This window comes from Plectropomus leopardus, chromosome 8 (genome assembly GCF_008729295.1).
Source record: "Plectropomus leopardus isolate mb chromosome 8, YSFRI_Pleo_2.0, whole genome shotgun sequence".
Classification (NCBI taxonomy): Eukaryota; Metazoa; Chordata; class Actinopteri; order Perciformes; family Serranidae; genus Plectropomus; species Plectropomus leopardus.
The window spans coordinates 34,737,196-34,809,284 of record NC_056470.1 but is presented as its reverse complement, the minus strand read 5'-3'; the positions used below and the strand labels follow the sequence as shown (position 1 = coordinate 34,809,284).

General features: G+C 38.9%; 5 protein-coding genes across 5 annotated transcripts; 2 read left to right on the top strand and 3 right to left on the bottom strand.

Moving 5' to 3' along the window:
• Positions 1-24,088: 24,088 nt before the first annotated feature.
• Positions 24,089-26,096, bottom strand: LOC121946521 (galactose-specific lectin nattectin-like). Its single transcript, XM_042491120.1, has 6 exons — positions 26,031-26,096; positions 25,763-25,778; positions 25,579-25,670; positions 25,098-25,232; positions 24,849-24,957; positions 24,089-24,159 (listed from the first exon to the last, which is right to left on the bottom strand). Exons 1-6 carry the CDS (start codon positions 26,094-26,096, stop codon positions 24,089-24,091), a joined length of 489 nt encoding a protein of 162 aa, XP_042347054.1.
• A 6,500-nt stretch (positions 26,097-32,596) lies between these two features.
• LOC121947271 (galactose-specific lectin nattectin-like) lies at positions 32,597-34,881 on the top strand. The gene is made up of 7 exons (XM_042492240.1): positions 32,597-32,623; positions 32,821-32,886; positions 33,153-33,168; positions 33,393-33,487; positions 33,958-34,092; positions 34,237-34,348; positions 34,661-34,881. The coding sequence occupies exons 2-7, from the start codon at positions 32,821-32,823 to the stop codon at positions 34,729-34,731; spliced, it is 495 nt and encodes a 164-aa protein (XP_042348174.1). The 5' UTR covers positions 32,597-32,623; the 3' UTR covers positions 34,732-34,881.
• Positions 34,882-37,471: 2,590 nt separating this feature from the next.
• On the bottom strand, positions 37,472-41,167 carry LOC121947269 (galactose-specific lectin nattectin-like). The gene is made up of 7 exons (XM_042492239.1): positions 41,061-41,167; positions 40,555-40,620; positions 40,282-40,294; positions 39,206-39,309; positions 38,685-38,819; positions 38,423-38,543; positions 37,472-37,695 (listed from the first exon to the last, which is right to left on the bottom strand). Exons 2-7 carry the CDS (start codon positions 40,618-40,620, stop codon positions 37,634-37,636), a joined length of 501 nt encoding a protein of 166 aa, XP_042348173.1. The 5' UTR covers positions 41,061-41,167; the 3' UTR covers positions 37,472-37,633.
• Positions 41,168-49,016: 7,849 nt separating this feature from the next.
• Positions 49,017-53,068, top strand: LOC121946520 (galactose-specific lectin nattectin-like). The gene is made up of 6 exons (XM_042491119.1): positions 49,017-49,082; positions 49,562-49,580; positions 49,982-50,067; positions 50,525-50,659; positions 51,770-51,878; positions 53,001-53,068. The coding sequence occupies exons 1-6, from the start codon at positions 49,017-49,019 to the stop codon at positions 53,066-53,068; spliced, it is 483 nt and encodes a 160-aa protein (XP_042347053.1).
• Positions 53,069-61,244: 8,176 nt separating this feature from the next.
• On the bottom strand, positions 61,245-63,917 carry npbwr2b (neuropeptides B/W receptor 2b). Its single transcript, XM_042492458.1, has 2 exons — positions 63,852-63,917; positions 61,245-63,339 (listed from the first exon to the last, which is right to left on the bottom strand). The coding sequence occupies exon 2, from the start codon at positions 62,403-62,405 to the stop codon at positions 61,398-61,400; it is 1,008 nt and encodes a 335-aa protein (XP_042348392.1). The 5' UTR covers positions 62,406-63,339; positions 63,852-63,917; the 3' UTR covers positions 61,245-61,397.
• Between the last annotated feature and the right edge of the window lie 8,172 nt (positions 63,918-72,089).

The following is a 72,089-nucleotide window of genomic DNA, read 5'->3' as shown; positions in this document are numbered from 1 at the left end:
ATCTGAGTGTAAAAAATAGAACTGTTTGAAATGATACATTTTCAGTACCAGTATATATTTTTGTTCTTTTTCATCAAAAGTGTCTACATACAACAGTTTTCGTTACATTTAAATATATTATAGGATCTCTTTGCACAGAAATATAAATATATCACTCAAAAATATTTACTTTTAATAATTCCTTAAATGAATAGATGCATTACTAAATGCAATTAAATCTGAAAAAAAGAGGGTTTAATAAAACTTCAATTACCATTAAAAACATTTTGATTTGTTTATTTCATTATAATATTGGCTAATTGAGCCTTGGCATTACAGTATTTTACAACAACAAAAATAATGACAGCAGTTACTCAGAGACCACAATAATTGTGTGCAGATGCAGATTAGAAGTTTCTTCTCCAGCAGCTGCTGGGAGCTTCTGATAAAGTCACCTGATTCATCTGGACACTTATAGAGGACATTAACTGATTACTGCACAAGCAAAGACATGAACCTGCAGCAGACAGTGTGGGACAAACACCTGCTGAGACACCTGTCGGACAATGAGAGTGGAGTGTACACCGATGACGACACCGGCGGAGAAAGAGAGCGGAGTGCACATTCGGAGACACAGGCGGAGACACCAGCGGAGAAAGAGAGTGGAGTGGACACCAACGGAGACACCAGGGGAGAATGAGAGCGGGCGGACACAGGGAGTCACTGGCGGAGACATCACTGGTGGAGACACTGGCGGAGAATGAGATCGGAGCAGACATTCAGAGACACAGGCAGAGACACCCGCAGAGAATGAGAGCAGTAAGGGCATGCAGAGACACTGGCAGAGACACTGGCGGAGACACCGGTGGAGACACCGGTGGAGACACCGGTGGGGAATAAGAGTGGACACCGGACTCCGGACACTGGCGGAGATTAAGAGCAGGGCTAAAATTCGGAGTTACTGGAGGAGACAACATCGGTGGAGACGACACCAGCGGAGACACCAGTGGAGAATGAGAGCGGAGCAGACATTCAGAGACTCAGGTGGAGACACCAGCGGAGAATGAGAGTGGAATGGACACCGGCGGAGACACCGGGGGAGACAACACTGGAGGAGACAACACGGATGGACAATGAAAGCGGAGTGGACATTTTGAGACACCAGCAGAGACTGAGATCAGAGCGGTCATTCGCAGACACAAGCAGAGACAGACGCAGAGAATGAGAGTGGTAAGGACATGCGGAAACACCGGCGGAGACGACACTGGCGGAGACACTGGCGGAGACAACACTGGCAAAGACAACATTGGTGGAGATGACACCGGCGGAGACACCAGCGGAGAATGACAGCAGAGCAGTCATTCCTAGACTCAGGTGGAGACGGAGAATGAGAGTTGAGTGGACACCAGCAGAGCCACCAGCTGAGAATGAGAGAGAAACGGACATTTGGAGACACTGGCGGAGAATGAGAACAGAGCAGATCAGTCGGCATCAGTAGCTCATCCCCGACTTTGTCTTTCAGTCCGCAGCGCCGTCAGGTCTCACGGTGCAGGCGGACCAGCAGGTCAATGATGAGAAACAACAGGGGCGCTGAGTTTATGATTATTTCTCTCTTTATCTGTTCATTTGTTATTTTCGCCTCTCCAGCGTGTGGCGCTCTAGGTGACCTCCTGTATTGCCTTTGCCAAAGACTGCCCTGGATAAATGAATGATAGCTCACCACTGTAGCAGACGGATGCTCTCTTTAAATCGCAGCTCCAGCTCTCCCAGCGTCCGAAGTTGTTGAAGCTTGCAGCTACACAGGTCTTCATCAAATGGTCGCTATTAGGTCGTCCTTCTGCCCAAAACCTGAATGAGGAGTTGCTCCCATCCGACCACCTCCAGGGGTCTCTGTAAAGATCGATCCAGACTTTTTCTCCTCGGATCAGCTTTTGTACTCTCTGGACGTCTGTGATGTTCGTCACACTGACCAGGTCTGTGTGGTGCTTTCTGCAGTAGCTCTGAGCCTCGGTCCAGTTCATAGAGCGGCCGATGAGGACAAATGTCACATTAGACCCTGAAAAAGGACCACAGTGAGGTGCTGTGTAAATATTACATTCAACATAGATATTTTATAGGGAGGTTTTTTTCGCCTCTGTGCTGGCGGCAGCTGTGCCTAAAGACATTATGTTTTATTGTAGCCAATATGTCCATCCATCTGTCTTACACTAAGTTTACCCTGGAAGGTAAGCTAGGAGGCGAAAGATGAGAGCGCGGGTGGACACAACTGGCATTGTTACTGTACGCTGGCAGACGACCGTGAGGCACGGACATACACCGGGCATGGGCAGCGGCACATGAGAAAGCAGCAGGATGGAACTGGTCACATGTGCATGAAACACTTAAAGACGTTAACCACGTAATATGAGGAGTGTGAGTGCACTTAGAGGTTGGGCAGGAAGTTGAGTTCGACAGGACCCACAAGCAACCAGCTTTCATGCAGGAGTGTAGAGGTTCGTACAGGAGATCCAAGTTTCATGCGGGAGTTTGGAGTTCGCTTGCCATATGGACATGTGTGCATGTTTTTTTTCTCTACACCTTACCATTTTCCTCTTTGCATTGACCTAACCATCGTGACAATCTGCGCTGTTGTGTAAACACAAGGACCGTGTTGTTTTCTGCATGCTGTCGCATCACGGAAACAGGCTGCTTCTTCCCATCACGTATATTTGTTGACATCACCGTAATGGCATCCTCGAGCGTAAACAGCTGACGCAGAAGGATACCTAAAATGTCACAGGTAGACGCGAAAGGTCCTGACAGAGTGGCACCATGTGAGGAGTTCAGAGTGAGAACAGATGATCGTTTTGGCGTGCTGCCTATTTTTTCCATGAGCCACGAGCAAATCTGGCAGGAAAACACAATCAATATTCTATTACAAACAATATAAACACTATATTGGATGCGATTGAATGATTTGATCATGATAATTGATAAAATATGCAGTTGTGTCTAAACAGAGAGGGAGAGAGGTGTGCAGATACACAGAGAAAGACACACAGCCAGAGACACACAAGCAAGCAGGGACAGTCACACAAGGACAGAGCTCTCAGGTGATTAGACAGGAACAGAGAGGGAGAATCACTGCTGACTGGCACAGAGAAATGCGCTCTTGGGGTGCTTCCACATCCATCGTTAACCCGGCGTTATTCTCGTGAACGCAATATCTCAAGAACTCTTCGAGGAAACTACATCAGATTTGGCGCAAACGTCCACTTGGATGCAAGAATGAACTGATTAGGTTCTGATGGTCAAAGGTCATTGTGACCTTGTGTCTGTCTCATTCTAGTAAATGTGATCTATGTTAAGAAAGCTTTCAGCTTCTGCTTCAGCTTTTTTTGTTAAAATCAATTTTGGCACAAACATCCACCTGGACTCTGATGAAATGATTAGATTTTAAGGGTCAAAGGTACAGTGACTTCACGTCCATGTCATTCTTGTAAATTCAGTATCTAAAGAACGCTTTGACGGGATTTTCTCAAAGAGAAGCAGAGAAGGTCAGAGGTCAAGAGACTAAACTGTGATGTTTTTAACTCGTTAATACTCTCACCTGTGACATCTGAGCAGACCGCTTTGAATTGGGTCTTACAATTGAAGTCATTCCAGTAGCCACCGGCATCCATCTCGGTGCAGTACTCTGGACTGTAGAAATTATTTGGTTCTCCGTTGCGCCATCGTCTGAACTCCGTCTCTCCGTGTCCGTAGAAGCTTGTATCTGACAGTGACCACCTCCAGCTGTCCCCGTTGTCGTACAGTCCTATCCAGGCTTGCTGAGAACAACATTTGATTATGATAAAAAGAACCAAACTTGGCTCTAGCTTTTGTTCAAGGCAGCATTTTTACATAACATCCACAGCACTCGTGTCAAGATAAGAGAAAAACAAACTTTACACATAAAGTCTGATTGATTTGATGATTGATTGGAATAGCTGAACAGTGGAGAGAGAAGTGAACTCACATATTCTGAGTTGGCTATTATGTTGAAATCTGCCATTACTTTCAGGATTTCGACGCCCTCTGTGTTGTCGACGGTGGCCAGGTCTGTGTATTTCTCTCTGCAGAACCTTTGTGCTTCAGTCCAGTTCTTCAGGTCATAAACAAAATGGTACTGACGTTCAGCCTGTGACGAGGCAGCACACAGCCCTGCAGAGACAGACAGATTTAGGCAGCGTTGAAGTAAAAAAAAAAAAAAAGACAAATTGAGCAAATCGGCTTAAGTTCTGTCAAAAACACAGGAAGCTGTTACAAGTTATAAGTTATAAAAAATTACCTGAAATTAACAAAAGAAGGGAAAAGGGAAAAAAAGATTTAAAAAAAAGGAAAAAGAAACAAAAAATAGAAAATTACAACATTAATTATAAATATAGTTTTTAGGCTTTTTCTGTATTCTGTAATTATTATTAACTCAGAATAATTTCTCTCTCAAGAAATCAACTTTCAAGGCTTTAATGTACCGCTTGTGAAAGGCTAACTGGTGTTGTTCAAGGTTTAAGGGTTAAGTAAAAGTAAAAAAGTAATGGCTTAAAAATATGTTTAAAAAAGAAACAAAAGTAAACGCACTCATAATGCAGAATAATGCATTTAAATGTGTAAATGTGGAGCTCATTTAAATATATATACTGTTGGCTCGCCTGTGAGTTTCTCCTCTGGGATCAATAAAAGTTTTATCGTAATTTCTAATAACACATCATAATCTATTTTTTTGATTATATGTTGTATTCAGTGGTGGAGACAGTATTCAGGTCCTTCTCCTAAGTAAATGTACTAATACCTCATATTCTATCAATAAAATGTATCTAAATATTAAAAGTACTCAACACAGAAAAAACTACATTAATTACAATACTTGAATTTATTCAAATGAAAAGCAGCATATTTTATGAACTGAAATCATGAAATATTTTAGCATGAAAAATGAAATAAATTTTCTAATCTATTGACTAGTTTTAGCTGCATTTATATATTTTCATATGATTTGTGTGCAAGAGTTTTCAAGTAAAAGTAGCGTAGTAAAAAGTTCAATATTTGCGTCACAACTGTGGTGGAGTTAAAGTAGAAAGTGGCATGAGATTCAAACACTAAATGTATTTCATTACATTTCAGTTCTGGTCATGTTTTAATCTGAATCTACAAACAAAAGGAAGTTTTCAAATAAATGTGGTAAATAAATCATATTTACCTCTGACATGAAGAGAAGTATGAAGTGGCAGAAAATCAAAACAATCAAGAAAAGTACAAGTACCTCAGAATTATATTAAGCGCAGTAAATGTGCAAAGATATTTTCCAGCACTGGATTTAGGCGACATTACTTTCTGATGGAAATAATTATTCTACATTAAAGTCGGACTGTACATCAAAGGAGGAAAATCATTTTACAAAAAAGTGATGCCACGGAGATAAAACAGTACATGATATCAAACATTAATCATTTTTTAAAAAATGTATAAAACACTTGCCTGACAGAGCGACGATGCTCAGAAGAACCTTTTCCATCCTCGTCTGTCGCCTCTTCTGCTCTGTCAGTGACTTCAGATGTGCAGCCGATGATATGACTTATTACGTTAAACATTAACTGCACGTTTGACGCAATACTACGTTAGAATAAAAATTATTTGCATATCAGGATAATACATCATCAGGGCTCTTATTAGTTTGCATAACTGAGCAGGCTACACAGACAACATTTGCCTGTGCTTTATATTTTGAACAGCCTTTGTGTATGAAATAATAATAATAATAATAAGGCTGGCAGAATCAGTGATTTCTTTTAAATGACTTCTTAAAACCCATTTTTATAGACTTACTTTTATATAATGTCATCTTTTTATTTCTTTTTTAAATTTTTTATTTATTTCCTCTGTTATTTGTGTTTTATTAATCTTATTCCCTTTCATTTGTTGTTTGATTGCTTTTATTGTTTCTGTTGTTTTTGGTCTTTTTCTTGTATTATTTTTGGCTTTGTGTTCAGTGCTCAGTGAGACTGTTTGGTTTCTCATTGTTGTGACGCTGTCTGTGTTTCCCATTTCTGCTTTATTTTGTTTGTCAAAGCGCTTTGTTAACTCTGTTTTCAAGGTGCTATATATTTAGTTATTATTATTATTTAAAAAATAAAAATGCACACTTGCAAATGGCATTTTATTTATTTTTTGGGAGAAGCTGAGGGCAGCAAATATTTCGAATTGTTGCACGCAAAATGACTATGAGGATAAATTCAAACAAGCGGTGACTAATCAATGAATCCGCTAAATGTTGCAGCTCTGCTCTGACCCGTTACATGAGGACTGTCGAGGGACTTTTCTCTGCTGAAAACAGACAGCTGAAGCTTAAAGCTCGTCCTTCGTGGTCTTCTTCTTCTTCTTCTCCTCCTTGTGGAAGATTTTTCCACCCGGCTGCTTCCTCCAGCTCAGTCTGACGTCGTCACTCAGCCCCTGGTCCTTCAGCTTCTGTTTGATCTGAGACACAAAACTCCTCAACATCATCGCTCACACACACAGATTACATTCTGCACGCTTTTTCATTTTCTCCTCATCTGAAGCTCTACTTAACATTTTTTTTTTGTTTTTCAGGGCTGTCAAAGTTAACATGCCAATAACACATTAATGCAAATTCATTTTAATACCACTAATTTTTTTGACCCGATAATAACGCGCACACATTCCCTAATTATGACCCTTAGCCCACCCTGTAGTTTGGGAAATCAGAAAGCGATGCAACGTGCATTGTCAGCATTGAAAGGATTTAAAATGTGATAGCAAAAAGACTGGGACAAAATGAAATAAGCCTGTTTAGCCGTTGCTCCTGCAGTGTGTGTGTCCGTGTGTGTGTCTTTCAGCATTATTTCTGATATTCGGGATTAGACTCGAGGGCAGGCTTCAAATGTTGCATCACAGTCACGTTTATTTTTGGGTCGAGCCTCTACATCATGAGCAGTTCATGGGCGCGGGCTTCATTTTCAAGTGCGTGCAGACCACTACCATCCACATCGTTTGACCAATTTTTATAGTAGAACTGCATAAATTTAAATAAAAAGACAGAAAAATCAAATTCTCGTCTGTGGAGGTCTATGAGCAGGATGGCTGTAGCTGCACGATATGTGATTGGCTCATGGCATTAACTATGTGTTAAAGGAACGTTTGGCGAATCACGCGCCAGGACGGCCGTTTCATCCCCTGCAATGATATTCGGTCACCAGTTAAACTGTTAACCTGTGGAGTCTTCCAACAGCTGTTTGTGTTTTTCCCTCCACTTTCCCAGTCTGTTGTTGCCCTGTGTAAACCTTTTTTGGAAGGTGTTGCAGGCATCAAATTCAGAGTAAGCGTACTTTTACAAAAAAAAAGAAACGTTTATCAGTTTGATCATTAAGTATCTTGTATTTGTACTGTTTTTTTTTTTTAAAAAGGTCAAGGACTTCTAAATATTGCATTCTGTCCCAACTTTTTTGGGACTGGGCTAGTGAATAGCTTTCTATCTAACGTCTCTTGCACTGATAAGTGTGAATTTCCTATCTGGGCATTGATAAAGATTTAACTTATAAAACGTGATTTACCTGCTTCAAGAGGCTCTGGGCCACAGCAGGGTCATTCAGGTCCAGAGAGGAGTCCTGTTTGCTCAGCCTCAGTCTGAACACTTGCTTGTTCGTAGTCAGGTTTGGTGGTTCAGCTGTGGAAAAATTTCAGTGTCATCAGTTTGACCAAAAACGGGCAAAATGTGGTTCTTACATCCTCCATCTGTTACATATTTTCAGCTTAAATCGACACAAACTGACTAACTTTCCAAACACTTCCATGAATATGAAAAAATGAAAATATGAAAAATCGGAAATAATATGATCAGCACCATGACGGTTAAAATTAACTGTTGAGAACTTTATGTTTTGTATTGTTTCTGTTATATAATCATTTGACGCTGCAGTAAACCTGAATGTGAACACTGCTGAATCGACTCACGCTGACTGTAGCAAATGAACGCTCTCTCGCCGTCACAGGGCCAGTCCTCCCATCGTCCACTGGAGCCAAAGTAAGCAACCACACATTCCTCTTCCTCAGCAGAGTCGTTGGGTTCTGCTTTTCCCCAGTACCTAAATGTGGAGCTACTTCCATCTGACCACTTCCAGGTGTCGCCGAAAAGGCCGATCCAGGCACTTTCTCCTGCAGGTATCAGCTCCTGTACCTGCCGGTTCTCTGTCAGGTTTCTCACTCTGGCCAGGTCTGTGTACTTATCTCTGCAGTAGCTATGAGCCTCAGTCCATGTCATGGAGGTGTTGACGTAGACAAATTTCACTTTGGACCCTGAAAATAGACCACAGTGAAGTGCTGTGTAGACTGGAGCTCTGATTCTGTGCCCAGGCCCAGGTATAATTTTGCAATACCCTCAGGTTTAAATCCAGTCCGGTTTTGTTCATTTTCAAAATGAAACTGGCAGGTCTTGTGCATAAATGACAGGAGCTTCAATGGACTGAATCAAGGAGGAAAATAGAGGGAAAGAAGAAGTAAGAAGTGGAGAAAATAAAGAGACGAGGGGGAGAGGCAGAGGGGCTGAAAGGTGACTTGGTCAGCAGTGTTTGCGTCTGCCTTCCCAGCGAAGGAGGCGAAGAGAAGCACCGAGAGGAAACCTTACTCGTTAACGTCCTCACCTGTGACGTATAAGCAGACTGGCTTGTTGTGATTCCAACAGCTGACGTCGACCCACTCGCCGACATGATCCATCCATGTGCAGCCTTGATCAAGCCCTTTTTTGATCGGTCGTCCATGCTGCCATCGTGTGAACTCCGCCTCCCCGTGTCTGTAGTAACTTGAGTCTGACAGAGACCACCTCCAGCGGTACACATCTTTGTAGAGCCCGATCCAGGCCAGCTGAAAGCAGAGGTGGGGGACTCAGGTCACATGACTTAACTCGAGTCTAACACAGATTTGAGATGACTTTGACCTGAGATAGATAATTTGAAAAGACGTTTTCCATTTTTTTAACATTTTAAGGAATTACGTTTTGTTTTGAACCACGATGTCACGCATGTCGCAGCAGGGGAGGACCCGCCAGCTGATATTGGTGACCACTCTAAAGGCTCATTTATGCTTAATGCTACATGTGGAAATGGACAGTTTGTCAATATTTTGAAATATTTTTGCAAGTTTTGAGAGAGCCTACAGATACGGACAAAACAGAAGATGGAGGAGATGATAAAAACATTTCAATAATGGCAGAATGGGAAAAAATCAGTAAAATTTATTGTAAAGTAATATATAGTAAAATTTGTGAAAAGAATTCTCCATCCACCTTCGGTCTATTAACTACTAAAATCTAATAAGGTCATCCCTGAGTCCAAGAGGCTGTTTGTGCCAAAAAAAAAAACCTCTCTCAGCTCTGCATTTAGGAGAATGAGACAGACACAAGGTCACATTGACCTTGACCTTTGACCACAGTTTGAATCAGGGATGGTTTTGGGATATCACGTTCACGGAGCTGAAACGGAAATAGTGAAACAGAGGACAGAGAAAAGTGAACTCACATGGTAGGCTCCGTCTGGGTATCTCATTTTGCTTAAATCTGCCATGTTGTTCAGTGTTTCCACGTCCTTCCTGTCGGCAATAGTGACCAGGTCTGTGTACTTCTCTCTGCAGTATTTTCGTGCTTCAGTCATGTTCTTGTGATCATAAACAAAGTGGAACTGTTTAGCCTGCGATGAGACAGCACACAGCCCTGTAGAGACACACATGCACAGTGATCAGATTTATGTTACCGATGACTTTTTGATCTTTTGTAAAATCACATTTCAGTCTATTCAGACGTCTTGTTGTCTGTGTTTTAAATCAGCGCTGGAGTGACAAAGTACTCAGGTACTGCACATGAGTATAATTTTGAGTATTTCTATTTTATGCTATTTTGTAGGCTATTTTACATTTTACACTGCAGCACTGTAGTATTTGACTGCACTTTATTTTATAATTTTACCTTAAAGAGTGATTATACTTAACCATACTAGACTAGAACTGAGTAGAAAATTCAATCACAGTAGCAGGTTTCAACCTTTAGAGGGCAGTCACTTTGCATATTTAAACACAACGTCAATACTGCACGCAAATGTCAAGACTACAACCAATCAGCAATCCCATATATATGGTTTTTCAACTGAAAAAAGGATGATTTGGGGGAGTTTTAGCCACTCTTTAAAAAACATCTGAAATATATATAAAATGCATTTATTCTACATTAAACCACTTAATTTTTATCCCCCCCCCCCCCATCCGGACTAATCTGGCTCATTGTGTATAAAGTTATTAAATCTGGCTCCAAATGAAGAAGCTGCAATAGTTGCAATCTGTTCTAACAGTTTTGCTTTAATATTAACTATCTACTGTCAGTACTTCCACTGATACTGTCAGTACACTTACATAGTACATTAAGTCTGAAAACAATGCTCACATGCCCCTACGTACACTGAAACAGTTCTTGCTTGTTGTTATCATTCCTCCTGTTCAACATTCAAATATGCATACATGCATCTACTGTTGAAACAACCTGACTTTTGTTTGAGGACAAAAATCTGTGAACTTTCCCTTTTTTATTGTCTAGAAACCAAAATTCAAGAACAATTTTATTTTGCTCAAAAATTATAATATAAAACTTTTTTTGTCCAGTTAAACAGATTATCAACTGTGCGATAGCACGTGTTGGTTTTGTAACCACAAATATATCTACAGTATGTCCTGCTGTAACAAAAGAAAACAAACATTTGTAAAGCACTTGCCTGCCATGATGAGCAGAAGAGCTGCATACATCTTTGTTTGCTGTCGTTTGCTGCTCTGTTAAGTTTATCACCTGACTTCAGACTATAGAATAACACTGACAACACAAAGTGCACTACTGTACCTCTGAATCATTTTACTACATGTAAATCACTTACAGGGAACGTCAGTTTGAATTTTACGCTAAAATCCAAATTCAGTTATTGATAGAGTAATGGAATACTGTGCATTTGTTCAGAAATGTTCCCCTTTTCAAAAAACTGACTTGTCGGGCTCGGCACGGCGCCAGGATAAAATGACCGAGGGCACTGTTAGAAATTCCAAGGGGGTGGTCAATTTTTCTCATAATAAAAATGATTTAATCTACTCTTGTAGCATCCCCAAAAAGGCATTGGGTTACTGAAAACATTTATTAGCCAAACACAAACAACTACAACAAGCAGAGTGCTAAATATACTGTAGTTTTAATTTATCAAGGCGTCCAAATCAGCAACGAGAGGCACACAGAAACAGCTGATGCCTGCAGCTGCACTCTCTTTCTGCTAACTGTAACTTCCTTGTTGTATCTGTGGATCACTACAATGTGTGTGTGTGTGTGTGTGTGTGTGTGTGTGACTTGTCTTGTTTGTGGGCAGGAGAACAGGTAAATAGTAGAAAGCAGCAGACACAGAGGTCTTTGAAAACATTTCATGGTTTCTTCACTTTATTTATCTCTCTCTTTGACAAAGTCCTAGCGTCGTTTCGGAGGACGCAGACAGTAATTAGTGACGCTGCGTCATTGCATCTCACCAGTTCAGGAGCTGAAATTACCGCATTCAACCTCCGATCGAGGCGGATGCAATAAAAACCCGTTTCTACTGCAGAGTCATTTGACCAAAGTGTGAATGCAGATCATATGCGCATATGTAAAATTCTTACACTGGCTGCATATAAATCAGTGACTCACAGGACATAAGGGGCCCTCAGGATATCAGGGGCCCTTTAGGACATCAGGGGCCCTCAGGACATCAGGGGTTGGCCTGTTGACTGTTCCAAGAGTCAGAAGTAAACATTTTTTAATTATTCTAAGTAATAGGTATGTGAAAATGTGACACTTTTTCCTTACTATTGATAACTCTGTAGTTTGTTCCTCCCCTCAGGTTTTTTCTGAGTGTCATCCTCTACATTACACTTTCACTCCAAGCTCACATCATAAAGTCACTCGGTCAGCATATTTTCATATTACGTAATATATGTCTACGCCTATCTCACACCCAAGACCACCGTCATTGTCATTCACACCCTGGTCACATCTCGCATTGACCAATCCACTTCTTTTCAGTCTCCCTCTCACGTCTCTCTATAAACTTCAACTGGTCCAGGACTCTGCTGCTCGGACCGCCCTCCATTAATCACATCACTGCTGTCCTTCAGCAGCTTCATCGGCTCAAATATAGCATCAACTATAAGATACTGGTCCTCACCTTTAAGGTTATCCATAAGCTTGCTGCTCTGTGCCTCTCTGAACGCATACACATCAACGCACCCACTCTCAGGTCTGACAACACAACATCGATACTCCTTCCACTTTGAAATCTCATCTTAAAACACATCTTTTTAAACTTGCATATTCGGATCCCTGTACAGCTTGATCAACTTTTGATTTCACGCACTCTAAATTTGTCTAAATCTAAATTTGTCTTCTGAATTTACTGAATCTGTTGTTACACGGTTGTCTTTTAACTCTTATTATACAGCAAGCTGGACTGGAAAAACAGAAATTAATTCACTGCAAGTGATCTTTATTTGGCTCTGTTTATAATTTGAATTAGGTCTGCATTAGTCTGGACATCAATGATAACATAACTGAAGTGCAAGATAACGTGTGTTGGTTTTGCAGCCATGAGGATATCTATCTACCTACTGTAAGAGAACAAACATTTGTAAAACACTTGCCTGCCATGACGAGCAGAAGAGCTGCATGGCTCTTTGTTAACATGAACAGTGTACAGTACCTCTGAGTTATTTGAATTAATGTAAATCGATTATGGGACACTAGAGCGTAAACATTATACACAAATTCAAATTCAGTTATTTATAGAGTGATATGAATACTGTGCAGCTGTTCATGAATGTTCCCCTTTTTAAACAAACGATAACATCTTGTTGGACAACAGCGACAAACAGTGACTACAATGTGTAGTGAATGATCAATATCAAGGCACAGAAAGAAGATACAACCTATTAGGTATTCCACTGGATCACTACAGAAAATAATCTCTGTGGTAAACAAACATTTAAGATACTTAAATGTTTTGTTCATCAAAATAATCCTCAAAAACAAACACCACTTTAAGGGTTTTTAAAGCCTATAAATGCAATCACCAGAAAGAGAATGCGACCGTATTTTCTAGTCTAGTCTATGCAATCACTTCCACTGGCTCCACTGCGAATCGGCTCCGGCAACAATTGTGTAATTCTGTAATTACCGCGGAAACTCCTCAGTCTCGCCACTCCAGCTGATCCAGCAGTACTGGGCTATGCCGCACTCAAACCGCAACAAATGGGAGTTGACGGATGAGAGAGAGCATGGAGCAAAACAGCAGCTGAGCTGTTCCAAAACACACATGCAAGCGGTGGAAATCCAGGTTTAGGCTACAAAGGAGCTCCGTGGTCCCGTGACTTACCATCACAACAACAACGAGGCTGCAAAGCTGTGTTTGGCACGACGTTCTATCGTCACATTTAGCCAATTTTTAGCAACCGCCTTTCAAAAGATACATAAAAGCTTCAAAGTTGACAGCAGGGTACTTACTGCTGTTTTTTCTGTGCAAAAAAAAATGAAAAAACAAAATGTGAAAGTCTCTTCAGCTTGTGTCAACCACAAACCATGTTTCAGGTTTCTAACCAAAAACCCACTGATTCTGAGACGATGGAACTGAGAGTGCTGAGATGCAAAATAGTGGTCTACATGTCGGACCTCCGGTCTTTTTGGACCTCCGGTACTGAGAAAATATGGGGTGCTGGGCTCCCTGACCAAAGTTAGACCTGTGTCCGCATACTATGTGTAAAGTCAAACACCTTCCAAAAGGGTGTAGGCCTCCGCCAGGGTTGACTATCGCCACTTAGATTAGATTATATTTACCTAATTAATCCAGAGAGATCTGCTAGTTGCAGATGATGTGGTCCGGCTGGCTTCATGACACCGTGACCTCCCAGCATGCACTGGGGCGGTTTGCAGCCAAGTGTGAAGCAGTTGGGATGATGGTGGTGAAGAAGGAGCTGAGCCTGAAGGCAAAGCTCTCGATTTACCGGTCCATCTTTTTTCCCTCCCTCACCTATGGTCATGATCATGGGTAGTGACCAAAAGAAAGAGATCGCGGATACAAGCAGCCAAAATGAATTTCCTCCATAGGGTGTCTGGGCTCAGCCTAACCCCTAAATTCTACCGGGTCTATCAGCGGCACGGCACAGCCTCCAGAGCTGATTGCTGATGTTCTAGTTAATGCTAGTTATTCCACCGGAGCCATCGGAGCATCTCAACCAGCATCCCAGAAATATGCAGCAAGCTTATTTTTGCCAGATACAGACAGCGACCGTGTCAAGCAGCACAGAGCAGATTGACACAAGCATCGCATCTAATCAATTTTCAAAATTAAACATCTTGTACAGACTTGGGATCATATTTAACTTGACTAAAGCCAACTGTATCTGCGTCCTCTCCGTCCAGCAGCTCTGTCTTCTGTCCAGCAGGAGAATTATGCTCCTGCTAACTGCCACTGGACATGAAATAGACAGAAAATAAATCATAATTAACAACAGCACTGTATTTTTAACAAAACATTTCGTTTATCATCCAGTTGTCATCATCATCATTCACCTGTATGATTTATAACATCAATATGTTTTGAACTGAATCACAGCCACATTCCTCTATCTAAAGTTGAGCGTGTTTTCTGACTCAATTTTTCAGTTCACATGCATTTTCATCACCTCATTTTTTTTTAATCAAGAAATTTTTGTTAATTTCATCCCTCATAGAGCACCCTCAGTTTTAACTCTCTGCCACAGTGTCCGAAATCTCCTGCATTCACTGCTCGCTTTTACTTTTCCTGCTACTGCTGCCACATCTGCTGTCAGTGTTGGTAAAGAAGCAACCCACACATGCAGTGAGAATGACACCTAGTGTTCACAATACAAACTGCATTTTAACATCATCAGCTCACCTCTTATCCTGTTACAGTCCTGCTGTAGATCAGACTGACGAAAAATATCACTTCCTCTGTGGCTGTAAGGTTCTGACTCTATCTTTAAACTGCATCTGATTGACATCAAAGTCTACATTCACATGTACACCAGCGCAGGGTGAGGCTAAAATTCAAATGGTTATTTAGTCGCCACATCAATGTTTAACACGTTCTTATAATCTGTGTATTTTCATCTGTTTGTGTTTAAATGTTTTTCCTTCTCTAAGATGAGATGTGCGTTTTAACCCTTTGAAACCTGAGCAAAAAAGCCATTGAGCAACTTTACATAGCATGCAATTGTTAAAAGATACAAGAACATTTCCTGAAAATTACCACACACAAATGAAAAATAACTAAAAGAAAAGAAAAAAGAACAAAGACATGGCCTGAAAAAAGCTAAAATATAAAGTTAAATAAACATATAATTAGAAGTTCAATTTGTTTTCTAAGTCACTTATTATTAATATCAATATCAATTATTTTAGATTAATGAAATTAATTCCTTTTAAGCCTTTTTTAGTATCCGTGGGAACCATAGTAACGGATATTAGTGCTGCGTTACGTCAACAGCTACAGAAAATCAATTCTACATGTTATGTTACATTATATGAAGTGCTATTGACAGAAGATGACTATAACAACATCATTACATGCAACAACTTCCATGACTTTTCCAAAAATTCCAGTGATTTTTCCAAATTCCATGACTTTTCCAGGCTTGGAAAAAGAAAATGTGAAATTCTATGACTTTTCCAGGTTTTCCATGACCGTGGGATCCCTACATGGCTCTGGAGTAATCCACATATTGTATTATTTTTTTGCAAAAAAAAAGAGTATTGTTGCATTTCAAGAGATTCTCCTTGTCTTCTCCGCAGTTTCAAAATACTTTTCACATTGAGTCTCAACCGATATAGTTGTTCAGCATATTTCTGCCAGGTCCTCCATATTTCCGAAGATCTTTGTTGCATAATATTATCGATGTCCTGGCCTTTGTTGTAAGGCTGCCGCTCCCCAGCAGCTCAGTCTTGGTCTTGTGTATAATCAGGTCAGTGTGAGTGTAGATGTCTTTTTTTTTTACCTCCACAGGCCAATGACTTTGAAATTTTTAACATCTTTTATCACCCTTACAGTTTATCAACAAATTGATGATCAATTTCCCCGGTTGTATATCTTTTTAAAAGTAGCAAAGCAATGAAGAGCTTGGTGCCTCTCTTGCATTATTCAGCAATTTAAACTGTTCCAGACCAGGTCAGGTTGGCAGCATGTTACCATCAAGTCGGGTCAACAGAGAGCCATCTTCGTTGCATCAATAACTCGGGCTTTAGGCTCAACGTACCTGGCTTACAGCAGTCTTACTCCCTCTGGTCTGAATTCTCAATTGTGTTGTGTTAAGTAGATTTGGTTCTGATCCCTGCTGGCTGGATCGAGGCTCTGGTAGTAGGTATCCTCACATGTGAAGGCTGGTGGGCTGTTCTCGTAGGTGACACACTGAAAAGTAAAACAACTGTTCATTTGCCAAGACCTTTTCTTTTCTTTTTTGTAGAACCCAGATTTAAAAAAAAGGTTGGGATGCTGTATAAAATATTAAGAATGCAGTGATTTGCAAATCCTTTTTGACTTACTGTAAAACATTAATTAAATGTCTACACCCAAAAGACAGTTTCCAAAAACAAACCACTTTAAAATAAAAAAACATGTTTTTTACAAGGTACAGGGATAAAGAAAGGGTTTGACAATCATCAGGTATTTACAGGGGTTACTGTTTATTTATTTGGTTACTTAATATTTATTTTTTCCTCATGATCTCATTCTTTTTTTATGTAAATAATAATGAAAAATTGTAGATATTTGATTTTGGGTATGTTGGTTTATGCATAAAAGAGGCATCCTCGAAAGGCTCAGATGACACAAGGTTTACCGTTTGTGAAATACTGTTTGGGCTGACAGGTACATACAGGTTTTGGAGCAACATATGCTGCCATCCAAATGATGTCTTTTTTAGGGACGTTCCTGCTTATTCCAGCAAGGCAATGAGACACATTCTGCACATGTTCCAACAGCGTGGCTTCATAGTAAAAGAGTTCAGTGACTAGACTGGCCCGCCTGCAGTCCAAACCTGTCTCCCATTAAAAATGTGTGGAAAATACTATGTAGGAGACCCCAGACGGTTGAGCAACTGAAATCTAATATCAAGCAAGAATGGAAAAGAATTTCACTTTGAAAACTTCAACAATAAGTGTCCTCAGTCCTCAACACCTACTGAGTGCTGTTAAAAGAAAAGGTGACGTGACACAGTGGTAAAGTTGCACCTGTTCCCTTTGAGATGTATTACATGCATCAAATTCAGAATTAGAGCATATTTAAAAAAACAACTACAACAAAGAATATCAGTTTGAACATTGAATATCTTGTCTGTGTTCTGTATTTAATTTCATGTAGATAGAAAAACATTTCCAAATATTTACTTTCTGTTTTTCTTCACTCTATGAAAGCACTATGTCTGAGATTTAAGGTGAAAAAAAAGACCTTTCTTTAATGGGAACGTTTTGCACCTTTTGCGCATTTCATATCATTCATTCATATATATATATATATAATTATATATATATATAGATATATATATATATATATATACATAATTGTGGCTGTATTAATGCATATGGCATACATTCTGGCAAGATGGTATATTTTTGTTTAATCTTTGATTTTCCAGCTCAGCTCCTACAATAAGTCTAAAATACACAGTGGAATCAAAACTGCTACATTCATACTGTAAGTGCAAAAAATGCACCTCTGAAACCCACTCAAACTGCGATGTTAGATCCCACAGCCATCAAAGCAAAAAAACATGCATTTTGTTATTCTGTACAGTAGGGACAGTATATTTGTTAGCTTGTTTTGATGTTTTTCTGCCCTCTGGGGGCCAAAAGTTCACTACTGCAACTTCAATAAACGACTTATCTGTGCAGTCATTTTCAGTTGTTTCTCAGTGTATTAGTGGCCATCAGTGAAGCCCAGAGTGAGAATGAACAGAGAAAGGAAGTTAAAGATATTTACCTCCATGTTGCTGTTGTATACATTCATCGTCTTCATTTTGCAGAGGAGCAGTAGAACAAGAGCAAACAGCGCCACGACCAAGAGCACACACACGACCAGAGGAAAGAGATACACTGGGCATAGACATGGAGAGAGAAATTATTGTATTATTGGAAAAATATGTCTTAAAATGTATTAAATACTTTAATCTGATCAAATGAGATAGATTTTGTAAAAATAAATATATTAAAAAAGGCATATATTGTTAAATAGGCATAAAAGGGATGTGATATAAAAGTTTTTTTCATTTCATCTCTACTTGAATGTTTGTGATGTATAAAATTTTGTTTTTTACAGTATTTAATGTTGTGTACCTGTAAACTGGTCGGTGGTTTCGGGGTAAACCGATAAAGGTGTGAAACTTCCTGAGCTGGAGCTTAAACTCTGAGTTGTTGTCGGAGTGGAGACTGGGGGGGCCGGTGTTGAAAAAGATGGAGGAGTCCATTTAGGGTTTGAATTGGCTGGAGATGTGAACAACAAAATCACAATGAAACAATCAGATACCGAATCACAACTGATACACAGAAATCCTGGAGAGAGAAATTACATGGATAGATACAATTTATAGCCAAAATCATATTGATAGTGTTGAACACAGAAAAACCAAAATGCGGCATTAAGTGTGATAATAGAGTAAATGTTTGTGCATATACTAAATTAACTGTCACTACAAATATTATTTGGGGTTTTTTTTGATGAGAGGAGAAATTTTGCCAGAAAAAAGGGAAAGTTTATCATTATAAGGATAAATAGCTACATTGGAGACATGCAAAACATTTTGCATTGATTACTTTACAACTCTTCATCTACTCTTTATCATTAAGACATTTTAAAAGTAGAATTGGCTGCTTGAATCCTGAAAACTCCAGATCAACTAAACACCCTATTTTGTCTTGAACACACACGCTTTATAAATTCAGAGTAATTTTAAACCAAGTGGCAACCTCTGAGGATGAAAAGTGAAGCAAATAGGAAGCGCAAAAAACTGCAGTTCCTCAAATGTCCACTCGAGGCCGACTCCAAGAGTGAGCTCATTGAAAAACGGCAAAGTGACCCTTACAGAAAAGGCTGGAGGTGATGTAGTGACTTTACCTGTATATACTACTAATTAAACTGTACATGTATATCTGAATACTACATGTGAAGCATTTACAGGTAAAATACCCAATATTTTGGTATTTTCATTTCAATAAATAATTTAAATATAATTTGGTAGGAAAAGCAAATTAAACATATTTTTAACACTTGCACCTGCACCAGCTGTTGTTCTGATGACTCTGGCGACCTCAGAGCTGTAACAACTCAAATTCTGTAACCCGAAAAATGAATATTCGTGTGTCTCCTGTTATTTCCACCCACTTCCACCGACCCAAGAAATATTTTCATTGTCATTTTTTTTGCTGTGAAAATTGACTGATGCACTGAACAGAAGGTGGACTGTGAAGATTTGAAGAACATTTTCAGAATTTTTCATTCAAACTCACCGTCTACGACAATGATCGGAAACAACGAGTACAACTCCGGAGACAAAGCTCTGCCGTAACCACACCTATAGCGTCCTGTGTCCGACTCGGTCACCTGTGCGATGGTCACTTGTAGTCCGTATGTAGATCCCTCTCTGTACTCCATGCTGTATCTGCCGCTCTGAGTTTTGTTGCCGTCTGTTTCAATGAGAACGTCTTCTTGTTTTTTGCAGTCGTTCCTACAGAAGAACTTCCACCCTCTGTAGACACTTCTGCTGCAACTGTGAGTGACTTCTTCACCTTCAGTGTTTGTAGAGAGAAAGCCATAGTATCCATCCAACAGTCCCCCTGAAGAGATCAACAATCATGACTTACTGTCTGTACTTCCTGTACGATGCTGCAGTCTCATCACAGTATTCCCTGCTTTAAATAACTCACATTCTTATTCCAGTTTAATTCACTTGATTTAATTTATTCTTACGCCTCTGAAAGCACTAAATATGGTGAATAAAGTAAATAAATGAGGTTTAATGACTTTAGAAACTCACCATCTGAAACTCTGACCTCGAACTCCTGATATGAATATTGGAACAAAGATTTGCTCAAACCACATCTGTACCGTCCTGCATCAGACTTGGTCAGACGTGAAATGGTCACTTTCAGAATTCCTCCTCCTGAAGATCCATTTTCGTATTCGATGCTGAATCTGCCATTCTGAGCTCTGACATCTTCTGTTTTAACGAGAATATCTTTGTCTTGACATTCGTCCCTACAGAAGAACTTTGTGTTTCCAGCCAAAGACAAGTGGCAACTGACGGAACCACTTCCTCCTTCAGCTCCTGTGTAAATAATGCGTTTTGCACGCATGAGTCCTGTGTTTCCAGCACACAGTGAGGCTGAAAAGACAAACAGAGATCACTCATGGTAAGTACTTTCTATGTTGCAAAGATCAACCTCTAACTGATGCTACAGCAGTTATTGTGTTGCAGTAGCAGCACAAGAAGGGCCACTAGGTGATAGCTGTTCGTCTTCACCTCCATCTGAAGCTGGACTTCAGTCTGACTGCATTTTGTCTGCAACATGGCCTCATAACACCAGGTTTCAGGAGCGGAGCATTATGCCAGCCTGATTTTGTAGACTTGCAGATTTTGTTGTTTAAGTTACTTTTCCTTGGTGTTTGTGCTCCTTCCAGAAGTAAGTAAGTAAGCAGGCTGTGAAGTTAATGCTTTGTTTTTTCTCTGTTTTGGGGCGAGTTCATTTAAACAGCACATTTCAAAGACAATCCAAGGCAAATAATTGTGTTTATCGTTGTTATTTCCTACTTTGTTTTGCTGCAGCCTACAGACAAAGTTAATATTCATAATAGTCCAGCCATGAACAACATGGATCAAAGCTTTGTGGCAGTGTTTTAGTTATTTAAAATACATTCATCCTCATGAACATCTCAAAATATTTCACAAGCAGGAGAAATTGATCATCTCACCGCAAAAAAGACAAGGCATGTTTTTTTATAAGCATCTAAGACGTAAGTGGTGTGTCTGCCGGCATTACGAGAATAGATCTTTATTTTGATCATTGCGAATAAAATATGAGAACAAAATAAAATATTAGCAAGAAAAACAACCCCAGAAGCCCATCGGACAAATTCAGTAAAGAAACTTGAGTAATTCTTGTCTGAAAAAGGAGTAGGAGGAAGTGAATACTTATCAGATCATACTGCCTTTTTTTTCAATTTCAAATAAACAAAAAAGTTTAATTCAAGAGGAAAATTCCAAATTTCTGCCCTAACATTTACCATACACACCTTGATATTAACAAAGGAGAATTAAGACAAAAACAAGAACAGATCAATCTGAATAAACAAATATACACACTCATCAGAGAACAAAAAAATACACCAAGACAGACAACAAAGTCACAGCAACCCATCAATTATGTATCATGTGATTCAGCCCGTTTCCCTCTCTGTTCTAGCAGCTCGTAGCCCTTTAATATCTTGTTTTAAAAACATGTTTCAGTTCTTTAAATGTTCTACATGTTTTCAATTCCACACTACAGCTGATCCATAATTCAGCCCCTTTGGCTGTAATATAATGATATTTTGCATGACGTCCTCACTAGCTGTTTCTTGAACAATTCCTTTCAAATCATGTAAACTTTCTTTTGTCTGAAACAACATTTGGATATTATTAGGTAGTAGATGGTTTTTATCTCTGTACATGATTTGAATGGTTTTGAAATCAACCACATCTGTCTGTTTTCCAGTGTCTTTATTTCTTATATCAAACGCATCACTGAGGAACAACTAATTGTAATGGATGAACTGAAATCAGTTCTCACCTGATAAGAAGCAGAAGAAGGCAACTTGATGGATATTCATTCTGAAATTGATTCTGATGGAGCAAAAATGATCAACCTGCAGTTCTCCTGCAGGCAGTCTCCCTTTCTTCTTCACAGCCTCCTTCCACTCTCCCATCTGTCTCATCAGTCAGGAAGCTGAAGTTGCACAATTGCACCATCTTCTTCCTCTTCTCATGCTCTCTTTGTGTGGTTTGATCAGCTCAGTGCTTAGGATGGTGATGATAATGTTGATGATAAGTGGCAGACATCTTGAAATTGTAGGTAAAAGGTTGTCATAATGAAGTTGGTGTGTAGCTCCTTTAAATTTAACTGCTGTCAAGCACTAAAAATAAATCTGACTTAAGTCACTTTTAAATTCCAAATGAGAAGGTGTTGAGAGGTGTCTCAACATTTCATGCCACAGGTCACATGGAGGAGAAGTCTTGGCCCTGGACTTTCTCTGCTGGTGCTGCAGGAGGAGCAACGGCTCAATGTGTTACCAGAACAATCCGGAAACATGGACAATTGTAACGCAGCAGACATCAATGTAAGAAGACGCAAAAAGGACTAAATTACAGTGCACAAGTTAAAGGAGGCGATGGGATCACATTGCACTGGAGTTAGCAGTTGTAAAGAATGCCGCGTGATAAATAATGATTAATTGGTGAAACTGAGTCATGTCTCAAATGAATAGGGCTGTCCAGAATAATAAACAGCGAATAATCAGAGCCTTAGTCGGCGGGATGACCGACACCGTGTAGACACCTTGCGTCCTGGTGAGAGAGAGACCATGCACCTCCGAGCTTCACCGTCAGGTGTGGAGAGACTGTTTGTCAGGTGAGAGAGAAACTGTGGATGGGTGTTTTAGCGCTACTTAGGAAGAGACAGAGGGAGTTAGTGACGGCACGTCATTGAATCTCGCCGGTTAAGGAGTTGAAATTACTGCGTTCACCCAGGTGTTGTGTTCCCATCAATGCCGATCGAAGCTGGAAGTAATAAAAATCCACATCTACTGCAGAGTCATTTCACAGGGGTGTGAATGACATTTGTCTGCATTCCCATTGCATTAAGTCATTAAGCCAGATGTTGAGGGTATTAGCGTTTTTTTTGTTTTTTTTTGCAGTGGGAATGAGGCTTTAGTCTTAGTATCATCAGTGTTAACTGCAGCAAAAGACTGTAGTTGAAAACTGAAAACCATTACAAAGAAAGCAAAGGCTTACTAACGCTAACACCGCAGCATACTGACGATAATTTTGATGGCTTCTGTGTGAAATAAGGAGCTTCTGTCCTCAAAAGTTTTGTAAAGCATCTTTGGATATGTCTTTGACACAAACAGCTGTCATTGTTAGTTTAGGCAGCGCGCTGACTGCTGGTCTGAGCGAGCTTCGGGGACGGTGGTTAGCGATAGGACAATTAACATAATTATTTACTTCAAAATTGCTGTTGTCTCTGAAATCTGTTTTTTGAATCAACTGGCCCAAGACAGATGAGTACCCACATTTAACTACACTGCCTGCTTACTTATTTATGGCAGAAGCACAAAAGTCTACACCATGGATGGTAACATATCAGGTATAGATTGAATCTGCTGATGCTGCAGTTCAAGAGAAGCCCAAACTTTGACATGTTATTACTGTGTGATTTTATCATTTGAAATGTTATCTTTCTTGAAATGTAACCACAATCTGAAGTAAAATCAATCAACTCAGCAACAGGAAATCAGAGACTGCTCTGCACACATCTTCACAGAGACATGGTTAACCCCTGACATCCAGAATCAAGCCGGTGCACTGGATGGGCAGACCTTGTTCAGAGCCAAACTCAAAAAATGCACTGCAGGAACTTCATGATGCCATCAGCAGCAACATGCCCAAGAAACCGGATGCAATTTTCATTTAAATCAACTCATTTTTCATCTACAAAGACGTAGCAAGATCAAGGACAAATTGTCATTTCATTTTAAACTTTGCTTGAAAAATGACTAATAAATATACTTGTACCTTCTACCAACTGCTTGATGAAATTTTCTTTATTAAATCAAAATGAAATCAGAACTGTCAGTAGATCCTCCAGCAGTGAAGTCATCGAGGCTCAACAACCTTTTGGAAGTGACATCATGGGTGGGGACGCGACCTCACCAGGACAGACATGTCTGATGTCTTAATGTGGGTATGTCTCACCAGGACAGACATGTCTGATGTCTTATTGTGGGTATGTGACACAAACAAAAGCTTTCTTCCTGTCACACCTCATGTCGTTGATAATGTCCTGTCCTGTAGAAAAACAATGACAGCATGTTAGACGGCTCGGCTGTAAAATGTTCACATTCACTTTGCCTTTTTTTTAAATTAAAAAAAGTAATATTTTATTAACTCCCTCCAAACCCAAAAATATGGATTTAAGCTTTATGTACCACACTTTGATATCAGGGGGCACTTCTTGTCAAACCATTTTTGGAAAATTGTGAGGATATAAAGCAATTCTAAGAATGTACCTGAAGATGCATTCAAATTTGAAGTCTGATCCCAGAACAAAATTATGTGGATTTAATTGTATCTTATTTCCCAATTTCTCCTATTCTCATTTTGGATTGACAGATTTGTAATTTGTAAATTTCACTGGCTGAGATTAATGCTATTGCTCGTATTATTTATGTTTTTTTGTATGTGCTTGTGTCTGTTTCCTATTTTGTAGCTTTTAATATATCTTGTCTTAACTGTAAATTAAAATAAAGAGGGAGATAAACTGCAACACTTGCAAATGAAAGCCTGTATTAAAAAAAAAAAAGAAACAACGGAAATAAAAAACAAAATTCATAGTATGGATAAAACAAAATGCATTAATGATGTAAGGCTGAACCACATTATCAGTTAAAAAAGATCATTTTTCTGTCTTCATTACTGATAAATGATTTCCAAACTGCTTCTCAATAAAAATGCCCATCAAGAGGACAAAGTTTTACCATTAAAGTTCATCTCCATGCAATGTTCTCCGCCGCTGTTGTTGGGCTCCCCTTTGCCCCAGCCGTTGAAGTCAAACTTTGTGCCATCGCTCCACAGCCAAATACCCTCCTGAAAGGAAACATTCCTTTTTTTTTAAAAGAGCCTTTAACCCTAATTTATAGATTTTGTGTGATGTATTTCAGTTATGTTTTAAAGTTAAATGTTTTGTCAAAGATGAGTTAAAGAATATACAAAGAAGGCGGACTCACATGCGTTGCATCGTAGCCTCCAACCCAAATGTTTGTATGTGCGCCGCTCGCTCTGAGAATCCCCGCTCTGAGGACTTGGTACTCAAAGTCACTATGGATGGAAGGCAGATTTCCACCGATAGTGGTGCAGAAATGCTGATAAAAGAGAGATGTGGAGCAAATAAAAAAGAAAAGACAAAGAGAAATAATACAGAGATGAGTGGAGTTGGATGAGGACAGAGTGAGATGAAAAATGTTTGAAACAAAGTGAGAATGTGACAGAGAATACGTTTTCCTGACACGTCAAGTCATGCTTTTTGAACTTTTGTGTCAGATTCAGTCACAGATAATTGTGAAGCTGTTTGAATGTGCCACTCACGTTAAACCGCACATACACAAACTTTTACCACTCAATGATTCTTGTAAGAACAGCTGATTAAAAGCATAAGCCACTAATACAGTGTTTCAGTTATAAATTAACTAAAATTGTTTCAGGACGTACCTCTGCTTCTCCCCAGGTCTTGTGGTCCATGTGGAACTGGTAGCACTTTTTGTCAAATGCAGCCCAACCATCAGGGCAAACTTCACAGCAGTTATATGTAAAACAAATGTAGATGATTAGAAGGACAATCATGCAGAAAGTGCAGCTGCTGTATTTCACCCCCACCGTTCTGACAGGTACCAACCTGGGTCACATGTCGCCTGTGAAGATAAAGACGGGATGTTTAGCGTCAAACTCATCTCTGATTTGCCTTCATTTATAAGATTTAAATTCAAATATACAAAGTGACAGGATGTTGATTTTTATTCGTCTAAATGTGTTTTATCGCAAAACATCAATAAAGCATTTACACTGTGTTAAAAACATGATTCTGGGCTGGAAGAGCTCTCGTAGCACTGGTGGTTTATAACACCAAAGATTTTTCTAAAAAAAAAAAAAAACATATTACTTACATTCACTCCAGTCCACAGTTCAATGGTCAAACAGAGGACCACAATGACAAGAAGACTTGATGCCATCTGTCAAAGTGATGCAAAAATGTGAATATAAATCACAAATTTAACATTTGCAAAAAATTCTACTGAAAGTAGTGTTATTTGGTGACATATGAATAAAGAATTTTAAAAAAGAAGAGGCATTGTAAAGTACTGGGTGTGAAAAGAGGATTTTATCTTAAGGTGAACACTGAATGTAAAAATGACAAGATATAAAAGTATTTTCTGTAGATGTGAATCAAATCAGCTGTTGCAGGGACGAAACGGGAGACTCACCTTGTTGTGATGATCAGGTGAGGTTGCACTTGCAGCAGAAGCAGGTAGCAGGGTGTCTTTGACAGGGAAACCTACAGTTTATATACCTTCTCTGTGTGTTTTGACTCAGACAACTGCAGACACGTGACGCTCTCTGATCACAAGATAACATTTACTTATAGCTTGTTTGCAGTCAGGCGATCCCGACAGGCGAACGTCAGATGGGGGGCAAGAAGTGAGGAACACCAGTTGAGAATCTTTGGGAACAGAGGAAATTGAATTCATTAACGACTTAGATGGACCTGCACGCTGCAGCTATCATCAGAAAATTTCTAGACACACTGGATTTGATCCCTACACTTAACGGAAGTGAATTTTTCCCCCACAGGTTGAGTGATTTGCCTGGTGTTGAGGTGATGGATATCACCAATTATAGATAAAGCACTCCCCATTTCATATGGAGCACTCGCACAGGATAAGGTTTGTCTGTATTTTATTTGCATATACTGACAACTCAGTACATTTACATTAAGTTTAGTCAAGCTACGGTTATAGCTCCATCAGGTCATTTAATCGGACTGCTGTCCTTGTCCCAGTACACAAGCACCGTAAACCACGCTCAGGAATGGTCTGATGAACATGACTACAGAGCTGAAGGCATCACCCTGGCCTCCAAATTTCACAGATCTGATCCAATTTGATACCCCATAATTCAACCCAGAGGGCCCCGGGGCGGTTGTGGCTCAGAGTTAGAGCGGGTCGTCCTCTAATCAGAAGGTCAGCGGCTCGTTCCCCGGCTCCTCCGGGCAACATGTCAAAGTGTCCTTGGGCAAGATACTGAACCCCAAATTGTACAGTAGCCTCGGCCAACAGTGTCTGAATGTGTGTGTCAGTGGGTGAATGTGACATTCGAGTGTAAAAGCGCTTTAAGTGGTCATGAAGACTAGAAAAGCGCTTAACAAGTACAGTCCATGTACCATTTACTCAAAGGATCCGTCATCACCGTTCTGCTGCCACAGACCACAAGACTCCCCCAAGATGTTCTGTGTCCATGTTACAGGCCAGAGCCAAGTCCGATCCAGGGAGGACCCACCAAGGATCACAGGTACCTCCGGGGTACCCGCATGTCCCACAAACTCTGGATCAGATTGGGATCTAGTGAATTTGAAGGCCAGGTGGAGAGCTTGATCTCTCTGTCTCTTCCAGTCATTCCTGAGCAGTTTTTATGCCAAAGTCAGAGGCATGAGGTCTCATTCTTGTGAATATCTCAAGAAAACCTTGAGGGATTTTTTTTCTTTAAATTTGGTAAAAACTTTCAGTTAGACTCAAGGATGAGCAAATTATATTTGAGAGCAATATCTCAAGATCACCTAGAAAGAAATATCACCAAGTTTGGCACTAACTTTTTTGGTGGTCAACTGTCAAGATCACAATGGCCTCGCACTCATCTGATTCCTGTGAAAGCCATATCTCAAGATCACCTTGAGGGAGTTTTTTCAAATTTGACACAAACATTTATTTGGACTCAAGAATGAATTGATTAGAATCTGGTGGCTAAATGTCAAAGGTCAAGGTTACGGTAACCTCATAAAACATGTTTTTGACCATAACTCAAGAATTCACCTGCTCAAATTTGACACAATTGTCTAAAAGGATATAATTATGAAGTTCTGATATTTTAAATCCAAAAGGTCAAAGGTCAACTGTGACATAATGTTTCACAAAAACACTTTTCTGGCCACTACCGAAACCCCCTCATTGCCATCCGGAGGGCTTGCTTGGTTTGCAACGGTTGGATGAACTGCCAAATTATTGAAAGCAACACTGGAGACAGCTTATTGTTGTAAAATAAACATTCAGCTCACAGACAGCAGCCGATGACGCGCTCCCTAAAAACTGACATCTGTGACATTGTGTCATGAGATGAAACTGCACATTTTAGAGTGACCTTTTATTGTGACCGTGCCAAGGCACACATCTGTGTGGTGCTGATGCTGTTATATCAGCTACACCTGTCAGCTGGATGGCCTACGTACAGTCGAACCTGCTCTCTAAAAATCTATTCAGATCAAACAGCAAACTTCTCTCCGTGACTCACCTGATGTGTATTCAGCTGGTATTTCCTGTCATAAACTCATACAAATCTTTTACTCTTATTAATAATTACTATTACACACAATATCCAGAATCAGTAGGCCACAGTATGCACTGCAGACATCATATATCATTAACAAAAAGCTAAAATGTTCACCCCGTCCCCTTATACACTGAGACCACCACTTCCCAGACCTTCACCTCCTCGCCTCTGCTGCTGTTAGTGGACCTACACTCCGAAACAAGTCGAGACGTCCAGTCATCACCGGCAGATTAACTGTTCTTTTTATTTTGTAGGTAATTGTTTTTGATCCATTTTTAAGTTAACCACATGTCACACAGTTATGTTACACTCTGTTGCTTTAAGTAAATATCAAATGTTAAATTCCTGTGAACAGTCCTGGAGCGGATTCTGTGCACACAGCTGAAAATAAACTGGCAGCCACCCCTATGAACAAATTTTTCAGGGCTGTTGAATTAAGATGTTTCTGTTTGACTTTGAACAAGACAATCAGCATGATTCAATAGACCAGCAGCACTGCTTTCATAACATGAATAATATGAATTTCTGTTTTACACTCGGCGGTACGGTGGCAGGGGCCCTTCTGTGCTGAGGAACATGTTCTCCTTGTGCCTACGTGGGTTTTCTCCGGGTCTCCAGCTTCCTGTATCATATATATAAAAATATATACATAAATATTGGCTTGCTGTCCGTAAACATTTTTAAGAACTTCCTGAAATCTGAGTAACCCCTGAATCTGAATCCCCCTTTTTAATTACCGACTGCAGTGGAAAGGAAGAAGAAAGTGTGCCACTCTGTATTGATTACAGGAAGTTAATCTTCAAGGATGCCTATTCTCTTCCACAGCTTGAGGATGCTTTCACAGCACTCTCTGGATCTGAGTGGTTCTCAGTACTCCATCTTTACCATCAAATTGAAATGGACAAAGCAGACAAATCCAAAACCCACTTTTGTGTGTCCTTAGGATTCTTGTAATTTAACTGTATGCTCCAAGGAGTAACAAACACACGGAGCACTTTCCATCGTCTCATGGAGAAATGAATTTGAAGGAAGCTCTTATATTTATTTCATGACTTGATCGTTTTTGCACCCATCCCAGAAGAACATGAAGCAGACTGTGAAGTTCTCCAATCATGCCACAGCCACCAACTGACACTCAGCCAGTTCCATATCATGAGAGGTGCCCGAGATCACAGGGGGAAGGTGTAACCCAGGTTAAAAACCTCATAGCCAATCCTAGACCACTCCCAAGTTAAATATATCCAGGTAAGGTGAGGTCACTTCCTCTTTTCCCACCTGGCTGTTTGGTGGGGCAGGCAGAACCGACTCTGAGCGCGCGGCATTCTGCACACACACATGCAACTTAAAATTTTTAAAATTTTTGAGATGGTCTTTCAAGGATGAGGTGCAGTTGTTTGATGTCGTGCTACTAAACCCTGGAATCCCCTCCTCTAAAAGAGTGAGATAGGAACAAGTGAACTCTGGATAAACTTGAATGAGCTGCACTTGAATGAACCAAACAAAAAGCAGAAGTGAAACCATCCATTCTGGAACCAACAAACTAAACTCAAAAGGCCAATATTTATGTATATATTTATATATATGATACAAGGAAGCTGGAGACCCGGAGAAAACCCACGTAGGCACAAGGAGAACATGTTTCTCAGCACAGAAGGGCCCCTGCCACCGTACCGCCGAGTGTAAAACAGAAATTCATATTATTCATGTTATGAAAGCAGTGCTGCTGGTCTATTGAATCATGCTGATTGTCTTGTTCAAAGTCAAACAGAAACATCTTAATTCAACAGCCCTGAAAAATTTGTTCATAGGGGTGGCTGCCAGTTTATTTTCAGCTGTGTGCACAGAATCCGCTCCAGGACTGTTCACAGGAATTTAACATTTGATATTTACTTAAAGCAACAGAGTGTAACATAACTGTGTGACATGTGGTTAACTTAAAAATGGATCAAAAACAATTACCTACAAAATAAAAAGAACAGTTAATCTGCCGGTGATGACTGGACGTCGCGACTTGTTTCGGAGTGTAGGTCCACTAACAGCAGCAGAGGCGAGGAGGTGAAGGTCTGGGAAGTGGTGGTCTCAGTGTATAAGGGGACGGGGTGAACATTTTAGCTTTTTGTTAATGATATATGATGTCTGCAGTGCATACTGTGGCCTACTGATTATGGATATTGTGTGTAATAGTAATTATTAATAAGAGTAAAAGATTTGTATGAGTTTATGACAGGAAATACCAGCTGAATACACATCAGGTGAGTCACGGAGAGAAGTTTGCTGTTTGATCTGAATAGATTTTTAGAGAGCAGGTTCGACTGTACGTAGGCCATCCAGCTGACAGGTGTAGCTGATATAACAGCATCAGCACCACACAGGTGTGTGCCTTGGGATGACACAGTGACACAGGTGTCACAAGTTTTAATGGACCGTGCCATTTGCTGCTGATATCCACCAGAGTTGCTGTCTGTGAGCTGAATGTTTATTTTACAACAATAAGCTGTCTCCAATGTTGCTTTCAATAATTTGGCAGTACATCCAACCATTGCAGCAAAGTAAAGTAAAAGAGGGGTTTGAGTAATGATCAGAAAAGTGATTTTGAAGAATATTATGATGTCAAAGTTGACCTTTTGGATTTAAAATGTTAGAACTTCATCATAATATTCTATTACACATTTTATGTTTTTTTTTTTTTTTTAAGATTTTTTGGGGACTTTTTTGGCCTTTATTGGACAGGACAGCTAAGCAAAAGTGGGAGAGAGAGGGGATGACAGCCGCTACGGCAAGGACCGAGCCTTTGTACAAAGGGCAGCCAGTGGGCGCGCCATTCAGGTGAAATCTGAGCGTATGAATTCTCGAGTTATGGTCATAAACATGATTTGTAAGTTTACCATGACCTTGACCTTTGACATTCAGCCACCAGATTTTCCCTCAAGACCAAATTCAGATATCGTATTCAAGAGATTAAGGCATATTCAAGCTCCCAGTGACCTTGACCTTTGACCACCAAAATCTAATCAGCTCATCCTTGAGTCTAAGAGACCATTTGTGCCAAAATTGAGGGGAAAAAAATCCCTCAAGGTATCTTGAAATATTGTGTTTGTAAGAATGACACCTCAGGCCTCTGGCTTTGGTTATTGCCATCACGAAGGCATACAAACAGATCATGAATGAATGTGACAGAGAGCTCAAGGCATCGACCTGGCCTTCAAATTCCAATGATCTCAATCTGACCAAGTGTTTGTGGGACATGCGGGTACTTCGGAGGTACCCCCCATTAATAGGTCACATGATGCGATGACTACACACTTGTCAATAGGCATTGGCTCCCTCATGATGCAGCAGGCGCTACAAGAGGTGTTATTGCATCACAGCACTCTTCAAAAGTTGAGCAGATCATCTGGAAGTTTTGAATCCACAATTCCTCTTTGAAATTGAGGACTTCTACCTCTCAAAAATCCCTCATACGTAAAAGGGGCTTGCCTTTCCATTATTGCTCCATAACACGCCTATGTGGCCTTGGATTGGAAATAATGACAGCTAGTGCGGTGGCTGCAATAGAAATAAAGATACTGATGTTTCGCACATCCATCGCCATGTTTCTTGGAATGCTATGACCAGAGTAGAAGTCACAGAACATCACCCAATCAAAACTCAGTAATCTTGAAATTGTGTTTTATCGACATTTCAAACATATTGCTTAAGTTTTGTGCAAATCTGGGAAATCCTGTGGTGTGTGGTAGCAGGGAGATGGTGACCGAGCCTTTGTGTCCTCTGGGTTGTGACACGCGGTATCAGATTTAGATCTGTGAAATTTGGAGGCCAGGGTGATGCCTTAAGGTCCATGCCACGTTTCATCGGACCATTCCTAAGCAGTGTTTATTGGTGTGGCATAGTAACATCCTGGATGAGAGCTGAAACGGCAGAGCATGTATAATTTCCAACTGTCTTTCAAAAGCATTAGTTTTTTTCTGGCCTGAACCAAGAGAATTTGCATTATTAATTATATTAATCAAACAATATCATTTAATCAAAGAAAGACACGCCATAAGCATCCGTGTCATAACACCTGGAGAGAGTATTTAAACTGTGGATTTCCCTCTCAAAGACACCCTGCTACCTGCTACTGCTGCAAGTGCAACCTCACCTGATCATCATCAACACGGTAAGTCTCTCATTCCTGCCTGCCATCACTGCAACAGCTGATTTTACTCACATCTAGAGAAAATACTTTATCTTCTCTTTTACTGTTCACTTTAAGATTTTTTTTTAAATTTTGTATTCATATGTCACCAAATAACCTTGCTGTCAGTAGAATTTTTGCAAATGTTGAATTTGTAATTTAATGCATCACTTTTACAGATGGCATCAAGTCTTCTTTTCATTGTGGTCCTCTGTTTGACCACTGGACTGTGGACTGGAGCAAATGTAAGTGACAAGCACATTGATTTTGGAAAAATCTTTGGTGTTCTAACACCTAAACTGTAAAAGAAAACAAGTCCTACGAGAGCTCTTCCAGCCCAAAATCATGTTTTTAACACACAGTATAAATGCTTTATTGATATTTTGCAATAAAACAGTTTTACGAATAAAAGTCAACATCCTGACACTTCGTATTTTTTAATTTAAATCTGACAGATGAAGGCAAAACAGAGATGAATTTGATGCTAAACATTATGTCTTTATCTTCACAGGCGACATGTGGACTAGGTTAGTACCTCTCAGAACGGTGGGGGTGAAAAACTGCAGCTGCACTTTGTGACTGCACTTCTGGTTATTGATAAGACAACATTATTTTTTAACATTGCTCCTTGGTCAACAGCTGCTATTTGTTAGACTGTTTATAAAGAATGGGCTGAGTGAGAATATTCTCAGATATCCACGGGAAGCTTTGTGCATGATTGTCTTTCTAATCATCTACTATTGCTACCCAGATCACTGCTGCAAAGTTTGCCCTCAAGGTTGGGCTATGTTTGGGGAACGGTGTTACCAGTTCAACAACGTCAAGAAGACCTGGGCTGAAGCAGAGGTACATTTGAAAACACTGAAACACTATTATTTGTGACTTATGCTCTTAACGGGCCTTTCTTACAAGAATCACTAAGTGGTGAAAATTCTCATATCAGCATTTTTTAACAAGAGACACATTCAAACAGCTTCACAATTATCTGTGACTGAATCTGGCACTTCATTGGTCTTAAATACACAGACTTTTATTGTGGATTTGTTATTCGCATTAAAAAACGATTTACTAAGTGTTAAATACTAAGGAAACCCTTTTCTGTTGGTGCCCATGGTACAGTAATGTTGAAGCTAGGAATTTAACACAATGTAGCTTCATTCCCACTGCACAAAAACCCCACTAAAACCCGCTGACATCTGGCTTTTTAATGCGATGGGAATGTGTACTATGAGCACACCAGGGTCAAATGACTGCAGCAGACACGGGTTTTTCACTCTTTTTTTTTTTTTTTTTGCTCCTCACCTCTCCTTTATCAGCATTTCTGCACCACTATCGGTGGAAATCTGGCTTCCCTCGAAAGCGACGATGTCTACAAGGCCCTCAGAGAGGGGATTTTCAGAGTGTCTGCCGCACATACAAACACTTGGGTTGGAGGCTACGATTCATCACATGTGAGTCCACCTATTCTTTGTACATCTTTAAACTCATCTTTGACAAAAACATTCAAAGTTAAAACATAACTGAAATACATTTTAAATAAAAAATGAAATAAAGTAAAAGCTTTGTATTTAAAAAAACAATAATATTTTTTCCAGGAGGGTATTTGGCTGTGGAGCGATGGCAGAAAGTTTGACTTCAAAGGCTGGGCTGACGGCGAGCCCAACAACAGTGGTGGAGGAGAAAATTGCATGGAGATCAACTTTAAAGGTAAAACATTTAGCAGTAATGAAGACAGAGAAAATATCTTTTTTAACTGGTTATGTGATGTGATCTTACATAATAAATGCATTTTGTTTTATCCATACTATGGAATTTGTTATTTTCTTTTGGTTTTTTTTTTATTTCTTTTGTGTGTGTGTGTGTGTGTGTGTGTGTGTGTGTGTGTGTGTGTTTCTGCTTACATTTGCAACATTGAACACTGAAGTAGTTTGAGATTTTTAGATGAAAATCTATTGACAAAGTCAATGTGAAAATTTTTACAACTGGGCCTTCTGAAATGTTGCTATTGTTTGTCTACAGGAAAGGATTTTGTCAACGACATAAAGTGTAATCAGAAGAAAGCTTTTCTTTGTGCCAGAGACCCACAATAAGACATCTGACATGTCTGTCATTGTGAGGTCACATTCCCACTGATGATGTCACTTCCAATATGAAGTTGAGCCTCAACAACCTCACTGTTGGAAGATCTACTGACGTTTCTGATTTGATTTCAGTTGAATCAATCAATAAATATATTCTGTCCAGCAATCTGACTCACCTTGTTATTTCACCAACTCATCCACCAAAACTCTCTTAAAAACTGTTCACAATTATTTTCATTAAAATAAATAATATATAAATATGTATATATATATATATATATAAATATATATAAATAAATGATTATTCAGACTGTAGTTCCATATCAAGAAAGATAACATTTAAAATAATAACATCACACACAACCCAATAACAGTATATGCAGTCACAATGAAAAGATAAAGGAAAAGTCTTAAATGTGCCATTTGTGTGATATTTTATCGTTAGTGTTTGTTTAGTGTAAATATTGTTATTGCTTCGGGTAGGAGGTGTGTATCCCTAAAAAGATTTAATAAAAAAATATTTCTGCATAGGGATGGGGATAATTAATTTTTAATGATATGATGCCATTACTGAGACTCCTTAATGATCCAAGTCTCTTTGAATAACACATGACAAATACACTTTGCTATTATTTGATGTAAGAGATGATGTTAATATAAATGTTTAATTAGAACAATCTTGGCATCAGTAGTTTTAATTATGTATTATGAGATGATGTGTATGTATGTATATATGAATGTATGTGTATGTATATGCATATGTAAGTGTGCATGTTCATAATGAATATATATGTATTTGTGTGTATATGTGTATATATACTGTATATATGTGTATGTGTGTGCATATATATTTCATTTCTATTTATTGTTGTATTTTTGAGTTATGTTAAGTAAGGAAGCTTATGTACGTTTTTTAGTTACTTGAACAATGGAGAGGGGTGGAGATTTGACTGTGTCTTTTTTTCTTTATTCCTTTTAATTTTATGCACTATTCTTTTGATGGTTTGTATGTTTATGGACTTGGAAAGAGATCATGTTCGAAATAAACATTTCAATCACTCACTCAATTAATGATTAGAGCGTGTGAAAGGATGTTTAACAGGTGATAATTCCATCTCTACTATCCATTTTATATTGCTGGGAACAAATTTCTCACCCAAAAAACTGCATTTTTCAAGTTTCTCACCAAAAAATAATTTTCCTTTTTCTTGATGTGACATTTGAACACATCATGATGATATTTTATTTTACTAAGCTGACCTTTAACCCATCACATTCAAGCCTTATGCAGGCTTGTATATTTAGCTAAGTGGCTCCTCTCCTGTCCATTTCAACTTGGATTTCAACATTTGATTATTTTTTTTAACTGACGGGGCTTGCTACGAAGGCTGGGTGTGCTTCCCACTGCTGATGTGAGTGGATGATCATGAAGACTGTGCCAGCTGTACTGCAGCAGCAACAGTTGAAGGCATTTTTTAACCTGAAGACAGTCAGAGGTACAGTGTTTAGGTTTAATTTGATGCACAATGTTGATGCACTTGGCCATGGAGGTTGTGTTCTGCCACCACAGATAGCTAAGTATCTGAGCCTGCCTGTTGCAAAATTAACTTCTTTTAAAGGAGACACAGTGATGATGTTCAATTGCCCCACTCACTCTCACTCTCACACCCCAAACAAATGGGACGTGGGCATGGCATGACCCAGCTCACCACAACAATCCAATGAGAAACACGGATAACAACACACACACAGGTAATGTTACCTTATTCTCTGCCATTACTTGACTATATCTTCTTAATAGCAAACAGCTGTTTGGTGCTGTTAATGCTCTGAATAATCACAATACTGATAATACATTTTATAAATAAATACAAAGAAGTAGCAATAAAGTATGCAGATTATAAGATAAAACATGCAAAAAGATAAAAAAAAAAATAATAGACACACACACATACTAAAATTAACCAATGAATCGAAAACACTGTACAACTGAAAAGAACAATGGCGTCGAAGGATAAACTAGTCTTATATGGTTTACGATCTAAGGGAATGTCAGAGTGAAAAAACATGTTTCATTTTTACCTTTTCTTAAACATGTTTACAGAGTCTGACTGTCGAATATGTAGACGAATTTTTTCCATGGTTTTGGCGCATAGGCACTCAAGGCTGCTTTTTTTAGTTTTTGGGACTATAAGTAGTCCAGAGTCCGATAATCGAAGAGCACGATTACGGGTGTAACATGATAGACAGTCTGCTATGTATGAGGGTGACATATCGTTGAGAGCTTTAAAAATTATTGGGTGTACTTTAACCTTGAAATTAGGCAGCTATGGTCAGATACAGCAGTCAACAACTTGATTTATGACTATTTTAAGGCCGCAGGAGATCACCAGATCAAGAGTATGCCCCTTATTGTGTGTTGGCGCTGTATCATCCTGGCGTTACAGCGCCAGGATGTGAAATCCCCAACTAGAACTATATGGTTGTAGTTTATGGTACAGTTTGAAAGCATATCAGAGAATTAAGGGATTAAATCTGTATTATGTTTAGGTGGTCAATAAATGTTCAGCAGCAAAGTTGGTGTCTTACCTAGTGTCTGAGTCACAAGATATTCAAATGCATAATTTTTCCGAGGTCTATATTTTTGTAACTGATGTTTTTTGCATAGATGTTGCATAGAACATGAATGTGAATGCAAAGAACACCTTTATCGGGTTGTAAAATGTACAAATAGAAAGAGACAGATTGCTTAACGGGATTATCGGTTTATTGAATCAACTGAAACGAAATCAGAACTGTCAATACATCTTCTTGCAGTGATGTCATCGAGGCTTGACACCCTGGTAGAAGTGACATCATCAGTGGGGATGTGACATCACCATGGCAAATGTGTCAGCACATGTTGGAGACTTTACAGCTTTATGCCACAAACGAAGGGCTTCGCTACATGACAGTTGACGTCATTGGGAGCACCTAAAGTTTAAAGAGTAACAAACAATTACAACTGCAGGGAGTGATTTTTTTAAAAAAATTACAGATTCAATATAACTTTCCGATATATACAGATGTACACCATTTCTATAAAACATGACAACCACTGACAGGTAAAGAGAACAACATCGATCATCTTGTGTGAATCCTACTTCCCAAACACATTTACAGAGCTCAAGGCATTGATCTGGCCTCCAAATTCCAAAGATCCCCATCTGTTTGAGTATCTGTGGGACGTGGTGGTACCAAAGATGTTCTAGGTCAGAGGCCCGACTGTGGACTGGACTTGGCTCTGATCTGTTGGGGCATGGATGCAAGACCTCTATAGGCACCAAGGCTTTGGTGGTTCTTTTGAGTCCTGTGGGTTGTCAGTGTACTGGTAAGTCCCACTGATCGGATAGGGATCTAGAGAATTTAGAGGCCAGGTCAATGCCATCTCTGCACAGTGTTTCGGGTGTGGCATAGTGCATTGACTTGCTGGGTGGACCACTGCAATCAGGGGAATTGTTAGAACCATGAGGAGGGGTACTTGGTCTGCAAAAATGTTTGAGTGGGTGGTGCATCTCAAGTAGCATCTGTATGAATGCCAAGACCCAAAGATTCCCAGCAGAGCAATGCATTGTAACAAAGTCATCAATGTTATTTCCTTAATCTGTCATTGATTTTAATGTTTTTACTGATGGGTGTACTGCAGAAAACCAGTGCGTACCATTCCAGTTCAACTCCAGGCAGTGCTCGCTTTTGCTGCTGCCACCGTTGCTTGGCTGCCCTTTACCCCAAATACCCTTGTAGTCAAATGGGGATCCATTACTCCACAACCAAACGCCCTCCTGAAAGACAGATTGAAAGGTCAGTTCAGTCCAATCACAAAAAAAAAAAAAATTCCATCATCTGGTCCAAATTATACCGGACTCTCAATGCAACTACCAAATCATACCATCTACCATAATATTTATTGTTTAAATACTCACCTTTACAGTGTCATGGCCTCCAACGAAAGTTTGGTCATTTCTGTTGGTCGCTGTGAAGATCAGGTTTTCGACAAAGTGCAATTCCTCTTTGTTGTGAATGGATGCCAGGTTTCCACCTTGACCAATGCAGAAACGCTAACAAGACAACGTGTGAAGTGAAAAAGATCAATAAAGTGAGAGAAAATCACTAAGAGATGGAATGAGTTAAATGAGAACAGCCTCGCTTCTTTTACTGAGCGGTTTTTGTAAGAACAACAGGTTTAAACGAGACCTACTACACCCTGTTACAGTCGGTCACTGGCTTCAAACACTCTGCTAACATATATGTAGCTACATGCTTACATCACCAAAATATAAAAACCTGGTTGTCAGTGTTTTGAATTTCTCACAGATGGTATGATGAAAATAACGTGTTTTAGACCATTCAAGCATGTTAACATGCAGCAAAAACCTGAAAATGAGCATAAGCCTATGTTTAAATACAGTTTGACAGTCACAACTCATATTGTTGCATTTCGTACCTCTGCATCAGCCCAGTCTTTTTTGGCATGGTTGTACTTGTAACAGTTATCCCTAAACCCAGTCCAGCCATCGGGGCACTGCTTGCAATCGTCACAGCAAAAGTCTAAAACACAGTTGTAGATGATCAGAAGAGTAGCACAAAGATTGTTTCATCAGGAAGACAGTGGATTTTGTCCCCCTACCACTGACACTAAAAGTGCAGTAAGAAGGGATCTGTTAATGGCCAGTATGAACAGGAATAATGATAACAGAAGGTCAAATCAGTTTCAGTGCTCCTTTGGGCTCCCAAATATTGTTCTAAGACAGAACTTGTAAACCTATCCTTTAACAGGGTTCATGCAGCTAAAGGCAAGATGGATTTAAGACTTTTTTAATGACACGTGGACTTAAGTTTAAGACCAATTTTCTATAATCAAAATTAAAGGACCTTTTTTTTTCATTTTGCCCAAATGTTTACTGTAACATAAAACAGTTTTTTTTGTCGAGTTAAAAAGTAAGATTGTCTATGTCAAATGTTGAAAAAACAACTCTTTTTAGAGCTGAACAAATGAAATATATAACATATTGCATTATTATTAAAGTATCTATTTGGTTTACATTAAAAGTGGGAAATATCTGTTATTTCAGGCTGGTTTTCTGGGTAATTTTATGTTTTTCAGTCTGCATGTGAGATTCCACTGCTTGGACTCCCATCGAGACAAGCTTAACAAAAGAGGTGTATCTATGTAGTGAACAAAAAAATAGATGTTACCAATTATTTTGTGATTTTACGATGCAATGTCAGAAAAAAAAATGTCAGAGCATTTTAAGACTTTTGCTTTAAGTCAATTTAATAACAATTAAGGCCTTATTTAAGATTAATAAATTAAATGCCTTTTAAGAGCTTTTAAGGATCTGCAGGAACAATGTCTAACTAAAGTGCCTGAAGACAAATCAGTTAAGCTGTGTTTGTCTTCTCAGGAGAGCTGCACTCTTTAAAATAATCCATTTGAAAACTATATAACTGCAACAGCAATCACAAAGTGCCAGCTGCTGCATTATGACCATCCACCTCCTGAATCTGAGAGGTACCAACCATCAGACTGCGCCTGTGAACAAAAATGAAAACGTAATAAGTACTGGACCTGAAATTGTCTCTTTTTCTAATTTTAGACTTGAGCTTTATGTGCATTTCATTGTGTATTATCCACATTATTCGCTGTATTTTATTGCGTTGGTAGTTATTGTGAAGAAAAATGACAAGCTATGCTGAAAACGTGACGATGGGCTCAGAGACATGCTACTAGTGTTTACAGTTTAGCAGTTGTAGCACCAATATTTTTCTATATTAAATGTATATTTTACTTACATTGGCTCCGATCCACAGTCCACTGGCCAAACAGAAGACCGCAATTAAAAAAAGACTTGATGCCATCTGTTTAAAGACGCAGTATATTAATTCAGTACAGCACCACAGGAAAGTATATGAGTTGTCTAAAAGGGTACTCAAAATACAAAATTAACATTTAAAAAAAAATGTTTTACAGCAATGTTATTATTATTTAAAAACAGATATTTATAAAATATTATTTGATGATGGAAGAAGATAAATTCTTTTTTAAAAGTCTGCATGTTTTTCAGAAACCCGACATTGTTTGTAATGTAAAAATGAACAGATGAAATGTCTTTTCCATATTTACATGAAGACAAACTGTAAAACATTTTCAGAAACAAGACTCAAAGAAATATACATTAAAGGAAGATTTTCCCTTGTTGTGAACACTAATTTTAACAATTAAAAGATGAAAAGTCTTTTCTGTAGATACAAATAAAAACAGCTGATGCCACAGTGAAAGGCAGGAGTGAGAGCCTTACCTTGTGATGATCAGGTGAGGTTGCTCTTGCAGGAGTAGCAGGTAGCAGGATGTCTTTGAGAGGGACACCCACAGTTTATATACCTTTTCTGGGTTGTTGGACTCAGAAACCTGCGACGTGTCTTTCCTTGATTAAATGATACTGTTTAATTATTGTAATTAATGAGTAATCTCTTGGCTCAGACTTTACAGTCTCAACAGAATGGACCTGAAACAGAGTTGTGAACTTAGAAAAGGGCACACAAATGATATGTGACCCCAGGGAAGGGAGAAGTCAAATTCGGCAGGCGTGCTCATATATCCGCCTTCATCAAACTTCGTCCTGCCTCCAGCTCTTGACGTGATGTGATAAGGGAAAAAACTATTTTCTAACAAGCATTGCACTTGGTGAATTCCTCCCATTTGTAAATGCAATATTACGCCAATATGGTGGTGCTGTATCATAATCAACACAGTGCACCAAGAAAGGCTCTGTCGGAATTGCCAAAGTGGAAGATAAGAGCCATCTATTTCAGACCACAGTAAATAAAATTTAAAAAATGTTACAGAATTACTGTATATTAATTAATAGGCACTTCGAAAATGTTTTTCTTTCTTTTCTTACGCATTCTTTTTCTTGTTTTTTTGTTTTGTATTTTAACCAATTTTCAGGTAATTTTTTGTATGATTGACTAATTTCTTGCTAATTTTTAGGTAATTTCTCTTCTGTTGCTTATTACCTTCTTTCCTTGTCTTTGTAAGACCCTTTGAAACTTTGCTCAAGTTTAAAAGGCGAAGTGAGAGACCTTCACCACCTTGACTCTGCTCGTGATAGTGGATCTACACTGAAGTTGTTTGTCACTTATAAAAATGCAACACAGAGACGAGCTCTGCTATACCTCTCATGTATACAATATTCAATGTTATTACATACTGTATGTAAGTTATCAGGTTCATTTTTATTATCTTTTTTGATTCCTCAATCATTTGCCACATTTTACAGTTGACCTCTATGGCTGCAGGTAAATGATCAGAACTGAAAACCATGTGAAAGACACCGGGTGGATATTGTGCGTGCAGCTGAAGGTAAACTGGCAGATGCCTCTCTTGTACAAATCTCCCAGGGGTGTTGAATTAAAATGGTTCTGTTTGACTTTGAACCAGAGAATCAGCATGACTCAATTGGCCAGCAGCAGTGCCGTCCTTAAAGTAGAACCACGCCCATTATTCCCAGGGTCTATGACATGCCATGTCTGGAGCTGCTCCATAGGTAATGAACTGGGAAGGATGTATATGACACTAAGAGCAATCAGAGGAATATCCTGAGTATACAGAAACATTTTCCTTTCAGAACTGAGAACACTACAAGAGAAAAAAGCTCATTTTGGCATAAAGAAAGGAAATGGTTGTATGTCTCTGTGCACCAGTCAAGTTTCTCTTTCTGTTTACATCTTTGTCTGTGAAAACATGGATGCTCCACACACATCTTCTCTCGGGCAGCACAATTGATCCATACACTCAGCACAGTTTCAAGATTACTGTCACCACTGCAGTATCTGACCAAATATAATATAAATAAAATCTCACCACTTTATCGTGTTATTCCATTAAAAATCTGACATTTTGTCATAAGCTTAACTGTGCGTTCACACCAAATGTGAAAAAAATAATAATTTCACGTCACGTTATTCGCTCATATTAGGTTGCTTGTTTATTTCTGGAGCATTTGGAAACTCGCAAAAATTGCTTACGTTAGCATGGAGAGGCAGTTAACAGCTAACGTGGTTAGCAGTGAAATACAACAGAAAGTTGGATGTAAACAGGCTCCGTACTCTGAAGCAGAGTGAACCAAGACACACTCTTCACAGCACATTACATGCACAGACACAGGTGTATTTTCAGCGCTTACCATGTAACTTTATAGGTTTGCTCACGGATCACGATCAGGTCCACATTTGTTCTGTCTCTGAGAAGTCCTGATGCTGAATGTAGCTCCCGTGTCTCAGTAATGTCAGGAATCAATTGGCAGACTATGGCAACACAGCCCCACGCAAAATTTTTGCGAAGTGTAATGAAGTGTCAAAATTTACATTTTCGCGTCCATCACGTCCATCGCATCCTTTAAGCCGCGTCCTTTGCGCCGCCTGGCCCGAATTCACATCTGTCCACGTCTTTGCATTGACTCTGAATGGAAGCACACAGTACTAAGTGCTTGTGCCATGTCCGGTGTGGATGTACAGTAAGAATTCTTGAGTTGTGGCCAGAGAAAGGTCATAGTGAGCTTGATCTTTGTCCACCAAATTCTAATCCCTTTCTTCCTCAGTACAAGTGATTAGAAGAAGAAATTCCCTTAAGGAGTCCTGAGGTATCACCTTCATAAGTATGAGACAGACAAAGTCACAGTGACCTTGACCTTTGTCCACCAAAATCTAATCAGTTCATCTTTGAGTTCAACTGGACATTTTTGCCAAATTTAAAGGAACTCCCTTAAGACGTTGGTGATATATTGCTTTCATAAGGTTAAGAAGGGTACAAGGTCACACTGACCTTCGACCTACGACGACCCAAATCTAATCAGTTCATCGTTGAGTCCAAGTTGATTTTTGTGGCAAATTTGACTAAAATTCCTTTTGGTGTTCTTGAGATATTGCAATCACAAGAATGAGACAGATAAGGCCACAATGACCTTGACCTTTGACTTTTAAACACCAAAACCTAATCAGTTCATTGTTGAAATTTAAAGAAATTCCTTGAAGTGTTTTTGAGATATCACATTCACAAGAATAGGAGGTTATACTTACTTACAGACAACCTAAAAACATATGAACAAAATCAGTCGTCTAGTAGTTGTAGTGTGCACCAGCTCCAGACTTTATTCGTGAGGACATCACAAGTTTAAGACTTATTTCTGCGGTTACTAGTGTTGAGAAAGAGTCACTCATGTTCACAAATATTGATCAAACTTTCTTGGGCCAAGGAAATAAATATTTGTATTCTTATGTTAGGTGGTGTTCTCCTTTAACAGAATTAGACGAATTTCTGTTTTACACAAAATGGACAAGAGGGCATGGACAGCCTGTCCACATACTTATGTGTACTTTTGGTCTGAGGCTACTGTTCATGGTTTTGACTTTTGACTAAGGCAGAAAAGAAAAATGCACAAAATCTCTCGGGGGTGTTTGATTAAGATGATTCTGTTTGATGTCGAACATCCTGGTTGACAATGAAGAGAACAGGCCGGCAGCAGTGCTATACCTGCTGTGTCATCTTGTTTTTTCCAGCTTCACCTGTGAATCATCTTTTTAGTGAAAAACATTGTTTCCTATGTGACTCAAGTAAATGAAGATAAATGACAGTGACAAACTGGTGCTATTTCAACCCCAACAAGAATGAAAACCTGTATATAATGTGACACCATCGAATGAGACCTAATCTTCATTAAATTGCAGGATTAAACATATCGTCCAGAGCTGGGTCTGACAGTCTGGTTTTACTCGCCTCTGCAGCAGCTGCACCTCTAATCAAATCCATCGATCTGATCAGCTTAAATCGATCTAACTAAAAACTTATTTATTCTTCACCCCACATCTCAAACTCAACAAACTGCTGCTGCTCCACAGCTGCCATTATTTTTAACCAATGAAAGTGAAAAAAAAAAAAAAAAAGCTAGAGAAGCTTCCACTTGAATGCTTTCTACACCTCGAGTTTACTAATCAAGGTGTCAGGGCTCACTTAAACTGGTAAACACAAATATATCAGTATTTTCTGCGCATCCACGCCACAACAACAACAGATAAAGCGAACATGAAATTATACTGTCATTGCACTAAGTCTAAAAATTGATCCATTATCCACCCAGCCACTAAAACTCCACAAACTGCTGCTGAGGGAACAAAAACTTCATGAAAACTTTTGCCTACACTGTGTTCACAGACCCGCAAAAACCTCTGAAATTTGTATGGATCTGCCATGATTCTGGGTGTCTGGATCAACTCAGGACTTAGTCTCCACAGTCATCTGCTGGACCAGTCGCACAACTTCTATGTGTCAGTCATCTAGTACTATTCCCATCTACACTTTTACATTAGATCTCTGATCACAGCACTACTGTCGGTGTATAAAACATAACAGAGGTTTTATATCTTCTAAAACATCTGCAACTGGTAAAAATACATCTGAACTAGATTTACTTTAAGTTTTACATACAGAACCTATAAATGTATCATCATAACAATATTTCAGTGTTCAGGGTTGTGTGTTATTGACATGAATGACTACAATCACAACAAAGACTAAGGCGACACGAGCAAACAGGAACACTTTTGTCTCTGAGATTTACAACACAAATGCAGTTATCTCAGAATAAGTACAGCAAAAGTATTGTCGGTGTGATAGGTCATATACTAGTCATACTCATACTTTTTTTTTTTTTTTTACATATATTTTGTCACAGCTGAGCTTTAAGCATAGGTGAATTTAACACTTAAAACATACAATGGACGTTTAAAACATGAAGGACTTCATGAAAATAACTCTCTACTTGTAAAATGTTTGGAGAGTTAAAGATTAAATTATTATAGTCTATTTGAGTAAGAGTACAAAAATACAACATTAAATGGTCTGAAGTGCGTCTTTTACATGAGAGTACGTTTATAGAAATACTGGTATCAAGAATTGAAAGGAGTTCAAGTTTCTGAAATAAAGAATATTACCCTAATGATCATTTTTGACAGTGTCGAAAATGTCTCTGTCCTCTGTTACACTGTGTCAAATGGTGTTGACAATCAACACCACTGCAACTTAATTTAGGACCATCTTCACTTAAGTCACACCCAGGAACTCCTATTTGTCTTACATTTCTCCACTTCTGGTGTCAAAGTATTGAGAATATGAGAAGTGTGAGAGCGACCTGCTGTGTCAGTTAAATGACTTTAAACAAACAGCTCTGAGGGTTTACTTATGATGACACTGTTTAACTATCAATCCTCTCCCTGAATCAGCCACGCCATGTATAAATGTTCTAATGGAGAAAACAAAACCTCAAGTTCAGTCATGATGAATCAATATTCTCAAAGCAGGGGTGGGACGAAGTTGTTCTCTAAAGTGTGAGTGTTGCTAGAGCTCTCTGTCTTCAAGACTTTCTTTATTCTACATGCATGTTGGAATTTGGTGAAGTTGTGCCAGAAATCCCCACTCTACTTCTACACTGCCACATCTTGCCTGCAGCTCCCTATATCAAAGAGTACTGCGAAAGTCAAGTGCGCTCTCTCCACAGCTAAAAAAAAAGGACCAAGCGTCCCCAGAAGCATACTGCACAACACACAGAATAGTAAAAAAAACAACTCAGACTGATGATTCAAATCACAGACTTCAAAGGAGCAGCCCTTACACTGACATATATTAAAAACTAAAAGTTATTAATTTAACTTTGGGGACATTTATTTAAACAAAAGTACAATGAGCTCATAAGCACAGCATTAGTTTTCTGATTATTTTTTTGTTATATTTTCAGCTCTCATTTCTATTTGCTCTTTGAAAATGCACCTAGTATTTCTCCACAAATGCAGAGATGCTCATCAAGTTTGCACTTACATTCCCTTAAAAGCTCAGATTGCTCTTTTGTTATTAAACAATGAAGTGGTTCATTAAACTGCATGTTACATTTTTACAGTGTTTGGTCATTTCCGCATTTCCGGAGCTATAGTTACCGCTTCATGGTTGTATGCCTCCGCCAACCAGTCAAGTTGAAATTACAGTTTACATGCATGTCTGTTCAGAATCATATGCCATCATGATAGTCGAACATGCTTCAATGTGGATGTCGCTGCAAAGAAGCTACATATTCCAAAACATGGAGGCTTCACACATCAGCACAGTAGATCTGTACTAGCAGTACATTTTCAAGGTTAGTGTCACCAATTCAATATCTGATCAAATGTCTCCCTTCCTGTTCCTGAGATATGACGCTCCATAATGGCCAGAAAGTGTTCTGCAGAACACTGTAATGTCGCGGTGAAGTTGACCTTTGAGATATAAAATGTCAGCACCTCATCATTTTATCCAATTAGACTTCTGTGTAAAACTCTGTCACAAAATTTAGTGCATGAATTCTTGAGTAATGGCAAAAAACATGTTTTGTGACAGCGGCCTTGACCTTTGAGCACTAAAATCCATTAAGTTCATTGTTGAGTCCAAATGGACGTCTGGTCCAAAGTTAAAGAAAAGGCATTCCTGATATACCTCGTTCAGGAGAACAGGAATTAAAAAGTATATGCTCATCAGGGAAGGGGTTCTGGTAGAAATCTTGGGCAAATAAAACCACAGAATGAGCAGGGTTGGGTAGCAAAACTCAAGTTCCCCTGCCCCCTGCTTGTCATCCCATTAAACAAGTGAAGGGAATTAGCCAAAAAGTTAGCAAGATAAGTTAAGCCTCCCACTGGAACCTGACCAGGCTCACTTAAGCTGGGCTGTTAGGGTTCATTATACAACAGTTAGATCAAACCAAGCAATTTGATTGATTGAGAGGTGTTCCACATGTGTATACAGTACAACAGCACCGGGACTTTTAACTTCTCATGTATCACTCCACCGTGTAGCTGCTCTAAACCGTTAATTGGGCAAACATTAACGGTCGATACTTATCTAACGTTACAGTAGATTGCATCAACATTTGAAGAACTCCCCTCTTACTGGTAGCATCGCTCAAAAACTACCTGAGCAGATTTCGCCTGATGCAAAAGCCCTCGACCTGCAGACCAGGAGGGAGCAGCTGCTACAGCCAGCTTTTGGTAAACCGCCGTTCATTGGGAGTACAACAGCTGTCACAGATGTTAGAAGGATGTGCAATGAGTCAGGGACACACTCATCTCTCACCAACCACAGCCTGAGAGACACTGCAGTGTTTCCCTTATTACACATACAGTATAAACACTTATTTACACAGCGGCATGTCATTTCTGTCTCTACATGGTCGTGCATTAACAACTCCTCTTTGCTCTCTGTATCACGCATGGTGGAGTTCTGCCCCCAATGTGCGCACGCACACACGCGCGCGCACACACACGTGTATGCACACACTGGCGAGCACACTCCCACCAGCGGACAGAGAGCGCGCGTCAAAAATATGTCGCCTCAACCACCGGAAAAGCATAAAAAATATCTGCGTTTTTCACCGTCTCCCACGGTGGTGAAGATGGCAACACTCGCTCTCCTGAGAGTAAGTTGGAGTTGCTCTCCTGAAGTACAGAAAAGAGCCAAAGCAGCAAAAAGACAGACTGTAGTCACAAAAGCTGCACACTTTGTGATAATTGTCATAAAGAAATGTGCCGATGTTTAGTTCAATGTACAATTCAAATAATTGTTCAGTTGTTATATTAACTGCTGTCATTAAAAGAAACACCATGATTCCTTTCAGTGGTTTTGTCTGTGTCCATACAGTACTTTTTTTTTTGCACAGATGCCACACCAATCAAGTGCCTGATTGGCAAAGACAAAGCAGTGAAAGCAGCATTGAAAACAGTTGACATGACATCCGAATCACCATTTGCAAGACAAAGAAAAACAAAAAAGAATGGGGAAATGAACTTAAGCCAAAGGATAAATTCAGACTCAATGATGTATTGTATTTTGTTTTTGTTTCCATTTTGTGTAATGTCAGTAGGCCCTATTGTTCTCTGACATGCGGATGATATTTTCCATTCCAGGGCCAAAGGATCATGACAAGGTATAAAAACCCTGACTGGTCGTCTCCTCATCTGCTCTGACTCGTCACTACATCTAAAGGTAATATTTCAGAGGTTTCTACTTCCCTGCAAAATACTTTTTGTGTTTTTCAAAGGTTTTTGTAAGAACCTTATATGTATATTCTCAATGATTTCTTTATACTCTGTGTCTGTTTTTTGTTTGTTTTAATGAATAAAGATCTCTATATGCTCTGGATAATATGAGTTCATTTATTATGTCTGATTTCTTTTCACAGATGGCAGCAGGTTTTTACTTGGTGTGCTTCCTCTCTGTGGCTGGCGGACTGTTGATTGCAGGAACTGTAAGTTGCCTTTGATTTATTTTTTTTTATCCTTTGGTTGTGACAAGAAACCACTGTAAGTCACCTAGTATGTAAATATTTACTCTGTTTGCTGTTCGGCCTCCGCAGAAAGAAAACAAAACTTCATTGTGTATATGCTATTGAAAGGCATACTTCCTTATGTAAAAAAAAAAAAAAAGTCAAAATGTACCTTGTACAATAAATCCTATGTCTTCTGATGCACAATAAACCAAGAGTTAAATGAAGGTTTGAGCAAAGGTCAGTTGTTCCTGATGAAGGACAGTATTGAGAACAGATAGGGTTTCAAAATTTACTGAAGATGCAGATTATTTTGATTTGATTTAGATATGTCTAATGTCAGGAGCCTCTTTTTTTCTTTTTCTTTATAACAAAACACACCTAAGTTTTACTCTTCCATAATGCGGGGAAAATGCAAAGTGCAAAGTCCAAGCTGATAAATGTGTTGTTCATGTTTTCAGATGTCTGCCCCTCTTAAAAGTAAGTAACTGAATTTTCTTCAAGATTTGTTTGTATGTATAAAACATTTTTTATAGCAGATAACAGGGTTAGGCTTGTGTGAAATGTTTCAAACCTGTTTTATATTAAGCCAAAACTGGACTGGACCTATTCACTGAATTTTATCAGCTATCTTACATGATTCAGCAGTCAATCCTAAGAGGAACATAATGACACCGTGTCCCCACAGAACATGAGTGTCCAACTATCACGTAGCATATCATATGTGTGTGTTTTTCTACAGTAGAAAAGGGTCTGTTTTTGGGCCTGATCTGAGCTCTACTTTGTGATAAACTGGAACACCAGCTGTGAGTCAGACCTCATCACCCAGCATCAGTGCTGGACCTCACTAACTTCTTCCTAACATGACGACTGTGTTGCAGTTGCTTGCTGTCCTGCCGGTTGGACTCCATTTGGACATCGCTGTTTCATTTTCTTCCACGAGGCAAGGGAATGGATATTTGGAGAGGTACTTGACAGTGCAAAAAAGGTTACTGTAATTGTGATGATTCACTGCACTTTTGTTGCATTTTGTTCAGCCTGTCTCTTGCCCTTACTTCGGTATGACGTTAATACATAAACTATGTTGCAAATTTATTAGGTTCACTTCTCAAAAATGAATGCAGCCTAATACAATAGTCCCATAATAAATCCCACCTTTATTCTGGTTATCACATCACATCACATCACATCACATCACATCACTCGTTTAGAGAATCAATCAACATATCATTATGGTCTCATTCTGGAGGCTGCTGTTTGCGGTGGTGAAAAACTGTATTTTGTTAAACAGCTTTCTATTATTTAGTCCTCTCAATTTATAAATAAAGGTGGGCTAAATAACAGAAACACCTCTCTGTGTAAAGCTATGTCTCTCTCTCCTGCTCTGTCTCTCTCTCTACTCCCCCCCCCCACTTCATTATCAGCATGTATGCCGTTCACTCGGTGGGAATCTGGCCTCAATCCACACTCCTGAGGAAAATGCCTTCCTCGGTGATTATATTGAAAAAGTGGCTGGCTCCCGTGTACATACTTGGATCGGGGGCACTGATGAGGCACAAGTGAGATATACAAACACACAGCACACGGGATCTGATGCAGCTATCTCCTGAGATGTTACCTGTTGCTACATGGGGAATTCACACTACGAAGTACGAATATTAATTTTCTTTTAGAGAGTTGGAGGAGAAGAGCGATCCCACTCTCATGTCTGTACATTAAGCACACAGCCTGAGACCAGCCAGGATAAGCCTAGCTTAATACAATTTCCCTATGTGGAACCTCGTTATGTTTTTTTTTCTGCGTCTGTGTTAACAGGTTAGCAAGCTGCGCTGTTCAGGAACAGCAAAGCTGCTGGGCATCTAGTCTTGCCAGTTTCTTCCACATGAAATGCATGGTTTTATGCATTTTTTCATGCATGTCAACACTGTCAGCTTCTGAGGACAGTGGGATTCTTAATTGTAAGAGGAAAGGTGTGAACAATTCTGGGGTTTAAGAACACATCATGAATCAGACGTAGATTTTTCTTAGGACTTTTCCGAAGGACAAATTTAAGAAAAAACTTAGGACGATATTGGTGAATGTAGGGATGGGTACCAAAACCTGGTACTAAACAGGCCTTAGTGCCAGATCAGTAAAGACTGGAGGATGGATAAGCACCAACATTTACAGTTCTGCTACTGGTATTGGAGATTTTAAGAAAGAATATTTCTTGTTTATTTAAGTAACATAACGTTGTCTTTTACAAGGTTTAGCTCTGACACACATTCACGCACTCTCTCTCACACACACACACACACACACAGCGTTGATACCAACACCGTTTGTTGCCACAAGTGCAACAACTGTTTTTATCGTTAGGGCAAAAACACAAGTGATCTTTTAAAACATCTAGCCAAAGTTAATAACATTCAGGCAGAGAAATGCGCAGTTTTCGACTGCATAGCTAGTAGTTCAGCTGAGCGGAAACACACTGTGACAACTAGTGGTAGAGACTATAGCCCCACACATACAGTATTTATACCGTCATATACCATTTACCCCACTGAAATTTCAGGAAGGTATGAAATATTACATACTGCTCAGCCCTAGTACAGAAGAATCAATACTGCAGAAAATAAATACTGAAACTACTGATAGTATTACAATAAATGACACATTCCCTCTTTCAGGAGGGAACGTGGCTGTGGACTGATGGCTCACCATTTAACTACCAATCCTGGAGTCCTGGGGAGCCTAATAACCTTGGACAAGAGCACTGCATTGAAATGAACTGGAGAGGTAAAAGTATTATTACTTGGCTTTGTGATGTAACTCTTTTGTGGCAAAGTAGGTTCTGAACAATACACTGTGCTGCCTGAGCATGTGTTGGTCATTTTTAGGTATACTAGGTATTGGTGATGCATGGGTCGACCCACAGCCTATGAGTCCTGCAGGATGACTCACGGGTTGGGCGGTTCGGATGAGCTTGTTGAAAACATTGCAGGTATCGGGCAGTGCGGGTCATAATGTGACCAAGCAACGTTCTGAGTAAATTGTTATAATTTACAGAAAGACTGCGCAATAATCCAGTTTACACCTTCTTCCACCCTCTCTATCTTTCTCTGTCACACAGCAAGCAGCTGTCTCATCAGCACTGCTATGCTCAGGCTCTCTGATTCAGCTTTTGACAAGGAAAATCTGACGTAAATCTGACATATTTAATTTCTCTGGTCATAATGATGTGTTAAAATATTTCACTCAGAAAAACATGCAAGCCTTACACGGTGTTCTTACAGCAAGCAAAAGCCTCTCTGCCCACACCGACTCCATTAAATATGCACTTACGTAACGTCATGTAAACAAACCACTGTATTGATCAGCTGTGAGCTCATGTAAACAAACCATTTAGGTTATCAGCTGTGCATTTGAGATCATATGCTTAAGACATAACCACTTAAGAGAGCAGTGACTACTTGCTGTCTTTCTGTCCTTTGTACTTTTTAAAACAGAAAACACAATTTTTTACTTGTGATATTTACTGGAAATGTGTAGCCAACAGCAAATAGATTTTTTACTGGAAACTTTCAGCTCCAGTTTGTAGTTTTGCGTTTCAGGTTCGGGTCATTGATTAATACACTTGTGTACAGGTCAGACAGGTAGGTTTGGCTCTCATGGCGGGTCAGATTTGGTCAGGTTTAAAAAAAAAACTGACCTGCTTATCACTATTATGTATACATATGTTGCATCTCTATTTTTAGGAATGCTTAACAGTCTTTTTTAAGATTTTTGTGGATAAGATCATTTACACAGAAATGTAAATACATCTTATCCACTAGATAGGTTTAAAAAAAAGCAATATAAAACATTTGAAAAGACTTTTGTGCTGTTATGACATATGTTGTTTTTAACCCCTCCTTACAGAGTACTTCTGGAACGACAACCAGTGTTACCATGAAAGAGCTTATCTTTGTGCCAAAGACCAGATCTAACTTCCACCTCCACAGTGACAACAGCAACAATGTTGGTTCTACTGACAGTTATTATCAAATCAAATACTTCTGTATTATAAAACTGTGATAAAAATCTTATTGCTATTAATTTAGATTTTTTTTAGTTTATAAATGCACAGAAAACTGCTTCACAACACTGATCAAAGTGGTATTCAAAACCTTGCTGTTTCAGTAGGACAAAATAATTATTTTTCATTTTCTTTCCATATTGTCATCCATCCATTTTCTTCTTTACTACACCGATTTAAACTTTTGAAAATATGTAATCAACCAGCCAATCAGAAATATATTAAACATCATTTTCATTGACTGCACATTTTTTGTGTGGACTTGATTCCTTGACTTTGGTATTCTGAAGTATTCACATTTGAAGCACTGAGTGAAAACAGTAAACTTAATAGGCAATCAAAGATGATTGATGAAAGATTTTTTATCATGTTAAAGTAAGGAGTAAACTGACCCTGACTTAATGACATATTTCATGGGTTAACCGTAACAATTCATCTATATAGTGAACACTCCAGGAAATCTGAGGTATAACCATCAGATGAATTTCTGGTATAAAAATGTTTTCTTCTCCTTCTTCTCCCTGAAATCATTGTTCTATTATTCTATTTATGAGATTTTAGGACATTTCTAGGATTTTAGGACATATGGGGTTTAGCTAGGACCTCTGTTAGGGGGTGCTGGAGATACTCCATTGGTACTTTTTTTGATAAACAAGCTAGATTCCACCACTGTACAACAGTCCGTCATTATGTGTCACATGACATTATGTTAACACCATATAAGCCAACAGAAAGCTTAAAGTCACTGCAGAGAGAGCAATAAACAATGTAATTCACATCACACAGATCACATATCGATCACATCAACCACTAAAAAACAAAGTCAGACTTGTGAAGTTTGTTACAGAGAAACCAGACCAAACATAGAAACCAATTAACACATATCCAGTCACAAAACAAGCCTCATACAGTAAATTAAGTACAGGTCCTACCTTTGGATGAGCTTCTCACTTTCTCGATCTCCAGCCTGATTTATAATGAAATCCTCCAATGTCATAACATTTTCCTCATCATATCTCCAGTCAAAAAACCCAGCAAACTGCTCTCTCAGGTGTTAGGTAGGGACAGGCAGCTGTAAAAAACAAATGCTGTCTGTTACAGGTGTTGTATCAAAGAGTGGTACCCCATCAAATAGTGTTTTCCCCCTGTTACTGTGTAGTGACCCCCTTAGTGGTTAGGTTTGTGAGGGGCACCGGTGCACAAGGACCAGGTAAGAAAAAATACTCTCTGTGTCTCTATAAAAAACATTTTTGGTTTTGTTTTGTTTGTTGTTTGTTTTTTGTTCCACATGTTCAGGAGGGACAGAGGAAGCACCAGTTATCAAGCTCCTAAGGTTTATCATTGTTTGGGTGCAATAATAAAAGGTGTAGTTTTTAAAATGACATATTAAATAAGATAAAATATAGCATATATATTAAAAAAAGAAAGAAAAGTAAAATAAATATTTTATAAAAACAGGGAGAGTGGGGCTAAATAGAAGAGGGGATAATGGAATAAAATAGAATTAAAAAAAAAATAAAATAATATCCTGAACACTTATATGTAAAATAAATTAGTGGGACAACTTTTTTTTAATGTGTATGCAACAAATTAAGTCATTCGAACTTATTTTCTTTAAGATTTAAAGGGAATTGTAAAGGGGTTAGGGTTGACCATAAAAGAAGGGGTAATATAATACAATATACTAACAATAATAATATCTAAAATATAATAAAGTTATATAAATAAAGTTATGTAAGTGCCAAACCACATTGTTTGGGTGCATTGATCAAAGTTGTTTTAATATGACAGTTATATAATATAAAAAATAGCATATAACATAAAATTTGTAAAATAAAATAGAGAGAATAAAAAAGAATAAGAATTATATAATATTATATAAAAACATATAATAATAATTACAAGTAATTTTAGTAATTAAAAATAATAAATAAACATATTTTTATTTTTTGAACATAAGAGGAGTGTTGATATAATATAATCATTTCAAATAATTATAGTAGTCAAAATATAATTCCATTGTTTTTAAATAGATAAAGGATATCTAAAATGCATAAATAGAATAGCCTTAAGTGAAAAGGGCTGTAAGTGTCAAACCGCATTGATCAAAATTGTAGTTTTATGATGACTGTTTCAATGGTATAAAATATAGCAGATAATGTCAAACATGTAAAATAAAAATTTCATCAAAATCAGGGGAGTGAGGGGAAATAGAAAAGTGGATATTAAAAATAGAGTAAATAATATATATTTTAGGAGGATACAAAAAAATTAAATACAACATCATATTTGAATGCGGAAAAACACTTACATTTCTGAAAAACACTAAAACACACATACAAGGGTATAAGGGTATAAGGGTCTATGGGTATAAGGGTGTAAGGGTCTGAGGGTCTAAGGGTGTAAGGGTCTGAGGGTATGAGGGTCTAAGGGTGTAAGGGTCTATGGGTCTAAGGGTGTAAGGGTCTATGGGTCTAAGGGTGTAAGGGTCTATGGGTCTAAGGGTGTAAGGGTCTATGGGTATAAGGGTGTAAGGGTGTAAGGGTATAAGGGTATAAGTGTATAAGGGTGTAAGGGTATAAGGGTATAAGGGTCTAAGGGTGTAAGGGTCTGAGGGTCTGAGGGTCTAAGGGTGGGTTAGAGAGGGGAAACAGTCGCCATGTTTGTTGCAGTTACCTGGTTTAAAGTTAACACCTCCGTCTTCTTCCTCTTCTCCTTTATGCTGTTCGTCTCACTGAAGTGTTTTCCATCGACTTTACAGAGCAAAACATCCCTCTGTCCTACCTAAAAATCGCTAAAACTGTCGGTGAAACTACACAGAAATGACCGTTTTCTTGCGGCTCACCGACAACCGTTACCGTGTCAACAGCTAGCCGTTACCGTAGTTAGCCGTTTAGCTTGTTAGCTCGTTATCTCGATTAATCCACCAGTTGTTGTTAGCCTTCAAATGAAATTGGTCTTATATAAGACAAACGTTTAAAATATAATACCACTGAAGGACAGGTGAACTTCTCGGTCACATTTTATGTAAATTCGCGGCGACGTCAGACAGGTAAAACCGCGAGACAACAACCGTGACGCAGCTTAGCTAGCAGTTCCACTTCCGCTCTGTCTTTTTTTTTCCAATTCAACTTTATTAATAAAAACGTAAAATAACACAAAGTCAGATTTCCTGACAGAGTAAAAGTTAAAAAAAAAAATAAAAATAAAGAAAAAAAGTCAGACTGCTTTTTAGATACATGCAGTGGAGAAATTAACAAAAAAAAAATATTTATTATGATGTAAGGTAGATAAACTTATGTTGTGATTTACATGTTTCAGAAACTTCATGATGGAAGAATTAAAAATAAATAAATAAAAATAGTACCTAGCAGGATCACAAGTTTTATTGTCAAATTTTAATGACTTAATATTTAATATCTTAATATTTTTCTTTCTTTTTTTACTAATTTTTATTTATTTTATATTTTTGTTCTACCTATTTTAGCTCTGCATCATCCCGCTGCAATTTTTTTATAACAAATAGCTCGCCCACTAATCCATCCTGCAGCTCATGTAAAGAATATCTGTGGTGACCCTGACATTGACAAAAACCTCTGATGACACTGATAATAACAATTATCAATCTGGATTTTCCTTCTTCTTTAAAAAAAAAAAAAAAATACATCAATGCTATAAAAATCTGAGTGAATGTTTCTGCACATTTCTTATGAAAACAAACTTCTGCATATTTATTGTACCCTTAAAAAAAAAAAACTTTTATCGTAAAATGTAAAAAAAAATACACAAGTATGAGTGGGAAAATAAACGTATATTTATCAGATCATGAACAAGGGTTGAGAGACATGAAAGATTTACAGGAATGTGAAAGGGCATGATTACAGGCGGCTGCATGAAGGACGATGATTCAGAATATTCAACTCAAATTTTATGTTACTTCTCATCTGTGTCACACATGTTTTTATTATGAAGACTATCTGGCTATACACTGCTATGGCTGTACAGGTAAATGGCAAAAGAACTGATCTATGTACAGCAGGACGTAAAGTTTCTGTTGTTGCAGTCAGAGCCACACAGACGAGGCCTCTGCTAAACTGCTGCTGCAAGCTGATGTCGACAGGAAGTGGTGTCTGCTCATTTTACAGCCATCAGAGGGAGTTGCACTGTCATTGTTTGTAAAAAGCAAGGTGTGCAAAACTCAAGACTGTTTTGGTAGTTTAAAATTCTGTACTGTTGAATTGTGTAACACTGGAGACAAATGATGGATGCACGATAAATGAGCAACACAAGAAACTCTATTTATCTTTTCTTGCAAAGTTGTTTGTTCAAGCATTAGAGCTCCATTTATGGTTAAAGCAAATGTCTCAAATTACCAAATAGTAAGTAAAGTAACACACAGGGATACACATCTGAGTGTTTGTGTTGGGCAGAGTGATTAAGTCAGCGGAAAAAGCATCACAAAGTGCCAGAGAAGCTCCAGAACAAGCAGAAACAAAATGCTTTACGAGAATCTTTTTTTTTTTTTTTTTTTTTAACTTTCATTGAGTTAATTTTCATACCAGCATCAGTTCAAATCAAAAATATCAAATATTCATTAATTTTCATAATTTTAATCCTTTAAATGCCAGGTTTGTGTCATGATGCCATTATACTACATGCAAAGTAAAAAAACATTATTATCACAGCCTGGGATATGTCAGTTATTTGCAGGAACATTGATTGTGATAGTGCAGTGCACCTTGTGAAAAAAGCATGTGTTTTCTCCATATGCACAATATTGTAAAAAAAAAAAAAATTAAAAATCATCAGGCACAAGCCCAGAATGACACCCATAAATAACACGTCATGTTTTTCTGCTTTGCTTAACAGTTTAAATGTAACAATTTAGTCTCCACAGTGTATTTTAGACTTATTGTAAGAGATGAGCTGGAAATTCACGCATTAAACAAAAAGCATGTAAAATGCGCCAAACAACCCCAAAGGGTGTTGACATTTTGACATCACATTGTGAAGCCTCATATCTGTGGGTTTTTTCACTGTGCACATAACAACATCATGTTTTCTTTTATTTAACTTTCCAAAACAAACTCTGACTCAAGAACATTAGATGAAGATAGATGCTTTATGTGCACATTGTGACTGTTACTCACTGGATTGTAGATTTCTTTTAAAAAAACTCAAAACCTTGTGGAGTGAGTCAGATATGAAAAAAATCACAAATATCCATGTAGTGAAGGAGAATGTATAGATCCTTTAAATGTCACAGTGACTGAGACAAGTGAAACTGGGTCACTCCCCTCTGATGCGTCTTTGCACAAACTCTGAATGGCTCTGGCTGCGTTTTCATGTAAGGCCTCCCTGTCGACAACAGGGGGCGACAAAAGCTCACAAATAATAAGACATGAAGAGAAAGGTTACATTTTACATAGCCCTCCTGTCCCATGCCTGTCTCATGTCAGGCCTACAGTACTGTTGTCAGGGTCGGTAAGGTTCCTCCTTAAGTGATACATATACATCCTGAAAAATAAAATAAAATGTGCACAAGAACGTCTTCACCCAAACATCATTTATAGAGTCCATGCTTCAACCTTTTCATTGTTCAGGTCAAATTTTGCAAATGGATCTCTGCGTGTTTACCCCCCAAAAAACAGAACTCTAAAAGCACAATAATCCACAAAACGTAGCATTTGGTTCCTTTGAGATTATTTTCCTCAAAACACAAACTCATTTAAAGGCAGATTAAGTGTTTGCATACATGATCACAAAGTTTCTTTTCATTCTCCTCCAGTTATTTTGTAACGCATCGACGCCTGCAGTCCCCTGACGTTCCTCCCGTAACCCTCCAACCCTGACTATTCTCCTGACGTTGATTTGATTGACAGCATGCAAATCAAAGACACTGTGTTGAACTGTCTCCACACAGCAGATGCTCAGCGGTGCTCCTCGGTTCACGTGGAGTCCAGTGAAGGTCACGACTGTTTGCAGTGACCCACCTCGTCTCGCTCGCCTCATAATTGGATTTTATAGTGGTGACATTTTAATTGCAGTCTTAACCTGGAAAACAATCCCATTTCATGGCCGGTTCCTCAGACTCAACGATGATGGGCAATAATAAAGAGTTATCGTGTAACAAGTTGTTTTTTTAATGCCATTATTGTCCTGTTTCTCTACCATTATCGTTACCCGCTGCAGCAATATCACCCCTGATTCTCTCTCTCTCTCTCACACACACACACACACACACACACACACACACACACACACACACACGCTGCTCTCAGAGCCATAAAAACTGCACTAGGCAAATTCTGCAAAGATAAAAACAGTCCATGTGTGTAAAAGAAAACCATCCTGTCAAGAGATAGTCTCCGCCCACAGGAAGTGATAAATTTAAAGTGACACTCAATCAGTTTTCAGTCCGACACATCCCAACTCGTCACATATCGCCGCTCTGTCAGTAGACTTTCACGTCTACATGTTACTTCATCCTCCTGCGTCTGCTGTTGATACTCAAGTACGCCGCCAACAACAGCACATTGTGGGATTAAAGCAAATTAGTTTTAACCCTTTGAAACTTCAGAAAATTGGTTTGATTTCTTTCCAGAACATTGCCGAGAAGGAAATTAGTGAATTAACATGCAGCTCAAAAACATAGAAAGAAATTGATTAAATGTTGCAAGAAAATTACATGAATATAGACAAAAAAAATACCTGAAAAAAAGAGAAATATATATAAAAATAGACATATAATTTTTTCTGCAACATGGTTGTAAATATGAAATTATTATGGCTACATATATAATTTTTTGGACATTTTTGCTGACTGCCTTTTTTCCAAATTTTTTGAAAGAAAATAAACCAATTTGCTCATGTTTCAAAGGGTTATGGAGCTCTTGAAAGGCGTTTAAAACCTGTTTTGACATAATTTTCTTTGCTCAAAGGGTTAAGCAACAAAAGCATGTGGTTAGGTTTGGTTTTTTTAGTTTAGTTTAGTTGCTCACAAATAAAAACTGCATAAAATCCAGATGAATAAAAACACAAAAAATGTGTCAGGAGAGGTAAAGAAGCCAGATCAACTTGAAAACAACAAACAAAATCAAAAACAAAGAAAAACAAACCTCCCAAATTAACACCTTGTTAGATTTAGGTAACAAAAGCGGGGGTTGGGTTTGGACAAACACATCCTGGCGTGTCTCAACATTAATACAGGAAGGGAACAGTGGGCTCCAAGGTGACAGTCCCAGGTTTGTTGGACCTTTAATCATAACACCATGACAAATTCTGTCTGGCCACGACACATGCTGACGCCCCCGGCGGCGTATCAATCCACCATGACGTGCAGCTTTTGGCATCGGTGTCTGACACCACAGTCAGTAACAAAGCGGCTGTATTTGACGACTTTGGGACGAGAACGAGGTGCTCGAACCTGAAGAAGCCTGATTCATAAAGTTTTCCACCCTCATCACGTTACTTTACCGAATTACAAACTGTTCACAAATGCTTTTCATCATTTCACGAAAGCATTTTACTTTTTCTATATCAAAGATAAATTAAAGATAGATACTGTCTTGTAATCATGGTAAAAAAAAAAGTTACCTAGTGCAGCTTTAACAAACCAAACAAATCTGCATCACATATGCTGAGAATGAGATCTGATCCCAAACTGTAAAATCTGACAAGTTGATTTTCTTAAAAAAAAATCCTAGAAAACCAATTTCCTTGAAAAATGTAAGTAAATATACTTATTACTATCATAGTTTTATTTTTACTTTATATCTAATTGTTAATTTTACTTGATATTTTGTTACATTTACATAATTTTGTGAAGTTGTTGCAACTTAAAAATGACTAGTTTAATTATATCATTATTTCTAAGTTTGAGCTACTTCAGTAAATACTAAGCATCTGAATTCTGCTACAAAGTCATATTTGTGTTTTCTTAAACATGTTAACAGCACTGAACTTGCAGAAATCCAAACCTCATAATTAGCAAAATCCTCTTTGTGATCATCAGATTAAGTCAGACTAACTTTGTCTCCCAGCTGGAAGTTGAAAACTTACCAATTTAATTAACATTTACAGTTATATTTACTTTCCTTTTTCAAGGTTGTCGGTTTCCAAGATTATCTTAAGTCAACTTGTCAGATTTTACAGTGCAGATCTTTCCCGTCCTGTTTTTCCATCGCAGTCTGTCGTCGCTCGGTTGTGTCTGCAGACCTCTGGTCTCACGTGTCGTACATTCAGGCCGGTCTACATTCCAACATCTTCTTGAAAGCCTTCCTGAAGCTGTCGTCCAGGAAGGCGTAGAGGAACGGGTTGAGGCAGGAGTTGGCATAGCTCAGGCTGGTTATGAAGTAGGAGATCCCGATCAGGAGCGGCGTGGTCCTCAGGTCCGTTGTCAGAGCCACGATGGTGCTGAGGTGGAACGGCGTCCAGCAGAACAAGCACACTGCCAAGACGATAAACACCATGATGGTGACTTTCTTCTTGGCCTTATCCAGCGCTTTGGCGTTGCTGTTGAGCCGCATGTTCCTCAGCTTGTAGAGCATCATGGTGTACAGGATGCAGATGGTTGAGACCGGAATGGCGAAGCCAAGGATGAGAGTGTAGATCCGGCTCGCTTTGAACCACAAACTCTCGGGGCTGGGGAAACTGAGCACGCAGCTCTTCCTCCCGTCATTGGGGTCTGTGTAGACGCCGGCGAAAACACTGAAAGGCATGACGATGAGGATAACGAGGATCCACACGCACAACGAGATGATTTTGGCTGCTCGGTAGGTGCGGTAAGGCATGCGCTTGGACCTCACCGTGGCCCAAACGACCAGGTAGCGGTCGATGCTCATAACTGTCAGGAAATAGATACTGGAGAAGATGTTGTAGTGGTCTATGCTGAGGATGACTTTGCACAAAACCTCGCCAAAAGGCCAGTAGTGCAGCAAGTGTTCGGCGATGTTGATCGGCAACACCAAGGTGAACAGATCATCTGCGATGGCCAAGTTCAGGATGAACATGTTGGTCACGGTTTTCATCTTGGGGGCTTTGAGGATCACGTAGATGACGGCCGTGTTGCCCGTCAGTCCCACAGCGCAGATCACAGAGTAGATGACCGGTAAAATGACATAAAGATCGGCGTAGAAGTAAAACTCGGCGGGCGGAGTGCAGTTCAGGTCAGTGCGGTTCCCTGAGTAGAAGTCCACCGAGTCGTTGCAGAGTGGCAGTGCACCGCCGGGCACTGACATGTTCTCCATGTTTGAAGAGAAGATTCTCAGTGCATTTTGAGCTAATGTACACCAAAATGAAAAATTAGGTTTTAAGAGTTTTTAAGTCATCCTTTCTTATAAATCTTCTCACAAAGGACACACCAGTCATTTATCAAGGGGACAAAAAAAGGTAGTTATGTACAGTTCAGCAAACAGGTCAAATTAAAGTGACCTTATCCTCCATTACTTCACCAGAAAGAAGCTCAGCCTCTTACTTGTATTTAAAGCAGCAGTTCCCAATCTGAGGTCCAGGGACCACCAACAAGTCACTGCGACGATAAAAGCAGTCCCACTAGTTAATTTAGAGTCATTGGTTCTTCTGTTGTTTCAGTTTTTGGGACGCGAGGAAGAGAAAGAATCATGCAAACTGTTCTCATGCACTCTTACCTCCCCAATTTACTGGACTGACACTTACAGACTGATGCAAGTAAACGCATACATTATAATCCTGCCAGATGGGTTTTCTTCGGAGAAAATGTCACCTTAGGAGAGTTCGTCCGTGGAACAATGTGGATCTGTTTGGCGTCCTTGTTGCGAAAACGCTCCAGACGCCACCCTTCATGCTCACTACACCAGCTGTCCACTTTCAGCTTTGTGTCAGGGTTTATTTTCCATTTCCAGCTCTTTAAAAACATCTGAAACTGGCTTTATCTCCACTCGGGTCCAGTTCTTCTCTCTGAAGTCCGCGTAAAAATCACATCCAGTCTGCCGATGCTGTCCTCACGCAAGATATTCTCCTCTGATTCTCTCCTCCTCTTTAGAAGAAGACTGAAATGAGTTTGAAAAGGTTGAACGTGTCCACGATAAGGTTAACGATGGTTATTTATGGTTTCGGGCGGCGATGTTTCCTCTCCGTGCTTCATGTGCGCTCTGGAGACCGCGCCAGGGTTAGGATTTACGCACGAGTAGCGCATGCTGAAATCTGGACAACAGAGAGATGTAGACGACAATTAGTTGCCTTGCATGCATTTGAAACATCACTGGAGACTGTGTGAATGTACTGCAGCAGGTGCAGCTTTTACTGTCAGCAGCCTGAAATCACTGAAAAAAAAAAAAGAAAATGTAAGTTTCAGGGCTCGACAGGCAAAACTAGATCAGACTTAGGTTTTTTTTTAATCTTAATAAATAATATATATCATAAATACAAATATTGACAATTGACAATTGACAAATTTAAGCCTTTAAAATCACGTTGGAAAGAGTTACGCACGCACCATAATTCCCTCTTGGAAGAAAAGTTGATTAACTAGCGTTTTTTGGTCCAGATTCATATCGTTTAAAGGTATAAAGAATATGAAAAAACACTCAACCATACAAGATTCTCTCCTCGAGTTAAAAAAAGATCTAAATGTGAGCTAAAAGACTCACAAGAATCAGTAAATAACAAGATTTTACACATATGCAAGTGCATAAAGTGAGTTCAGGTAGGTTTACCCTTCTGTGTCCCTGCTGAAGTGACTCTCCTCTGATCTCAACTGAGAGAGAGACGCGCTGCTCCTCAGCCTCTACTTCTCTCTGTCTCTCTCTCTCTCTGTCTCTCTGTCTCTCTCTGTCTCTGTCTCTCCCTCTCTCTCTCCCTCTTTCCCAGCGCCACAGACTGACGTCATTTCGAGATCCCCGTGTCAATCATTTGGTCAATGAGGCCAAAATAAACAGATAAATAAATAAGAGCGGTCTGTGAGGCTCGTGCTGGCCGGTTGAATCGATCTTGCTGGAGTGTCCTGCTCATGTAACAATAATTTTCTAATCTCCTTCTGTATGTGATGAACAAGACATTTAGACGATTACATAGGAAATCACATGTCCATCAAACTGATATTGAAACGGAAATATCTGATGTCTACATCCCCTTATTTTCTCGATATGTATGAGGTTTTAAAGTTTGGTGGCAGTTTTTACAGCTGATGGATGGGGTCAGCAAGGAAGCTCTGAGAGGCGAGGTGAAAAAAATAATGTGAGCAATGTTAGCAAAAGCTCTACTTTATCTTAGGAGATATTTTCTCCTAAATACAAGATTATCCACTATATTTCAGATATTATCTCCCACCCATAACATATTATTTCCTAAGTGCAGGATGTGATTCCCTGTGTCCAGGATGTTATCTCCGACAGATAAGATAAGATAAGATAAGATAAGATAAGATAAGATAAGATAAGATAAGATAAGATAATCCTTTATTAGCCACACATTGGGGAAATTTGCATTGTTAAAGCAGCAAGGTGTGCACAAGATAAGCACACAGACAGAACAATATAAATAGTAAAAACCAAGGTGCAATACTAAAAAAAACAAAACAAAACAAGGTGCAGAAGTAAAAACCAAGGTGCAAACTCAACAGTCAAAAAATATTTACATCAATTGCACATGGAAGATAATAATATCTCCTACATACTGGGTGTTATTTCCTTTAGTTTATCTGCTTAGAGGTTATTTTCTCCTGTGTGCAAGGTATTTTCTCCTGGGTATGAGGTATTATATCTTATGTAGGTGATATTATCTCCTGTGTATCAGATATTATTTGCTATGAACAGGATGTTTTCTACTGCAGAGGGGATATCTCCCACGTACAGAATGTTATTTTTTATGTACGGGATGCTATCTACATATGCCATATTATCTCCTGTGTATGGGATGTTTCAAGATATTATCTTGTACGAACAGAATGTTATCTCCCACATACAAAATATTATCTCCTATGTAGGAGATAATATCTCCTATGTACAAGATCTATGATGTGTACAGGATGTTATTTTCTTTTGTAAGAGATATTATCTCCTATATATGAAATATCATCTGCTATGTACAGGATGTAATCTCTTACATAAAGGATGTTATTTTGATTGTGCAGGATGTTATCTCCTGCATACAGAATGTTATCTCCCAAGTACAAGATATTATCTCCTATGTGTGGGATGTTATCTCCTACGTCGGTGCGAACGTCCCATACTTTAGGCTGAATTAAGCTGTTTTGAGAGTGAGAAAATCGTAAAGATTGACACTCTTGGTGCACGATACAAAGGTCATTAAAAGTTCAACCGAATGCAGCATAAACACCAGCTTTTACCTTCTCTGGGTTGTGTTACAAAATGACTTTTACAATTGACAAAATTTGACAAAATCTTTAGGTCTGGGTTCCTCATGAGGCATCAGAAAAGTTTGAACCACATACTTTAATCCCAGTTCATTCAGTGACGGAAAGATTCAAGTGAGGTAAGTCAGGCAGTCTGTCCGCAGGGAGACATTTTGACTTCTTCTGTACAAATCAAAAACTTCCCAGACCTCCTCTATGACATGTTAGATAGACAAAACTGTCAAACACACGAGTGCAAGTTTTTGTGAAAGTTTTAAACCTGGTCTTTACGGTGTGAAATTATCATCTGAAAATCTGGCAGACTGTGTGTCACACACCAAAAATGCAATATTGTTCCTGACAGCACCATCAGTGTGCTTTACTCATTCTTTAGTTTCCATCTCCTGATTTCCTCCTCTGTCATTTCTCTCTCCAGTGCTGACAGCCTGAAAATGAAAGATCATATAGGATTGATGCTTCAGTTTAACTCGAGCTGAATGCCTCCATTTATGCTCTCTCTTCCTTTGCCTTTCCTTTCCATGTATTTTCTTACTCCTGTTTTCTTTGTGTAGTATCTAAAGGGAATATTTTTGTACCTCTAAATCATCATTTTGGATACAATAATTTGCCAAAACATGAAAATTTAGCAAATTCTCATCCCAACCTCTTAAATATCGCTGCTTGGCCAGATGTTCATGTCTACAAATAACACACTGGATATCCTCTTGTGTCTGTTGTCGACGCTGTGGGACGACTTATCAGTTTACACCTGTTAAATGCATCGTGTCTTTTCGAAATACACTTCAGTTTTCACCAAAAACATAAGTACGTAAAACACTTCGTATTTACATTTATTTTTTTGTGCAACAAAAGAACATGGTAAGGTTTAGAAAGAAACTTCACGGTTTGGCTTCATACGGGAGGTGCTTAATTTGTGAAAAAATCCCTGACCTGTTTTGGAGTACCCCTTTCCCCTCATAAATAACAAACAGTGCCTAATCCTAACTAATGAGGGGGGCCTGCACAGTGACGAGCATGCACAGAACAACTAGTCCAGTTATAGTCCTACAAAGTTGTGCACAAAACGGAGGAAATCGACTTCCAAACTGCATTACCTTGTTGTGTTAGTCCGACTTCGAGATATTCGATTAAGTCCGATTTCAGTCAGAGTAACATGTTGTCCGTGTATTTTAAAAGTACAGTTTTAGTCAAACAAATGCAATAATTTAACTTTTTCGAACATCATGTAAACATACTGACTGTGATTCGAGGTGCTAGTTGACATTAGCTACATGAAACTTGAAGCTGCAGCTCGGGTCATCGGGAGGATAAACTATTTGCGTCATTTTCTCTCCATCTCTTTGCAGATTTTAGCTCGTGTTTTGTTCTGGTTATTCTCTTTTAGACTCACTTTAGACTCATTGTCCTTTTGCTTAAATTAACTGTCTACCTCAGCTGAAGTGTTTCATCTAACAGTAAATACTGACATTTTTAATTGAGCAGGTATTTATTATATGATAATTTTTTTTTCAGTGAAACGTAAATGTCTGCAGTATATGTTAAGTGTGTCGTAGTTTAGGTGAAGACAGTTTCCACTCTGAGGAGGAAAGCAGCGGTGAGGTTGAGCAAAAATAGCAGAACAGCGAGTGAGCTAGAGGTCAAAGCAAAGAAAAATAACGTGCTGCCGAGCTCGAGGCAGAGCTGTTGTTGAAAGAAAATTGTAAATCTCAAATATTGTGCTGAGGTGAGAGATCAGAGTGTGCAGGACGGGCGGCTTTATAGGAGGTGAAGAGAGGGGAGGAAAGTGGAAAGAGGAGGATTAAGAAAGAAGTGATTACTGAACACCAAGCGTGTGAAATCTCCGGTCTGACTGCCCTCTCCATGAATCCAGATGAAAGCGATGACCCTTTGTTGATTTCAAACCTTTAATCCACTTTAGGAGTGAAGAGGATAATGAGATTTAAAAGGAAGAAGGTTATGAGGAGGATTTATACACCTGAGGGCAACAGAGCAAAGAGCTGTTTTTTTTAACAAACTACCTATAACTTTCCAGCATGTGCTCACCATGAGGAAGTCAAACAACGCCGCGCGGTCAGTGGTTTCAGCGTCAGACACCGACACCAAACTCTGTTTACCTTCTGGGTTAACCCTACCGTCCCTTTCCACTGAATTGACTTCCATACTGAAGTTTATGAGTTGATTAGTTAGTTATGAGAGAATTTCACTAGTGTGTGTGTGTGTGTGAATGCTTTTCACGATATTATATGAGAGCATTCACACACACACACACACTCCTTCTCTCTCTGTCTGCTGGCAGCCATGTGCGATGCTTACTATGGTGTCATGCTGGGTCACCACGCCACACACACACACACACACACACACACACACACACACACACACACACACACACACACACACACACACACACACACAGAATCCACAGAAAGAACTCGTCCTGCTGACTCAGAGTGTGTTTGCCTTAATTTGATTGCTTACTTTAAATCTAAAAATGTCTCCATATTGACTGAACGGTCAACACAGGTCTAAAATATACTGCAGAACATAAGTGTGAAAGCACTTCTCACGTGTATCTTCCCTGCAGCTCCGAATAAATAAAATATGTTTTATGTGTTGAAGGTGGTGACAGTTCAAACACTGAAAGGTGCCGGTCTCAGTCTTAAAAGCCCTGTCAACATCCGCTGATGGATGGACTTCACTCCAACAGTCATGTAATACACTGACCTGCAGAGTGTGTGTTTGTGTGTGTGTGTGTGTGTGTGTGTGTGTGTGTGTGTGTGTACATTCACACCATGCTATTTCTATTTTCTCCGTTTGTCTTTTTCCACAGAATTTACTCTTCTAGTTCAGTCTTCCAGTAAACAATGATCATGGAGACAAAAATATTTGCGTGTTCCCTAAACTCTCGTCCAAAATAAATAAAAAAAACCCAAACATATTCTGTCACCAGTAAACCTTTTCCACCAAAACTAGCGTGTGTATGTTTTTTAAACGTGGGTAAACTGGTAAAAAAAAAGGCTATAGATTTTCCCATACTCAGTAGAGCAGAGCTGGGTACACAGCTCTGCTCTACTGAGTATGCCTTTCTCTCTGTGTATGTGTGTGTGTGTGTGTCACGTTCAATGTCACAGACAGGCGGACAAACAGGTTAATAAACAGTCGAAAGTAACATGGAGGCCAGTGAAAACTTTACAGTGTTTACTTAAAAAAAGAAAAGTTTTATATTTATTTTTTTCCTATTTTTTTTTCTATATTTCCGTAGACATTTTCCCCAAGTTATTACCTTTTCCAATACCACCAATTTGCTCACAGTAAAAGGTTTAAATACTTGTGAAAGGCATCTGAAAGAAACAAAAGAAAAGTGACATTGATCCTTGTATGAAAAAAAGGAAAAGTACCTCAAAATAAAGAACTGGAGTCAGCCATCTGTCACAATGACCTCTGTATCTAAAGTGTAAACGGTAAAGTTGGGCGCTTCTCTTGGAGCTGTGACCTCACATCGAGGGACAGCTTAAGTGGCTTATTTAAAACGTGTTGTTTCAACATGACAAACAGTCGGTGAAGCAGCGAAGAGCATCAGCTTAATACACCGCTGACTGGAGATAATATCTCTGACGACAAAATCCCACCCGAAGGGCAGACTGTTCTGTTTTTCCATAATACCCAGACGGAGAGACTTCCAGAGAGCATAAACGTCCTGACACGGACCCAGAGGTGGGCCGCTGATGATGGATCAGCCTCCAGGAGAGCTCAGCCTCCTCCAGTGAGCCAAACACTCCACAGGATGATTACTACAGCTGGTGTGCAGCAATAAATGGCTGCAGAAAGCCTAATAAAGCAATGCATTTCTAGTGAAGCCCAATAAACCAGATCCTGATGAAATGATAAAAAGATAAAAATAAAAAAGCAGATGTGAACTTGGTTGCTTAATAACCCTTAAAAACCTGAGCATTTTTAAAAAAAAACAAACATTGGGAGGCGCCAATGAGCAGCTTGATGGGAAATTACTCAAAATTACTATGAAATTTGTAAAAATAAAAAAAACCCAAAACAACAACAAATAGAAAATAACCTGAAAATGAGCACGAATAAAATATAATAAAGGAATGACTTGAAAAATATACAAAGTGAATTTTTCAATAACATGATTTAAAACGTGTAGATTTTATGCATATAACTGAAAATTTCCCCTATTTTTTAAAATACACTTCTAATAATTTTATCTTTCCTTTAAAAAACAAACAAACAAATGAACAAACATTTGATTTTCAGTTCATTTTCTTGTCATCTTTTCCTGATTTCTTGCAGTTTGCCCAGCAGCATACTTTTTTTCCAAAGTATTTTTATAAAAAGAAACTTCAGATTTCAGAGGTTTTAATGCTCATAAAAGACGTCTGAATGCAGCACAAGAAAACTGATCACGGTCCAGGTGTTGAAGGTTTAACGAACACAGAGATTCGCTAAATAAACCACTGTCAACACTCCCGGAAACAGCGGCGTGTTGCTGGGAGCTTCCACCTAACAGCCTGCAGATCAGCATACTTGGAAAGCTTAGCAATAACAGAATGACGTCTGGACAGCTGCTCACATCCAGATATGTGATCATGTGATCATGAGTGGTATGAACACCAGAGGAGGAGAGCGCGTTACAGACACAGACATTTCTTTTGGATTCCATTTTTCAAGTTCAACATCACAACACTGCGGGACAAAGCAATTACCAAAACTCTTCATACGTCATCCACAAAATACCGCGTTCCTGCAGCCTCAACCTGCTTTGTGATCGATGCTCCACCTGTCAGCCTTCGAATTAAAGCATGGCATTCAGACCACAGAAAGTGTGTCCGGCTCGCCTCACAGACTTCACATTGTCACAGAGATTTTAACCCTTTAACACCTGGAGAGACATCAGTTGTGCTGTGCTGCATTCAGACGCCTTTCTTCCTTTGCTTAAACATCTGAAACTTCACAAAACTGGTTCGGTTTCTTTAGAAAACATGAGGAAGAAACATAATGACCAAGAAAAGCCCATTAATTGCAAGAAATTAGCTAAAGGAGAAGGAAATGGCCTGAGAATTAGCTGGGGGAAAATAATTCGATATTATCAATAGAAACAAGAAAAAAATCTTCCAGAAAACTGCATTTATAATTCTAAAATTTAAATTTACATTACAGACAAAAAATATGTATTTTTGCACTTTTTTAAGGTCAGTCTCTTGTTTTGTTGCTTATTTATAGGTAATTTTACTTAACTTTGTATTAATTTCTTGATATTTTTTTGGGCCATTTCTTGTTAAGGTGCCGTCGCATTCTTCCCAAGCCAGTGTGCTCGGGTTTAAAGGGTTAACCTCCGCCTCTCTTAGCATAGGTAAATTACGGTTTGACTAAATTGAGTTTGAACACCCATAAACAACCAACACTTAGCCTGGCAGCTGAAAACCAGCCTGTGTGTGTGTGTGTGTGTGTGTGTGTGTGTGTGTGTGTGTGTGTCAGTGTCACGCTGAACACTTAGAGCCTGAAACCTGCCATCATCCTCATGTGAAATATATCTACTTATGCACACCCACACACACTCACGCAAACATGTGTGTGCGTGTGTGTGTGTGTGTGTGTGTGTGTGTGTGTGCCTGCGTGCGCGCTCTGTGTGTCCTGGAGAATGTAAAGAAAACGTATGTGGGAGTTTTAAATGAGTCTATATGTGTTGTAACAGTTTGTGCTGTGATAACCATCCACCCACACGAGCCTGAGCGACTTTATTTCCATGTTCTCCTGCATGGACTGTTGATAAACGAGGGTGCTGCTTTTTTTATTTATTTATTTATTTTCTCCCACGCAAAATGAACCCCTGAAACATGAAAAAATGGGTTTGATTTTGTTGGGGGAAAAACATGGGGAAAAGGCAGTAAGCAACTTGGCAAGAAATTTCCCACAAATTGCAAAAAAATAGTAAAATGTGACAGGAAAGTGACCAGAAAATTATTCATAAAAAAGGGGGAGGACTAAAAAATAGAGAAAAGTGCCCAGAAGACTATGTTTTTGATTATTATTTTATTTAGTAAATTATATAACAAATATATAATAGACCTTTTTTAAATTTTTAAACTTTTTAAAAAAAATTTCAGTTGTTTTTTCAAGATTTTCTTTTGTATTTTTTCATTCTTTATTTTAAATAATTTTTTGGCTTATTTTAGGGTAATTTTCTTGCTCTTGTCTTGTTAAGCTGTTTGTTTCATTCTCACCATGTTTTTTAAAGAAACCAATTTGCTCAGGTTTCAAAGGGTTAAATGAGGGAATCAGTGAAAAAAAACTTATTGATTCCACTTTTCATATTATCATTTGTCTCAGTGCAGACATGCTGGGAAAACTGCCCATTCAGCGCACTAAAATAAAATTTAAAAAGTGGATAGATGCTAAAATGATGACACATTAGGGAAATAATGAGAGAAGGAGAGCAGGTAATGGATTTATGGGGTTGTGAGATCAATAGAATAAAAAGGAGAGAAGATGCAGCTAAAGAAAGAGAAAGATGGAGAGATGGAGAAGGGCTGAGAGAAACAGAGGTGAACTGACTGACGGAGGA

Coding starts and splice junctions, on each gene's coding strand:
- LOC121946520 (XM_042491119.1), top strand. CDS start 49,017: ATGGCAGCAGGTTTTTACTTGGTGTGCTTCCTCTCTGTGGCTGGCGGA. Junction 50,068..50,524: donor GGGAATGGATATTTGGAGAG/GTACTTGACAGT, acceptor CTTCATTATCAG/CATGTATGCCGTTCACTCGG. Junction 51,879..53,000: donor CATTGAAATGAACTGGAGAG/GTAAAAGTATTA, acceptor CCCTCCTTACAG/AGTACTTCTGGAACGACAAC.
- LOC121947269 (XM_042492239.1), bottom strand. CDS start 40,620: ATGGCATCAAGTCTTTTTTTAATTGCGGTCTTCTGTTTGGCCAGTGGA. Junction 38,544..38,684: donor GAGGCCATGACACTGTAAAG/GTGAGTATTTAA, acceptor TCTGTCTTTCAG/GAGGGCGTTTGGTTGTGGAG. Junction 37,696..38,422: donor CCTGGAGTTGAACTGGAATG/GTACGCACTGGT, acceptor TTTAAACTTTAG/GTGCTCCCAATGACGTCAAC.
- LOC121946521 (XM_042491120.1), bottom strand. CDS start 26,096: ATGGCATCAAGTCTTCTTGTCATTGTGGTCCTCTGTTTGACCATTGAA. Junction 25,233..25,578: donor AGACCTGGGGAGAAGCAGAG/GTACGTCCTGAA, acceptor CTCTTTTATCAG/CATTTCTGCACCACTATCGG. Junction 24,160..24,848: donor CATGGAGATGAACTTTAATG/GTAAAACTTTGT, acceptor GTTTTTCTACAG/GACAGGACATTATCAACGAC.
- LOC121947271 (XM_042492240.1), top strand. CDS start 32,821: ATGGCATCAAGTCTTCTTTTCATTGTGGTCCTCTGTTTGACCACTGGA. Junction 34,093..34,236: donor GAGGCTACGATTCATCACAT/GTGAGTCCACCT, acceptor TATTTTTTCCAG/GAGGGTATTTGGCTGTGGAG. Junction 34,349..34,660: donor CATGGAGATCAACTTTAAAG/GTAAAACATTTA, acceptor GTTTGTCTACAG/GAAAGGATTTTGTCAACGAC.
- npbwr2b (XM_042492458.1), bottom strand. CDS start 62,405: ATGGAGAACATGTCAGTGCCCGGCGGTGCACTGCCACTCTGCAACGAC.